The sequence below is a fragment of the Heterocephalus glaber genome, unplaced genomic scaffold (genome assembly GCF_053883595.1).
Source record: "Heterocephalus glaber isolate CG9 unplaced genomic scaffold, H.glaber_assembly_v1.0 deba00000347, whole genome shotgun sequence".
Classification (NCBI taxonomy): domain Eukaryota; kingdom Metazoa; phylum Chordata; class Mammalia; order Rodentia; family Bathyergidae; genus Heterocephalus; species Heterocephalus glaber.
Window position 1 is genome coordinate 51909895 of NW_028258143.1, and position 72089 is coordinate 51981983.

The 72089-nt window shown below is 42.6% G+C and overlaps 1 long non-coding RNA gene and 1 pseudogene across 1 annotated transcript; both read right to left on the reverse strand.

The window, feature by feature from the left end:
- Positions 1–6539: 6539 nt before the first annotated feature.
- LOC147829959 (uncharacterized) lies at positions 6540–43972 on the reverse strand. Its single transcript, XR_015447035.1, has 3 exons — positions 43578–43972; positions 41399–41498; positions 6540–11075 (listed from the first exon to the last, which is right to left on the reverse strand). It is a non-coding gene; the product is annotated as an uncharacterized LOC147829959 (long non-coding RNA).
- On the reverse strand, positions 28789–38285 carry LOC101710988 (single-stranded DNA-binding protein, mitochondrial pseudogene; annotated as a pseudogene).
- Positions 43973–72089: the final 28117 nt, after the last annotated feature.

A 72089-nucleotide genomic window follows, 5' to 3' on the forward strand; every position in this document is an offset into this window, starting at 1 on the left:
GCTCCTTAATCCATTCTGTCTGGGTCCTTTTATCAAGGACTCATGGTGCAGGGCAGGGAGTGACGCTGGGGAAAACATGATACCAGGTCGGAATCGCAGGAATGGAGCTGGATCCGGGGAGCCTGAGACTGAAGTCTCTGCAGAAGAGCAGCTCCGGAGCAACTCTGATTTTGCTTATTGATCCTGACCTTGCCGCGAATTTTCCCCTTCCTTGGGAGTTGTACTATGTTTGACAGAAGCCGCTAGCCACATATAGCCACTGACACCTGAACTGAGATGTGTTGTAAGAAATACGCTCTGCATTTCAAAAAGACAACGTGGAAAAAAGAGTGTAACTGTTTCTTCAATAAATTTTTCATGTGGATATGTCAAGGTAATAAAATTTAGACATACTGGGTTATATAAAATATATTAAGATTAATTTGACCATTTGCTTATTTTAAGGTGTGGCTACTAGAAATTTTTAAAAATTTTTATGTGGCTTATAATTGTGGCTGACATATTTTTATTTGACAACATTGCCTTAGAGTCCTCTGCTAACAATCACTGCCATATTCATTTTAAGGGGAATGCTTTTCCTCGGTTTGCACTGGCCCAAGCATAGCACAGCTACAGGGTCAGAGAAAGAGTCAGTGTGCAGAAGGTCAAGGCCACAGCACCAGAGCAGAATCACAAAAGATCCTGTTGATGAAAACAGGGTGTGTTTTGTTTTGTTTGTTTGTTTGTTTTTTGGTACCCGGGATTGAACTCAGGACCTTGTTCTTGCAAGGCAGGCGACGGAACCACTGAGGTAATTCCCTGGCCTGAAAACAGGGTTTTAAACCCATCTTTTTGGATTTGCTTTGGTGCAACCTGCACAGCATAGGTTCTGAAGCCAAGGAGAGTGCTGGGAGATGAAAAAAGATGACAAAGACCACAATTACTCTTAGCTGGGACCTGGTGGGACCATAGCCTGATGAGCTAATGGTCACCTGGAGCACCATGCGCACTTTATTTATTGTGGAAGGGAAACAGGAAGAGAAGACGGGGCAAATAGTGCTATTTGCCCTATGTGGCCTAGGCAGAAGTAGAGTGATTGTTTCATGATGGGGCATGCAGAAGGGAACAGGGAAGGATACAATGTAACTGTCTCCCAGGGCTTTGCCATCCAGGGTCTACAATATGAGTCAAAAAGTCTGTTTGACTCTCTAATCTATGGAGGAGAAAGGGAGTAGGGAGGAGAAAGGGAGCAGGGAAGAGATGAAGGGCTAACTTTAGGCTTGGCCCGCGGCATTGCTTGATTAAGACCAAGTTCCCCTAACCTGCAGGATTCTAATAATAGTAAAGTATCTACTGGTAGTATTGGGTTCATTTGTTTAAAACACTTTTAACAGTCCCCAGACTAAGCACTTTATAAACATTCACTATTATTTATACTTTGCTTGTTGAAAATAGATCTCGTTACAGAAAAGGGTTCCTCTGACACAGATAATATGTTTTGACCTCTTGTTATTACTATTAATTTTTTTTGGTATCTCTTGCATGCTAAGCATGTGCTCTACCATTAAGCTACATCTCCCTTTGTCCTATTTTTAATGTGGGGCACATTGGTCCTGCTTTCCCTGTTTAACCTGCCACTGATTGGGCTGGCCCTATTTGGCACTTGAGTCAGTGGTGGAGTATCGATCCTCTTTCTAGAGTAAGGTTTGGACATAGTCTGTAGTTCCCCATACTACCTTCTGTATGGCCTGGGGTTTAATTCTAGGGCATCTAAGTAAGTGTTTGCAGTAGTGTCCTGTATTACTTCCCCATGTTCTGACTGGGATGCCTGTCCTTCTCGCCCTGGACATCTTGGTCATGGTGCATGTCATACTTTAGATTCCCTTTGGGTGTAAAGCACCCCCCACCAATTATAGAGCACCTGCTCAATAAAAGTGGCCACATTTAAAGGCAATTACATAAAAATGCTGGAGAAATTTGTTTTTTAGCCAGCAAAATAGGTAATCTCAGTTGTTTAGCCATTGTTAATATTTTGATCAGTGGCTCTGAGTGAGGGGACCACTTCACAGGGATCTGGGAGCATTTTCAAAAGATGTATTCTATGAAAGTCTTATTTTGGGGATCTGAGGTACTGCCCTGATGTTTATATTCTTTTTTTTGTTTTGGTTCCGGGGATCGAATTCGGGACCTTGTGCTTGCGAAGCAGGCACCAGAACCACTGAGCTAAATACCCGGCCCTGGAGTTTATGTTTTAAAAAGCTGCCAAGGTACCATAGGTGAATATATTTGATTGAAAATCATGAGCTAGACAGTAATAGAAATACGTCTTTTTCTATTATCATTATAGGTGTTAATTTATTTGCTGTCAAGATTAGATGGCTGATATCTTAGTTTAACTTCACAACATATCCATTTGTAGACTACACATACATATGTATAAAATGTTCATGTATGAGCACATATATAATTTTACATTTTCAATAATTAGCACAGTGGCTGGCACGTAGTGAGATGTAGATAAACAACTATTGAGTTAATAATTATCTTAGTCCATTTGAGCAGCTCTAACAAAATACCAGAGCCTGGGAAATTTATAAGGATCAGAAATATATTTCTTACAGTCCTGGAGGGTGGAAAATCCAAGATCAAGGCACCAGCAAGTTGTTATTCCAGGAAGGCTGCTTTCAAGATGGCACCTTGTTCCTACAGTCTCTCCAGTATTCTCCAGGTTTCTCATAAGGCACAGATCCATTCTCCAGGGCCCCATGGCTTAGTCACTTCCCCAAAGGCCTCACCTCTTAGTACCACTACAGTGGGGATTAAGTTTCAACACAGGAAGTGGGGGGAGGTGTGTGTAGGGGGAAAGTCACACCATAGGGATGATTATGCATATTGAATATGTATTTGCAGAGCAAATATCTTTAGAATGTTTTATGAGATGTTTTTTAAGGTATCTTTAAAATACCTTTAAAAAGGTATTGAGCTGCAAAGGCTCTGCTTTCAATCCCCAGTACTGCAAAAAAAGTACTGAGCATGGTAGCTATATAATAATATAATGTATATTTCAAAATTGCTAAAAGGGCAGATTGTAAATGTTTGCACCACCCATATACAAAGAATATGCTAAATATGTAAGATGATGGATACGCTAATTAGCTCGATTTAATCATTTTACCGTGTGTATATATACAAAACATTGCATGGAACCCTGTAAATATATACAATTACTATTTGTGAATGAAAAATATTATTAATGAGAAAAAAAATTTTAAATGTATTGAAGGTTTCCACCAAATTTCCTGTATTTTAAACTAATGTGCAATCTGCTTCTGAAGAGCCTGGCAGGCAGCCCTGTGAGGAGGCTCCTCGCAGCCCTGGGAGGGATGGTTCGTGTGTTCTCAAACGTGTAGGAGCGGTGCAGCTCCTCTCTGCTGCAGTTCGTTGCTGCTTCCTGTGCTGTCTTCAGCCCCTTGCCGCCCACCATGGGTATTGTTTAGGGTAGTGAAGTTCCAAAAAGCCAGGCTGATGGCAAGTCTGCCGGTGGGAGGCCGGTCTGTGAGCCCCAGGGTTGATTCGCACAGGTCACGCTGACCCTGTTGGGCCTGCACTGCCAGTCCCAGCTGCAGCGTCGCCTTCTTGACCTGGGAATCTCCAGCCCAGGGTGTTCTTTGGTGTTTGTGTCTGATGTTTCCACAGGAGGCAACACTACAGCTCCAACTAGCCTTCTATTTCTTAGATTTTTAGGGTTACAAAAAGAAAAAAAGAAAAAATCTAAGAAATAGAAGGCTAGTTGGAGCTCTACTGAGCTAAATGCCCGGCCCTAATTTTTAGATTTTTAAAAGAAAAAACAACCTAGAAACCTATCTAAGAACAATTCAACTGATGCAGAATTGCAAAAAGGACTGAAAAATATCATTTATGGGGTAGAGCCTGTGTCCAAAGTGGTTCTTTCAAAGGCCTTGTGGGAAATCCACGCCCACGTGCTTGATGAGTTTCATCTTTTCACCCTCAGAGACAGTGACTTTAATTTGTTTTCAACTTCACAAGAATTTGTTTAGCAGCATTCCACTTTCACCGCCCCCTTGCCAGAGAAGAAGGACCATATTCTCAAATTGTCAGTCCCTTTCACTCTTCGATAAACATCCTATAGTCGCCTTCTCCTCCCCCGCTCAGGCATGCCCTGGTCCCTACTCCAACCCGGCATGAGTCTTTTTTTTTTTTTTTTTTGGTACCAGGGAGCGAACTCAGGGCTCTGTGATCGCGAGGCAGACAGCTGCACCACTGAGCTAAATCTCCGGCCTCCGCCTCGGCATGAGTCTTTGTATCTGCTGAGAAAGGAGGAAGGAGCTCGAGCTAGTTAGAGAGGGAGGTCAGCGGAGGCAAAGATGCTGAGGAACTGGGATGGGCTGGACCGTTTTCATAAGTGACTTTGCATGACCTTGACTGCACCTTGCCCCACGGATCCCCCCACCACAGCTTCACTGCGGGTGACCACAGGTTTACTGGGTTCCTGCTGTGCATCAGGCGCTGTGCTGGCTGCTGGGGATACCCGGTGAGTGAGAGTCCTGCTTATATACAGCTCATAGAGCAGTAGGCTCCAAACGTCAGTCTCCCTTTAGAAAAAACTGAGCTTCCCCATCTGTTTTTATTTAGAAATTATATAATACACAGCTGTGTTACTTTAAATAAAATGATGAATGTATATTATAAAATGAACATGTAAAATAAATTCACGCAGAGTAGGTAAATGTATAGAGAATTGCAGAACTTCGAGGGTGCAGGTGGCCACTATGGAGACCACAGATGGGATTATGACTGTGATCTGCTGTCAGATTTCCTGATTTCAAATCTTGGCTCCTGTGCGTACTTTTTCATATGACCTAGGACTTACTAATTCCTCTGAGCCTCGGTTTCTCCGCCTGGAAAATAGGTTTATGATAATACTTTCTTCAAGGTTGTAGTGAAGGTCAAGTGCAATAATCCATAGAAAGTGCTTGGATGTTTTCCTACTGTTTGGAAAGAACTCAGTAAATATTAGTTGGGCCAAGGATTTAGCTCAGTGGTGCCGATGCCTGCCTTGCAAGCACAAGATCCTGAGTTCCATCCTCAGTACCATAAATAAATAAATAAATATTAGTTGTTAAAATTATAATTATTACAGTCTCTTTGAAGATAAAAACATTGAACAGCAATTAATATTTAATGGTAATTGTGATAAGTGTCCCGTGGAGCAGTTAGGGTGCTTGGAGGACATACACAAAGGATGCTTCATCTTGTTAGTTTTGAGCTATGTTGTGTTCAGAGGGAACCAGAGTCAGGGCAGGGACAGAGCATTCCAGCTGAGGACACAGCACATGTGAGGGCCTGAGGCAGGAAAGAATTTAGCTACCTGGAGGGGATGGACCAAGGCCCAGTGAAAAGAGGAGAACCTTGCCAGCTACAAGGATATAGGGCCCTGGATCTGCCAAGGACCTTAGTTACAAACAATAGAACCCACTTATTATAGTTAAAGCAAACAGAGGACTTTATTAAAGGACATTAAGACACTCTCAAAACCTCCAGGAGGGCCAGAGAGTCAGGCTGGGAGGCCAGGAGGCCAGAACAAGTCTCAACACAACTGTACCCTGGGAGAGAGTTGGCAAAAGGCCTCTGTGGCTGCCTGGAATCTAGATCCCCCAGCACAGCTTTGTGCTATTGCTCCCAAGAGCCAATACCACTGTTTCTAGGAAGTGCATCCTCACAGTGGGCTTCTTCTTCATGGGCTTACTACTAAATGAAGCCAGGTATACTAATGTGATCTGCAGAGCTTTGGTGATGGGGGCGGTCTGCAAGGGAAGCAGGAATGTCTACTATGATAGAAAAGATAAATACTTCTAAGGTGGGTATTCCACAAATATGAGAGTGGTATCAAGAATTCTGGGCTTACATACTCTCACATCATGAGACGATCTGCTGTAGCCAGTAGTATTAAAGATGGGCTGGGAGATTCAATTATCTTTGCAGAAATGAAAGAGTAAAAACAAGCTCTGTATAACCAAATCCCAAACCCAACCATATGGGAAATGACAAAACGCTACCTTCTGCAGTAGGTACCCTTTCAGTGGGTGGCAATGAAGGAAGCCAATGCTGTGAGTTTGTGTGTATGTGCAACTAATGCTGAAGAAACATTCCTCTTAAAGGCCAAGTCATTCCTCCTTCCTGCTTCTCTCAAGCCAAGGGCAGATCTTTTCTCTCAAAGTCAAAACCTGGACAGGCTGGACTCAGGTGCTAACATTAGTTCTGTGGTGGTGGTGGTGGGATCAAGGATGGAAAGGACCTGAAGGGACAGAAATATGGGATGAAAGCCTTTTGGTGACTCAGGGGACGATGGGTCAAGGAAGCATGATGAAGATTGAACACAGAAGCTACTTTGTTAAGAAAAAACCTGCTTTTTCAAAAAGTAACTCCTAACGATGTCATAATTTCTGTTGATTCAGGAAGCTGGTTGATTTGGCAATGCTTTTTTTTTGTATTAACAGAAATGAATTACTGCTTTAGTTCAAGTAATAAATAATGCACTTCCAAACATAGAACAAAACATATTTAATAGATAGCTGCAGAATAGAAGGTCAAAATGAAACTGGGGTAAGATAGTTTTTATGCAGCTCAATATTTTCTCTTTTAGTAGTTTGACTCAGGGCCAAAAATAGAATTCTCACTCAATTGTGTTTTTCAAAATAAAATGATCTTGTATTTTAAGAATGAAAGCCTGATGAGTCCCTTAGTATTATTTAAATAATTTAGGCTACTTTAAGGAAGTAAATCTTCAGTGATTATTTTGATGTTTTTATAAAGAACCAAATTCTTAACTGATTACCTAACAAATCAAAAACACTACAAACCAGATAATGTAACAAAGCTTTTAAAAAAAAATCTGATATAATTTGGCTATGTTTATGATGACAGCATGACAGCATCCCTCTAAGACTTCTTTGGTTTTTTTTTTTCTTTTGGTACCAGGGATCGAACTTGGGACCTTGTGCTTGTGAGGGGACACCAGAACCACTGAGCTAAATCCCCGGCCCCCTCTGAGACTTCTTTCAGTGCTTTTGTTCTAAAATAATGGTTCTTAACCTTCTGAGAGGCTCATAGATCCCTTTAGTATCTGACTTAAAAAAATGCTGTCTCATTTTACCTTTTTTTCATTAATTTTATTGGTACATTAGGTATACAATATACTGACATTCATCATTAGGAGTTTGTACCCTTACATGGTATATCTTGGTTCTTTTTTTCTCCCCCCATTCCCCTGCCCTCCATCCCTCCCTATTTACAAAGATTTTGTTTCTATTTTTTTCCTTTTCTCATATTTATTCCATTCCCTTCTTTCCTTTCTCCTAGCCTTCCCACTTTCCCTTCCCCTCTAGAACTTTTCTTCCTATTTCACATTATCTATTATACCTTTTAGTCCTTACACTTTCAGTTTCTCACGCTGGAGAACCTATTCGGTATTTACACGTGTTTACATATTTATTTGTAATACGTGTGTTTTACACATTTATTTCACTGAAGAGTATGGCCTCAATGTGCATCCATTTAGCTATAAATGTCTCTAGTTTCTCATTCTTTATGGTTGTGTAGTACTCCATTTTATAAAAACCCTACATTTTCTTTATCCAGTCTCCAGTTGATGGGCATTTGGGCTGTTTCTATGTTTCTATGTTTTAGCTATTATAAACGTGCTGCTATGAAAATGGGTGCACATATATCACTGTGGTATGATTCCTTTAATTCTTTTGGGAAGATACCCAACAGGGGAATAGCTGGGTCAAATGGGACCTCTAATCCTAGTTGTTGTTGTTTTTTTGTATCGGAGATCGAACTCAGGGCCTTGTGCTTGCAAGGCAGGTGGTGGAACCACTGAGCTAAATCCCTGGCCCTCTAATCCTAATTTGTTTTTTTTTATACCGGAGATCGAACTCGTGACCTTGCGCTTTCGAGGCAGGTGGCAGTACTACTGAGCTAAATCCCCGGCTAATCCTAGTTTTTTGAGGTATCTTCATACTGATTTCCACATTGGTTGTACCAGTTTACACTTCCACCAACAGCGGAGAAGGGTTCCTTTTTCCCCACAGCCCCCGCCAACGTTTCTTACTGGTTAATCACTTTATTTTTGCAACAAACGTGGTATGTAATTTCAAGAAGATCCAAGGAATTCAGGTGAAACTCCTGGCATAAACCTGGATTTCTCTGCATGAATCGTGGTGAAGGAGTGCTAGCTCAGGTTGGTAGTCTTTGGCAATGTCCTCAGTAATGGACTGTCCCTATTGTGATGGTGCAGTAGGCCTACTTGGATACAGCCCTCTGAAATACCAGATTTGGTAATGCCAGCTTAATTAGCCGAGAGGAATTTGGCTCAAGGAACTAATCAATTCAATTTTTAATAACTGCAATGTGGTAGGTGGAATGGAAGTGAAAATGGCCACAGCACTGCTACTCTCCGGCTACCCAGAACCCTCTACTTTTGTGTCCTACCTACAAAACAGAACAAACCCCACCAGCACGAATACTCTGCCTTTCTCACAGCAATCCTGTGGTATCAGCACTTTTGAATCATACATCGTGAAGTTTTTAAAGACCAAGAATAACCTCCTTACTGAGTCTCCTTCCAAGCAGACGAGTCTTTTGAAAGGAAAAGGACTTTAATGCCTCAATGGAATGTCTAATGTCAAAGGTCCAGTTTGGGGACAGGGCTGGGAGAATAATTTGGGGATGGATCCTTTGTCAAATTCCTGAAACTACTGAACACAAAATAGTTTTTTAGTTACAAAATTGCACATAAGGGTGAAGATAAAATGCTATTTTGGAGGGTTAACAGGAAATATAAAGCTTTACAAGGAGGAAGTGGCTCATGGCAGTTCTTTTCCAAAGAAATGGTGGTAGATTTCAGGGTTTAGCTCTAATTCTGACTGCATTTTACTTACTCAGGGGCAATAGGAGACTTCAGAGCTCTTCAAAAAGTGATTCCAGCCATGCAGAGCATAGGCCTTCTTTTGTGGCATCAGGTTTCAAACATTGCTGGTGAAGTCATGACAATATTAATCTTTCTTTTTCTTTTTTCATTAAGTTTACTGGTACATTTTAGGTGTACAATATGATGACATTCATCAGACAATATTAATCTTGAAGGTTTAATTTTGGGAAATTTTATCAATTCCTGAGTCCATTTTCCTCATCTGTAAAATGGTAATACCTACCTCATAGTCTTGCCATGGGAAATCAAATGAAATAATATATACTATGTATCTCATCAATTCCAAGATGTATATTAAAAAGTTCTCTGAAATTGGGATGGCATCCATGGGTGGTCCAGGTTTTATGGGACCCAAATTTCATGTTATTTGGGAACCCTTTTTTCAAAGAGGGAATATAAATTAATGTACACAAAATTAGTTAACAGCAAGAAGATTTGTTTAAATGAGGAATCAAAGCAAATTTTAAAAGGCTGACATAAACCACAAACAACATAAAACACTAAAAGAAATGATATTTAAAAAATTTATTTCCTGGCACACTTCCATAATATCTCCTTGTCCTGTTTTGTTTTGGTCAAAGTAGTCAGTATGACAATGAATTGATTATGTCATTTTCTAGAGAGAGACTAATAGTTAGACAACTCAGTTTAGTTGATGGAGACTTTTTTTTTTTTTTACTGGTAATTCAGTAAAGTGTTTTCTAAGTTCATAATTTATTTTTGGTAATGTCTTAATACATTTTTAAGATTGCTGTTAAATTTGGGAAGTTTCTTTTATGTGTAAGCTATGAGATTTGGAAGAATTTTCCACAAACTAACTTCTGGTCCCATCTATATATTTCTAAATACCATCTATATGTTTCTTTTCTACTAACTAAGCCATATTCTTCTAGTGAGCATGGTAGGTCCTGTTTATATTGGACACAACCTCAGGTCCTAAACCTGAGCAGCTTATTACCTGGGGGTTGGCATTGTGTTGAATAGAGAAGGTGAAGCCATTTCTACCCCAGCATGGCCTGTGATAACTGCACAGAGTGACTATGACTACATAAATACACCCCACCAAATCCAGACTAAATATATTCTGTCAACTTCCCCTTTAGTATGATCTTCAGATTACCCATGGCCACTCAAGTGCCAACTAGTACAAAAGGACATGTGATAGAGGGGAAGTCTGAGTGGAAAGAGTGGTCTAATGGATTGCAGTTAAAATATCTTTTGCAAATTTTGCAAAAAACATATGGCCACATGAACACATAGCTGAGGCCCGTGTTGGAATGCGGCAGACCCTATGCAAGTGAGGTGCCTTACCACCTAAGCCCTCTTAGCTTTACTGGAAGTACACTGTGAGTGGCAGCCTTCAGTGAACTGGCAGTATGTTTGATTTTCTGTTGACAAATAAAATAATAGGTGTGTTTCAATTGGTGACAACTTAGAATTGACATAATACAGGTAGAGAACCCTACACAATGCTTGACATAGCTCAAGCATTGTGCATACCCATAGCTCAGTAAGTGTTTCTTTTCTCCTCCTGCTAGTGAAGAACCAAAAACCAGAGCTTTTTCAGTGGTAGGGACTGTGCCCTTCGAGGGCATTATTGAAGAATCAGCTTGCTTTGTGTAAGTTGATATTCCATTAGTTTGCCTACAAAATTTTTACATTGCAGTTTTTGATTTTGTAGATCTTAGTTCAAGGTCAATAAAAAGTGATTGATGGGTAGCCAGCGTGTTCCCAGGGACAGAAGATGTCCTGTTGCTTTGTCAGTGGTCGATGCTAATGTACTTATTTCCAGCCAATCACTACCAAGGCGAACCCATCACTAAGACCCAAGAGTAAAAGAAGAAAAAGAGCAACATAAAAATGGACTGCACTGTGCTGAGAACATCAGCAAAGGACACTTTTCCTCCACAGTAAGTCCCCAGGACCTTCCTGAGGGAACGTCAGGGCAACCTGAGCTCGCATCCAGAATTAGGACATGATGGAAGTGGAAGTCATCTTGATTCATTTTCCTTTCCACTTCACTCTTCTTCCCTTTCACTCTTTCCTTCCCTCCATCTACATTTTATAGATTGCTTGTCATTTTCTGAAAATAAAAAAAGAGCCAATGTTTTGTTTCTTTTTAATACTATATGACACTCACTTTCAGCATGAGTCATACAAATAATGGATTAGGGCATGGAGTGTTGAAATATCAGGCGTCTGGGAAGCCAGTTTCAGATCTGTTAAAGGCATATGCATTTCTTTCCTCTGGGCCCAATTTAAATTTTGCTGTAATTCTGAGGTTGGCTGACTGTTTCACTCGAGACTATATGTGAGCGCTGCTGGTGAATACAACAGTCCCTTTTGACCAACATTATGGTCAAGGTGTATTTCAGAGTAGGTATAATTGTGATAGTGCTATTTCATGAGCAAGTATAGGGACTGTGATGGTTCAGATGCATTCTAGAAGGAGCCAAGAGTTTACCAAAATAATAAAATATAATGAAAGAGGAAGACTCTTTCAATTTCTGACAAGGGGCATAGTGTGTCTGTAATCTGATTTTTAACAACTGCTTTCTCTACAATAATTTGGATGGTACATTAGCTTGATTATCAAAATTTCTGTTTAGAACCTAGATACCTTCTTATATGTCCCCAGTAGTATATTCATGGAAATGACTTCAAACAATTACATTATCTCTTATTCCTTTGGTCTCTGTGTGGTTCACCAGACAGGAACCAGACTGCCTGAGTGTGCAACCCAGATAGCTTGGAGCAGCGTGGAGAGAGTTTAAAGTTACCCTGCACTGCAGTGCGGCCTGAAGAGAGCTCCTGAGCAGAGGCATGTGATGCCGCTGAGGCCTTGGTGGGGGGCCGTTTTTGATGTCAGAAATGTCTCAACCAACTGTGCTTCCAGGGACGGTGTTGCTGATTGTATTTCACCTAGTGCTGAGTCTCCTGGCATTTGACTGGTGAAAGTGGCACTGGTGACAACAGTGATAGTTTTATCTTAAATGTATTGAACTCAGTAGCGCAGGGACAAGCCTGAAAAGAATCCTCAGTCTCCTTCCTTACTGCCACTATTATGAATAATGATACTTTATCGTTTCCAAAACCCTTTCCATGTCGTGGGGCAGGAATTATTCCCAGTTTACAAACACGCTGATGCACTGAGAGTTTCGGGTACATAGTTACTGCGGCCTATGCAGTAAGCAGATGAGACTCAAACCCAGTCCTCTGACTCCGCATAGAATCACAGTCTCTGCCGCTGATGTTCCACCCCATGCACCATGGTTGCAAGGCTTCATAGGAGGATGACAGGGTCTTCAGCCTCTTCTGGGTATGCCTTGTCATCTGAATCTGCCGTGGGGGCAACACACTCTGAGATTGCCCCAAAGGGTGCATCCCTCTCCCTTGTCCACATGTGGCTGTCAGGGGACTGAGTCCCACAGGAGGGATTCTGCCAGCATCTGCCTTATGCTGGAAGCATTGTCCAGCTGCACAAGGTGATCTGGGACTTAAGTGTTTCTTGTGGAGAAAACATCTGCTTCTCCAAAGTTGATTTCAGCCATTCTAATGAGGTCCAAGTTTTTAAGAAAACAACAGATAGGACTGGGGATTTAGCTCAGTGCTTCTAGCGCCTGCCTCACAAGCACAAGTCCTGAGTTCGGGCCCGAGTACCAAAAAAACCAAAAACCAAAAAAAAAAGAAAAAAACCCAACCCAACAGATAGAACTTTTGCAAATGGGAAGGGACCAAGAGATAGAACGAGGGCAAGGTGGAGGTGACAGGGGCATGGGATGAAAAAGATTAAGATGTGTTATGTGGACGCACCAACTCCCCACAATGAACGTAATCACTGTGTACTGCAAACAGGTACTAATAAAACTATTTTTAAAAAAGTGAGCAGAAAAGGCAGCACTTATCTTGCACCAAGTTAAAGGAGTTGTGTGACTATGTGTTTCTCCTTTTTCTCTTTCTTAAGTCAGATTGAGTGGCCTGTTTGGCAGCTGGCCATTGGCAAGCGAATGGTAATGACAGGAAGAGCAGAGACAGCTTCTTATGGGGCCTTGTCTTCCAGGTACGCTGAAGATGCATAAAGATTCTGTGTCTGTGAGAAAACCAGAAGTCAGTCTGCAGGAGTGGAGAGCCATAGGGAGCAAGAGCCTTGGAAAGCAGAGACATCTTAAGCTTTGTTTGGTAAAACCAATCTTTTATTTCCCTGTACCCACCGAGGAGAGGGCTACCAAAGCTAAGAGAAATGTCCCTGAGAAAGACGTGGCTATTTATAGCACAGATATGAAAGAGGCAGGCAGGTTTAATTTTCCCTCAGTCCTATAAAAGCATGTAACTTGAAACCGGTTTAATGAAATAACTCCTGGATTTCAGGAGCAGATTGCTGTGGGCCGGAAAGCCTGAACCACTAAGGCTCCTAAGGATGAGTGGACCGGCCAGCAACCCACGAGGATTCTTCATCCCTTGGAGGCTGCTCCTCAGGCCTGGGAGTATGGAAGCCCCTGAGAAGGCCAGCGAAGGCTGCTGCAAGTCACAGCTTCTGGGACCTTGAGCGACTGCAACCATGCTCTGTCCTGGAATCCCACAAACCCAGGCTGCTGGTCTCAGGGTGCATCTCCTTGTGTAGGGCTTTGGGAGAGGCAGAATGAATCAACTGGGATCTGAAGCCTATGATTGTGGAGTAGGGGAGACTTTGAGGCCTCTGCCTACATGTTCACATGTAGGCAAGAAATTTTTGCCCTCAGCAACCACAGTGAATGATGGTTTATTCTGTATTTCAAACTAACTAGAAGAGTTCAAAGGTTCCATCACATACAAGGGGTGATGGAAAGATACAGTGAATGTTTAAATTAAAAAAAAAACTTATTATAATAAAAGACATATTGCCAAGAATGATAGGATAGATATATTCAAAGTGAGGGGAAGTGTTTTAAATGTCCTGAGCAGGATTAATGACAATATATCTTTTACTGTAATACATTTTTAAAATTTGAACATTCACCATATTTTAAGATCACTCCTCACTGATCAAACACTTATAGCAATTTCTGTCAAGTAAAAACATCACATCACCCGAGTTCGATCCCCGGTACCAAACAAAAAAACACCAAAAAACATCACAGTGTGCCCTCATCCACCTTATGCACTGGATCTGGCACTTTGAGACTTCTGGCTCTTCCCCAAAGTCAAAATGACCGTGAAAGGTAAACATTTTGAATCGATTCAGGACATCAAATCAGCCATGACAGCCCCACTAAAGACAGTCACCAAAGAGGACTTCCAGAGGTAACTGCTTCAGAAAGTGGCAAGAAGAAAGGGACCTGTGGGCTCAAAGTGAGGGCGAGTTATTAAGGGAAGATTAAATGTAATGTATTCTTTAATAAATTTTAAAAATCCAAACAGTGCCTTAAAAAAATATCTTGTAGAAATGGCAAAGCTCTGTGGAAATGGAAATGTTATTTCTCTGATTTGATAATTATATATATGCATGAATTGAATTATCACACTGTACCCCATAAATATGTACAGATATTTTGTGCCTTGAGGTCTCACCCTTAAATGGACGGAACCTGAGCTGTGCCTCTCTGCTGTCCCTCCAGAGGGGCACAAATGGTCTCGGGCTAATGTGCCTGTTGGTGGCAGATAAGGTCCAGGTGTGGGGAGTCACATCAGACTCCTTTCCAAACCTGCCACCCCTCTACCTCCTCCTTGACCTCAGCGAACTAATTAAGTTTTTCAAACTTCAACTAAAAAGTGGGTGTTACAATACTGATTTTGGAGAATAGCTGAAAAGATGAAATAAAATTGAGTTGCAATGTGCCTATTCCACCCCTGGCCCAAAGTAGGCACTTGGATCTTGTGGGCCATGGGGAAAGATTATTGGCTCAGCTAGCTGAAGTTCTGATATGTTAATTTTTGTCAGGGGAAACTGGGGAGCAGAGTACCAATCTCAAATTTTCCATCACTCCAATTCAGTTCGTCTGACATTTAACAAATGTCCAGTGTCAGGACTAAAGATCTGGAATGAATAATGCAGACCATTGCCCTTAGCAAAAGTACCTTCTGATGCAGTGGGTTTCAAACCTTTTGCCTGTGACTCAGTGCAGGAAAATCACAACAAAGTACATATATACAGAGTATTTATATGAAATCTGGAGCAAAATTCCCCTGAAAGGGCCGGGGATTTAGCTCAGTGGTTCCGGTGCATGCCGTGCAAGGACAAGGTCCAGAGTTCAATCCCTGGTACGAAAAACAAACGAACAAACAAAAACAAAATTCCCCTGAAACAATACCCTTATATACAAGGTACTCTGCTATTTTCTATTCTATTTCATTTCAAAGAAGTTCTCATGGTGATCCACTAAATTGATTTTACACCTGCTTGTGGATTGCAACCTTCAATTTGAGAACCAGGGACTGATCTGCCCTATGATCAGGGCTGATGTGAGTCCTTGCAAAAAAGTTATGGGGTGCACAGAGGCACCACTCAGAGGAGACAAACAGGGTGGGGCTGGATCTTGATTATTTTAGGCCAGTCCTGAATTTCATTCCTCTTACCATTGATTGGTTAGGAGCCAGCATGTGACACAACTCTTGCCAATGAGACAAGACAAGAGGGGACATCTCCCATGGGGCTCCTGGGAATGGTTTTCCTTCTCAAAAATGGGGTATGAGAAACAGCTATTCCTTCTTGTGACCCAGAACACTGCTGTCCACATGTGCTGCCTGGAGGCAAAGCAGCACCTTGGGGTGGCATGTATCGTAATGTAACATGCCAATACTGAACCCAGACGCCACAGGGCACGATGGAGAGGAAGAGCCTGCATTCCTGATGGCACTGAGGAACCTGGAACCGACCAGCCTTGGAACTGCCTTACTTCTAAGCTGATTGTAGGAGATAATCTACTTTATTTATTGTTTTAGCTTCTTTTAGTTGGGGATGTCCATTGTTGACATCCCAAATGATAGGCTAGCCCAACTGTCTCTTGTCTCTGGAACACAGGCTATGAATTTTTAACTTTAAATTATCTAGCAGCCAGTTCAGCCCCCTTAATTTTCCCCTCAAAGATGGTGTTTAGTTGGATTCACATACAGTAAACAGAGCACCTTTTAATTGTTTCTTGTAAACTATGGAATGACTGAATTGATCTTAACATTTCAGTTAGCCAGCGCAACAAGTAATTTAAGCTATGTGAATTGGGACAAGTTACCTAGCCTCTGTGTGTCTCACTTTTTTCCATCTGTTCATATCACAAGAATATTAGACTAGAGATTATTTTCATACCCGAATTTTGTGATGCAATAGGGAAGTGTCTCAGTGAATTTCACAGAGGAAAAATGCCTACTTCTAAATGGTTGCCATGGCCATTTTTGTAGCTCTTCTGGTAGCTTTTATGTTTGAACAGAAACTTTTATTTGGAAAGTACAGTGTAGGCGTGCTTGCATCCTGCGATTTGATGGAACAAGGGTAGCAATCAGAGGGCCTGGATTAAGGTCCTGGCTTTCCTATTTGGTGGGCACAACACTTCATAGGCTACATTGTCCCCTGCATATAAAGCTTCCTTGGACACTTTTTGTTCTTTATGAGCATATTTTCCCTTCTATGAAATGGGGATAACTGCCATTGCCCTATCTGCTGGCTTTTCAAGTGGTGTGAGAATCATATTAAATACTACACATGAAAGCTATGCAAGAGATATTTTTCCTGTATCGGTGATATAAATCCAAAGTGTACATTTAGCTTGTGAAATTCATTGTTGTGGTTCTAACAACTAGAAATGCTCTAGATGTCAATTTTATGCCAGAGAACCACACATACTCCTTGGTTGTGCTCCTGGGGCCTCCTTTTCCTCCCTGTTCTCTCTCTCTCTCTCTCTCTCAGCTGAATAAAAGGCACAGTCCACTGATTTTATTCCAGAGCTTTTCTTACTTGCTAATAAATAATCTCCATTGTTTCTATAAACAGAGAATTGAGAAAATGACCTATGCACACAGCAGTGAGTTTGGGGTCTGGTATAGACTTGCCTGGAATTGGCTTTCTCTTAGCAAAATCTAAATTTTCATCCAAATGCAGTATTGACTCAGAACTCAAAACACTGAGTGAATCAGACATAAGTAAATAAACAAGTTGATCTGTTGTTCTCTGACAATGTGGTCTGGTTTTTAAATAAAAGGGAAATAATTAGTATTCCAAAATAAATGTATGAAGTCAGACTCATCCTGCTTTTTTCCTCCGATATGAGATTCTACAGATCTTACTCATTTTTGCTGGTGATCTAAGCTGAAGTATCAATGATTTCTCTACCCTGGCAAGTGTCTTTCACAAAACCCATTACAGAGCTAGGAACTCGATCCTGGACTCTGCTCCTAATGAACATCCCATATGTCTTTAAAAATAGACCATTATGGAATGCTTTTTATCAGGCTTGGATTAGACAACAACCATGACTCTCAACTTTCCTTCCTTCCCTCTCATATGATTTTAAATGATCTGACAGTCAGGATGTGATAAGTCTACTGTGTTCAGAGTTCAGAGTTCTGAACACAATTTTCCAATGTGAGGCAGGCTAGAAATACCTTTTTTCAGACAAAACATGGAAATCCTACCATTTGGTGGTGAATTCCCTCTAAGTCTCTCTCTTCCCTTTCTGGAAGTGTGCCTTGGGTCTCCTGCCCTTGTCAGCACCAACTCTGTGGGTCTGGTGCTAAGCTATCACCATGGCAACGCTCAGTCCCCAAGTCTACAACATGTGGACAGCTGGTCTCTGGCTTGCCTTTGTTTCATGTAAATTGACCAGTAGTGTCCAGAAGCCCATGACCCTGCTCATCCCTGCTTTGTTTTGTCCAAACTCTTTTGTGCAGAGAGGAAACCCAGCACTGGGATGCGTGCTCTGGGCTGTATTGGCAAGGAACATTGTAGAATAAATCACAACTCCTTTCCTTCAGAACAGCTGGAAATGAGCACTTTAATTTTTTTTTTTTTTTTTTTGCAGTACCAGGAATCAAACTGAGGACCTTGCGGTTGCAAGGCAGGTAACAGCGCCACTGAGCTAAGTCCCTGGCCCCAGAAATGAGCACTTTAAACGGGTAGGGGAGTCTGGCCAAGATAGGCCTGGGATGAGACAGGATCATCAGTTTTAGAATCCTGACTTTGGGGAGAGAGTGCCGCTTGTCTGTTTTGTATGTCACGAGTCCCCTTCCCTTCCCTTCACGAGTCCCCTTCCCTTGCAGGTGGCTGCTGCGTTGAAAGTGCTCCCATGGGACACATCCTACTCCCATGCGCACGCTGTCTGCACTGGTTGGCAAAGCGTGTATCTTTCCAATTTATGTGCACAAAAGGCTGATTTATCATTGATACATCTGCAAAAGTCACGAGGGGAGGCTTAATTTAATAAAATATATTAAAATATAACCCAAACAGAAGTGTATTGGCCCGCCTTCTGTTGCAAATAACACAATGTCACAGACTGGCTAAGTTTTAACGAAAAGAGGAGGGTTGCTTTGGATCATGGTTCTGAAAGTGCAAGGTCGAGGGTGCACATTTGGTGATGGCCTTGTTGCTGGCAGATCCCCAAGGTGGCACAGGAAAAACACGGTAAGAGACGGGAGCAGGTGTGTGTTTACATGTCTCTTCTTGAGTCTCTTTCTCTTCTTATAAAGCCACCAGGATTCAATTGTGGGAGCTCTACTCTAATAACTTTATCTCATCTTTACCACCTCAAGGCCTGCTCCCCTTCTTTTTCTTGTGGTGCTGAAGATCAAACCCAGGACTCACATATGCTAGCCAAGTCCACCAATTAGCCGCAGTATGTTATGGTAGAGCAGCTGCTGGGGGTCCTTCCCTGAGCATAGAGGGTAGGGACTTCCAGAGATGAGGAATTGCTTCAGACAAAGGCCGGGGGGGCCGGGGGTTGGGGGGCTACAACCCTGCAGTGCTGGCTCTTGAACTGAAGTAGTATTGTATGCATTTGATATTTTACTTCCTCTTTCACCGCACAGAGTAAATACCTGATCATGTGCCACTTGGTGGGTTCTGCAGAGTAAATGCTTCCAAGTGCAAAAATGGTCAAATGAATGCAATTTCAAATGCATCTTTCTGTAAGCAACCTCTGTGAGAAGGGGTAGGGTCATTTTCACAATCCAAAGTTTTGTACTCCAACAATCCATGTGAGAGGTCTGCTTTGGTTCAGTTTGAATTCAAAGGTCTAACACAACTCTTGCATATCTGAGGTATTCAAGCTAAAAACAGCCAGTGTGTGGACCCCTGAATCTATCTCTTGCCTGGCCCATGGCAAGCTTTTCTAATGTACTACAGAACTGTTTACTGCTAAGCTTCAGAATCCTTCTCAACACTGTATTCCAGGCAACTAGCACAAGCTGAGCAGGTGGCACATGAAATGAGCAGTCCTGAAAGGCTCCCTGGGCAACTTATCATGGAGCCTCCTCATGCTAGTGGAGTGAAGATTTTATTGGCTTATGTGAAAGTTGGCATAGGAATCGCTGCCCTGAACAGTGTAGAAAGGATATCCCCACGAATTGTCAAGGTACCCGCTACCCTATCTGTGGTCTTGTTACAAACCTAAGGAACCCAGTCTAAGCTCTTTCTCCTGAGAAGCCTCAACCAGACCAGGCTTACTGCTTGTTTAGGTCTCAGGCAGCTTGTGATCAATGGTGGGCTCCAGAGTCGGCCTCTAAGGGGACTCTTCAGAAGCTACAGGAAGCATTTACTTCTGAGCCCTGGGAAGGCGCCAGCAGAGGAACAACCATAGGAGAAGTCTGCTTCCTCCTTGCCTAGGCCCCAGGCCCCAACCACAGCAGCACAGTGGCTGACTGACCTGGCAGACTTCCAGGTGCATGGAGTGCACAATCCATTCTGAAGCCAAACTTTGTCTCCTTATTCAACCCCCTCCTTCCTGGTGGTTGAGTAAAATAATCAAGTTTAGATGGATTTTATGTAAGTGAGAAGCCTCAGAATTAAACATTTGGTTGTCCTCAAGGGAACTGTGTGGGAAGATGTCCTATTATTTAGGGGCCACCTCTTTACTCCACGAGTCCTCTCTGTGTTCCCACTCTCCAGCTTTGAGAGAGGATGGAACAGAGGATGTGAGGAGACCTGGCTGCCTCCACCAGAATGAGGGCTAGCTTCAAATTCCATTGCTTTTCTGGCCTCAGTGAGCTCATCTTTAAAATGCCAGGGTGGGTGATGACCAAGTGTCCTTGTCACTGTTAAAACTATCATTCTAAACTCTGACTTTCTCAACCATATAATAATCATAATCATCATCACAATAATAATCATCATCATCATCATAAATAATATTGGGACTTATTGTGTACTTGCAAGGTGCTAAGAATTTTACTGCACTTGATCTTAGCCAAAAGACCGAGAAGCAATTGCTAAGAATTTTATATACATCCTCTCAGTCCTCACAAGAAACAGACTGAAGAAGTTACTTCGTGTTATACTTGTGTATCAGTATTCAGTCCAGCTGCTTATACAGAAATGCCCTAAAGAATAGTGGCTTTAAATTAGATAATTTTTCTTTCTTCCATGTTAAAAAAAAAGACACAAAACATCTGGAGCTGGGCTAGGCCATTGTTAACAAGATGGCTCGATGGTGTCATCCAGCTGTCTTTCTGCTCCACCATCCTTGGGATGTTGTACAAAGTCACTTCATGGTCCAAGATAGCTGCAATAATGCCAGTCATTTCATCTCCGTTTCAGGCAGCAGACAACGGGAGGAGAGAATAAAAGGGTCATTATCTTTTGTTCCTAGAAATCCAAGCACGATTTTCCTTATATTTTTTTGTTTAGAATTTAGCCAAAGGAAAGCTGGGATATACAGTCATTGTATCCCAGTCAGCAATGTGACACAGGTAGATATGAGTCCTGTTACAATGAAGATGAGAATGGATATCAGAGGAGATGCTAACAGTTTCTCCACCTTCCTCTTGAGCAGAGAAGAGCCAGGGTCAGAGTGGCTAAGCAACGAGCCTCTTAAAGACAGGCAGTTGGTCAGTGATTGAGGTGGGATTTGAACCCAGGAAGTGTGCATGCTGCTCTTAAGTGCTGTGCTATTTGGTCCCCCTTGGATTGCCTTGGTGTTTCTTTCTCCTTATCAGAAGCTTCAAAAAGTCTCTCCGGCTCTAAATTTGGTTCTTCTGTGTCAGAAGAGCATTTCATTGAGGCTTCATATTTGATCACCTCCAAAATCCAGGCAAGTTGGGCAGTGCTGCCAGCCTGAGGAGAGATTGCTCTTTGGCCAGGGTACTCCTGTCACTAGCAGATGCATCGCTTATGGTGTCTCCTCTGGGCCTTGGGCTCAGTCCTCATGCAAGACACCTTGGTCCCTCCTGATTTCTGCATCCCTTGCCTCTCCCCATGGTGTTTGTACCCTCTACCCTGAGTGCCCTCACTTCCTGTCTACCTTAATCCTGTGTGTTGCTTTAACAGAACACTACAGACCGGCAATTTATAAACAAATGCATTTCTCATGGTTCTGGAGGCTGGAAAGTCTAAGATCTAGGCACCCGAGTCTGGCAGGGCCTTGGTGCTGCATCATCACAGGGTGGAAGGGCAATTGAGCACATGTGACATCACAACAGGAAGTCAGGCAAACTCAGCTTTTTTATCAGGAGCCCACTCTTGGTGAGGGCACCAAGCCTCCATGGGGGCTGAGCCCTGGTCACCTTGTCACCTCTTAAAGATCCCATCTCTTAATACCATTTCAGTGACAATGAAATTTCAACCCAAGCTTTGGAGGGGACATTCAAACACTGTCCTTGCTATATTCTGGAATAAATTGGTGCCTATCTTCTTGGAGTGTATTTAAGGAAGACGATGGGATAACTTTTTGCTGTACAATTTCAGGTGGTGTAAGTTAGAGGTCCTTCCCTGACTAAGCCCTTAGAATAACCCTACAAAGGCACTACTTTTTTATTTCATTTTGATTTATTTTTTGGTACCGGGGATCGAACTTGGGTCCTTGCGCTTGCACAGCAGGCGGTGAAACCACTGAGCTAAATCCCCCGCCCACTACTTTTTTATTTTAAACTCCTACTAGGGTTGGTTTTTCTGTCTCCTCCTCCCTTCTTCCTGTCCATCCAGAGAGGTCTAAGAGCTGGACATGCAAAGCATGCTGGGGGCCAGCCGCCTTGGCATTGCTTGGGAGTTTTGGGAAATGCAGGGTGGCAGGCTTTCTCTGGAGCCCCTGCATCAGAACCTGTGGTGTGACTGGTCTTCAGGTGATGCTCAGGTACACCACAGGCTTGGGACGCACTGGCCTAGGAAACTGAGCTGTGGGGCTTCTGTTAAGTAACTATTGAGATAATTTGTCTCGGAGTTCACTTTGAAAAATACATTGCTTGTTTTGGAAGAAACTGAACTGAGAACAAGAGAGCAAAAATCAGGTAATAAAATAAATAATTATCACTTATGGCACAGTCTTGGTGCCCACTGTTTATCCCATGTGTCACGCAAATGTCAATAGTTCATTGGCTGGTTGATATATAAGGAGTGGGAACCAAGAAGAATAGATAAAAATCCTCATGCTTAGATTTCCTTTTATGATTCCCTGGTAAAATTATCTAAATCAGTGCACTTAAGTTTCCAAATGGCTTTTGGAAACCAGATAAGGTTGGCATTTTGGGTTCGTGTAATTGGCCAGTTTTGCTAAGAGACTGCAAAAGCACCGTTGTCTAAATAACTGTTTTAAGGATACAATCTAGGTTTAAAAGCCAACATGTGACTCACTTTAGATTGTTAAAAGCTCAAAGTAGAGAGCTGTTGTACACTCAGTCTCTTTATATTTGTATCGTATAGTAGTCCAGATACCTGAAAGAACAAGGGAGCTATTTATTTCTATGAGCCCAGGCTTAAATTGTGGGGCTCATCAAAGAATTTCATTAGGCATTTTAAAAACATTCCCTCCTGCCACAGGTTCTTCATGAACAGAGAGATTCATAAGAGGTTTTATACTTGAGTAGGCAGATGATGTAGTGGTTCAAAGCATGGGCTGCAGAACTGGATCACCTTTCTCTTTGCCAGCTCTGAGAGGTGAGAAAATGACCTGTTGTTTCTATAGGACTCTGGGCAGTGGCATATTACAGGAAGTGCTAGGTAAGCATTTACTGCTTCTGTGTCTTCCCCCAACACCCAGCATCTAACTTGCCTTTTAATTTCACAGACCAGGACATGGAGACAGTGGTTCAAGCCCTCTCCACTGCATGCATGGCCTAGTGGGAAAAGAGGGGGATCCTTCCCTGATGGCTGGGGCAGCTCTGTGCAGTTCAGCATCCACCCAGCAACTGTGTGGGAATTGCTTTGCACAGATGTTCCCCTGCGGGCCAAGTGTGGCCAATGGCAAGAACAGAATCAGTTTAGGCCCTGAGTTGTCTTGTACATTGACCTCTCTTCACTCCACACCACAACTCAGAGTAATTTTCAACTTTTCATTCCTGCATGAGGGGCGTTATGGCCTGGGATGTCGCTGGAAACCAAGCCAGTCTGTGACATCTGAGAGTAGGACAGCTATTTCAGCTGCTATTAACAGCAGAACACTTTTAAGTAATGAAGCTCAGAGCTACTCCTTCCCCAGGGCTTTGATAATTCTTCCCACCAATTATAGCACTTTACCAAGATTAACTAATTAATCCTCCCTACACACCCCAGAGACAAAATTAAGGCTAATTCTTTCACATGTGTAAAGCACCTTTTATCTAAGGATTACTAACACTGATGCATTCGTCTCCTGTGACAACATTGCAAGTTTCAGAGATGACAAGGAAAGTGTTCATTACCATTTCAAGAACTGGGAACAAAGAAAAAAGTCCCCTGCTAGGACACAGAGGCAAGGATGGGGGTAGCTGAGCAGGCACATGTAGACAAGATTACCATGGGAACAAACCTGTGACCTTCTAAGGGGATCTGTGCCCCCTCTCTACCCTCCATAATTCCTGGGGATGACACCCACAATAAAGAACAGGAAGACTGGTTTACGGGGATAGTCATGCACATGTTTAGCTTCCTAAAGAACCTCTCATTCCTACTGTCTCATTCACCTGTCTCCATAATACTGATTCCTTACACTATTCCTTCCTCTATTTACCAAAGTTCTGCTTGTGACTGAAATGGAATGGAGTCAATAGCCAAACTCTGTGGGGAGGAAGGAACTTGCGTAGGACTCCTGGTACATGGAGATTCTTAAAGAGAAGAGGAGGTGCGGTAGGAGGGAGGAAGAGAGAAGTCAGTCAGCCAAAGCTCTAGAATCAGCAGATAGGGTAACACTAGAGAAAGATGCATCTGTACCAAGCAGGCCAGTGTTCGCTCTGACGTCTTTGTAACTCTCTGGCCAGCAGATTAATTTTTCCTGACTTGATGGCACACACGGCTACTAGTGAGCTGCAGTGAGGTAGTAACCGCACCATCTGTCACAGGTGCTTGATAAAGGGGAGCTCAATAGCAATCAGGTGCTGATGACCATTTTGGAGCCACTTCTTGATCGGCCAAGTAGTCTTTGTTTGAAACTTATTGGTGCGGACAACACTGCCTTGTGTTGATTTCCTTCCTGACCAGCAGCTGTGATTCTGGAGCACAGAGCCCTGGGGCTGCTGACAAGAAAGTGGACAGCAGCTTCCTCCAGAGCTCTTGGGAACTGGGGTGTCAGAAGGAAAAGCTCCTGCTCAGTGCTCAATTCAAAAAAGTGAAGTTAAGAAGTATAGGAATCTTACAGGGAGATGCTTAGGCAAACGCCATCACCTTAGGAACTCTTTTCCAGAGCCTCTTGTTAAGCTAGGATGGTGTGTGTCTGTTGCAGACCCTGGGTGCTACAGATCTGTTGCCTGATATCAGCTATTTCAGCAAAATTTCCTGACACTATCTGAATTTCTCCACCAACTCAACCTTACAAACCACTTAATTTGACCAGTCTTCTTCAATCAAAACCTTACACGTAATTGGTTTCTGAAAGCCTGTGGTGTCCCCTGCCAGGTCCAGGGCACATTTGGAGAGAGAGTGGGTGGATGCTGGAAGGAATGAAGGAAGGAATTCCTCAGTGCTGCCTGCATCTTCTGCTCTGCTGTGGCCCAACAGTGCCCAGGGTGGTCAAGTCCAGGTGCTGAAGAGCCAGCTTATGCCAACCCAGCCAGGGCTGGGAGAGCTAAGATCCTAGTAATTTGGCTCCAGGCTCTGCTGCTGCCACAGACATCCAGCATACACAAGGTAGAGGAGTATCTCTCCTTTGTGTCAAAGGCCAAGGCAGTATGGGGCCTAGCATAGAGTTGGCAGAGACCTAGACTCCCACATGGTGTTATCCCTACAGTGTTGTCTTAGCCACAAGACTCTCTGTTGTACTCGCATTCCAGGCAGAATAAAGGGGAGAGGAGGAAGGGAAGAGCATGCTCCTTCTATTTCAAGTTACATCTTAGAGGGGTCCATATTCCTTCTGCTCATGCCCCATTAGCCAGAGCCTTGTCCCATGGCCATTCTTAGCTGCAAAAGATGATGGGAAATGTGTAGTCCTTATTGTGGGCAGCCAGTCAGTGAGTGTTACATTAATGGCCATCTTATTCTATCAAAAGGGAGATTAGATATTGACAAACAACCAGCCATTCCTGCCACACACTGATTTTCCATAATGTAGCATAAAGGCAATGTCTAGGTAGGCTTTGTGGCAGACACCTGATTCTGATGATATATAGGTTGAAAGGGTTTACTTCACAAAAATGTGTCAGTGTTGGTCTAGAAGCCTCAGCCTGTAAGTTATGTGAGCACAGTGCTGAAAGTCATATTGTCTTCAAATGCAAAGATCAGTGGCATGCTCTTATTAGTTTGGCTTGATCATTTTCAGTCGGCCATATACTCTCAGGAATGTAGGAAATGGTCAATCAAATATTGCTGCCTCTCAACTTTCAGAACCGCCGTGATGTGAGGGGGCAGAGATGGTGTAGTTTTTTTTTTTTTTTTTTGGTACTGGGGATTGAACTCGGGTCCTTGAGCTTGCAAGGCAGGCAGTGAAACCACTGAGCTAAATCCCCGGGCCTGTAATGGTGTAGTTTTGTGAGTGGACATGGCCCCTTTTAAGGAAATTGCCCTCTGTTGTCACATCTTCTGGTGAGGGGCACACCATGGCCTGTGTTGGTAATTGTCCTCCATATCTCTCCCCCCATCTTCCGGAGTACATGACAAACTAACTTGTCATCCCTCTTGCAGGAAGAGTAGCAACAGGGCCAAGTTATTTCCAATGGGATCTGAGCATTGGGTGTCAATCACAGGCTTACCCTGAAAATTGTGAGGGTCCTGCCGATGTCTTCCCCCTTTGCACTGTTAGCAACATTGACATAGAGGTCATCTCACTTTGACATGTAGACAATAACCACACCCTGAGGGGGTGGTGGAGCAGAAACCTGAAAAGAACCTGGGTCTCTGACTGACTTCATAGGCCAGAGAAAGTAAAGTCATTGCTTTCTACTCCACTGCATTGAGACGTATTTTGTTACCACAGTCTAGCCTTTAGTGTCATAATTACTCACATTATCTTCTTTTCCCCCAAGTGTGGTCCATGGGTAGGGAGTTTTCCATCAGGACTGTTCGCCCTGACTCCATAAGCACAGGACCAAGCTTGTTTTTCATGATGAACATTGCAAACTTGTTCTACTATTCAGCTTTTAAAATTGCATTGTATCCACACAAATGAATATTCACAGTAGCAAGAAAAAGTACAATAACTTGGAATGAATGTCTTAAAAGATATGTACAGCTGGACATGGTGGTATACATCTGTGATGCCAGCTACTTAGAGGTGAATACAGAGGATCGAAAGCTTGAGGCCAGCCTAGGCAACTTAGCGAGACCCTGTCTCAATATAAACAATTTTTAAAAGGGCTGGGGATGTAGCTCAGTGATGTAGTGCTTGCCTAGCATGTCAAGTTTCTGAATTTAATTCACAGTACAAGGAAAAAAGATATGCACAGATTCTGCATGAGGAAAATGATCATTTTTTTTTTTGGTACATAAAAGAGCTGATTAAATTTAGGACATAAAACATTGTGAAAAGTTCAATTGTAAAAATGTAGAGTCTATAAATTTAATTTATATTAAGTGATTCTAATACGAATCACTATGAGATTGCTTATAGACCATGATAACAATGATTTATCGTTGCCTCAAGGAACTGGAGATATAACTAAGAGGTACAGTGCTTGCCTAGCATACATGAAGCCCTGGGTTTGATCCCCAGCAATGCAAACAACCACAGAACAATAAGTTTTTGTGAAGAATAAATGAAAGAGAATGACCAAAAAACTGTGGAAAAATAAGTATTATTGAGAAAGTTTTCCCAACCAAGCATCAAAATTATCATAGTGCTACAAGAGGTGAATGTTTCATATGGTTTTAAGAATAGACTTATAAATTAATAGTTATAAGAAAATCCTTATAATAGTGTATATACACATACATATGTGAAGTTTGAACATCATAAATGTGAGCTTTAGTTTAGTAGGAATATTTACCCTGGTAAGTTAATGATCATAGGATAGTTTATCAAGCAGAAAAACAATTATTTATTCTTGAAACAGCAAAGACTGGTTTTTTTAAGGAAGTCATTTTAAAAATTAAAAAAATAAGTATATATTTATCTGATCTTCAGTGAGAAAGCAAAGGATAAAATCATAAATGAAATCTTGATAGATTTGATTATCCAAGAATAAAAGTTTTAGGTTTTAAAATCCATAAATAAGCTTAAAAGATAATTAACAACTGAGGGAAAATAAAAAACCCAAATAGCAAACAAATAAGCAGCTTTAATATATAATATATAAAGAGCTTTTCAAACCAAAAGAAAAAACTCTTCCATAAAGACCTTATCATACAATTTGCAATAACCAATAAACATGAAGAAACTCCAACCTCAATAATCAATTAACAGATGATTAAAATAACAGCGCAGTATGGGTCTTCATTTATTATTTATTGCCATATTTAGTGGTGAAGTGAAAATTCTTATATTCAACTATACTTGATCATATCCTTTCTAGGAAGTTAGTAATGTGTATCAAAAACTTAAAAAAAAATATTTATATTCTTTGACCAAACTATACCCTTCTTAGAATTTCTTGTGTGGACACAGTCAGAGATCTTGCAAAGATTTATGTACTAAGCATCATGCTATTAATGACAGAAAAAAATTACCAACCAGACATTGTTTGAATACATGATGGTTGGTTCTCCTGGTAGAATTTTATGCTGCCATTTAAAAAATTACATTTTTGGCTGGGCATCATAGTACATACTTGTAATCTCAGCTACTTGGGAGGCTGAGGCAGGGGGATTGCAAGTGTGAGGACAGCCTGGGCAATTTAGCCAGACTCTGTCTTGAGATAAAAAGGGCTGGAGATATAGCTCAGTGATAGAACACTTAGGCCTTCCATGATGCAAGTGTCCCCTGCTCTACCCCAAACTGTATCCCCATTTCCTACCTCTTTGCCCCTTCTTTGCCATTCCAGCCACCCTGTACTCCTGAATGTTCCCCCTACCCATCCAGTATTGGCCACCCCAGGACTTTGCACTTGCTAGTGCCCCTGCCTGAAACCTCTGCCTGAATACTGCATGGCTGCACCTTCTCTTTCTTTGGTCTGTGGCAAATTCACACCTTATCAGCCACAGGGTCCCTGATTACACTACTGCCTCCCCGTACTTCTGGTCCCCTTCCCCTGACTGACTCTTCTCCACTGCATTTGCTGCTGCTTGGCATGTAGCATATATATATATATATATATATATATATATATATATATATATATATATATATTTTATATCATCTACCTCTCCTTGAGGCATGTGGCTCAGTAAGCACAGGGAGTTAGTCTGCTTCATTCATTATTGTACACAGAGTAGGCCATCAATAAATACCTGTGAGAGTGAATAGAACTTTAACTGTAATTCACAGTGTCAAATGATTTTGGTACAAAAACTTCAAGTGATGGGCAGCTAGGAGTCAAAGGATGAGGCAGTAGTGACCGAGCTTTCGCCGTGGCTACTCCTGGGTGATGTTGATTTGATTGGTGATTTTGATTTTGCCATTATACTTTTCTGCAGTTTTGCAGTAAATGTATGTTGTAATAAAAGAGAAACCAATATGTTATTGTTATTTTTAAAGCCTATTATTTACAAAAATCCCTGCCTGCCTGTGCTGGCCAAACGTTCTGAATTGTAGAACAGTTCTGTTGTTCCATTTTACAAAACTGGTGGCTCTTCCATGGGGCTATATTTTATCAGCTCCCACCTTCCGGTATTTCCTTCCTCTGGCTGTCCCACTTCAGCGAGCATCTGGAGGTTGGGGATTTCTTTGGGCACTACTCAGTTTACAAAAGTGGCTCATTATTCTGGGAGTTCAGTGTTCCCTGCCAGTGCCAGCTCAGGTTCACCAAGCCTCCTGCTGCCCTCTGGGACCAGCATTACCAGTTGTGTGTGGAGGGATCAGAGATGGCTTTTCCCAGCCCTTAGGCCTCCAAGTCAGGAGGGAAGGCTTACTCGAGGGAAATTAGTTGAGAACAGATGAGTGAGATGGGCCCGCTGGCCTTAATCCGCTTCTGTGACTTCATAGTAGGCCACCCGTGGGAGTCCCACCTGCAGAGGTGGCAGCAGCTTGCCTTTGAGGAAGCCACATCACAGCAGGCATGTTTACCCCCAGGGCCAAGGTGGAAGACTGCCCTTAAACAGAGGTGAGCCTTGCCCTGACACCTTTGGGCTCCCTTCATGCATCTCCTCAGGTTTCTTTCTAGTTTGGGGGACTCAGCTGCTCCAGGTAAATGAAAGGTGACTACCTCTGGGCAGGCACTATTGTTCCACTTGCCACAGCACATCATTTATTTAAAAATAATTATGACATACAAAAAGTAGCCCTCCATACTGACCAGTCAGTGCACAGGCCTGGGCTGGGAGGAAGGAAATCATCAAAAACAACAGATTAATGTGCCCGCACCCCCCGGCACCAATGGCACTGTGCATTTTCACATTCAGTTATTATTTATAGACCCAGCTGGGGAGGGGAGTCATGGGCTGCTAGGAAGCCTGTGGCAGTCAGGACAGCACTGGCTTTGTTTGAGCAAAGATGACTGCATTCTGGTGTTGGACAGAGGCTGTGCCTGGCCCAGAGGGCTGATGGTTCCATGCTACCCAGGAGGGCTTCCTTTGCCCGCCTCTGACTTGTGGCTCACAGTAGCCCTTGCTGTGTCTTTTTAGAACATGCATAGTGCATAGCAATCCTTGGCATTTCTGGACCACAGCCGCCCAGGAAGGAACCTGAAAACACATCCATTGCCCTTAAGAATCCTCAGTCCCCCTAACTGGGTCCCTCTGCTTCAGTCTGCACACGCCAGGCAGGCACACCTCCGAAGTCCACTGCCAATGACCCTTGTGTTATCTGTCTATGCAACTCAAGAGAGCAGACTCCCCCAAGGCAGGCAGCACATCTGAGCTTGGATTTGTAGGTCCAGTACCTGGCACAGAGGTGCTCAGTGAACATTCTATGGACCAATTTTTGGAGTCTATCTTTGGAAAATTCATTTCAAACATTCTAAACAATGGCGATTCTTTGGGAAAATTTTCATTGAGGGCAACATTCATGGGATACTTCATGGGGATTGCGTTTTCTGAATCTTCAAATGCCAAAGGGGGAGGGGACCTCTAGATTGCTAGTAACACTTGGTCCTTTAGAAGGGACTTGTTACTAATATTTGATAGACTGACTGTCACAATAAAAATCTCTTACATGTATCCAATGCTCCACAATTTAAAGCCCTTTCAGCTGTTTTATTACTTACTATTGTTTACTCATCTCTAAAGGATGAGCTGGGAGGGGGGACATATTTTAAAATCTAAGAATCAAATAACTCTTCTGATTTATCTGAAAGCCTTATTTTTAGAAGGAAGTGCCATTTTGTTTTCATTCATTGCCTATTTATTGGATACTGATATGCTGGGCACTGTCTAAGGCACCGAAGATTCAGAGATGAAGTTACAAGTTCTAGTCATATTAGGAAAATTAATATAAAGTCATAAAGACTATAATAAAGCTGACACTGAAGACTATAGAAGCAATCGGCAAGAGAGCAGGTCTGCCTGGAGAGGTGGGGAGGGGTCAGACCCCCACGCTGGGGATGAGGATATGGATAGGGAAGGTAATGACGGTGGTGACCATGATAGTACTGCAACAGCATATGGTGTTCACCATGCTCCAGGCACTGTTCTGGGGTTTGCACATATGAGCTCAGGTAACCCTAACTACCCTGGGAGATAGGGCTCTTATTTTCATTTTACAGAGGAGAAAATCAAGGCACACAGAGATTAGGAAAATTGCTCAAGACTGCACCAGTAAGTGGTAGGCACTGCTTACTATATTTTGGCAGGCTGTGGACTAAAAATGACAACAATAGTGGCAAAGAATACAGTCTTCTGCTACTGCTAAAATGCACTTTCCTTGGTCACTGTCCTGATTTGAAGCTCACTTATTAAACCTTAACCCAGTCCTGGGCCAGGGATTTAGTTCAGTGGTTTCGCCGCCTGCTGCGCAAGGGCAAGGACTCGAGTTTGATTCCCGGTACCACAAAAAAAAGAAGAAATCTTAACCCAGTCCTTAAATTTGGCAGTGTGCCGAGGGCCCTTCCTGTCCAGATATTACACTTGGTTCATGGCCTTGGCCCCCCGTACCTCAAATAGCCCACCACATAGTAATGGTTAAAATAGGGATTGCAAGTCCTACAGTCTTGGGCTAGGCTTCTAGCCCTGTCAATCCTCAGCTATGTGACCTCTGAGCCTTAACTTCCTCATCTATAAAAAGAGGATAATAGACATTGCTATGCCTCTGAGGTCCCTCACCCCACACCCATCACACAAGACGAGGCCCCATCCTCACAGATGCTGAAATTGAGCCAACCTGGAAGCCTGAGAGTGCTCTGGCATGATTGGAGCCATTGTTCTGCTCCGGGGAGGGCCCTGTGGAGGGAGGGGCCCAGGGCTTCAGGGCCTTAGGCAGATGTGGCAGACATCTGCCTCGGGGATTTCCTCTACCTTTCTGTTTGGAGATACAAGCTCGTCCTTCAGGGGCTGAAGTAAAGGAGTTGAAGAAACTACTTCTCGGAAACAACACTTGTGGCTGTCTGGAGGCTAGCAGCCAGACTGGAAATGGGCCTGGCCTGGGGCTACATCCCTGGGGTGCTGCTAGGAAAAACCTCAGCCAACAGTGCTGCTCTCTGTTTATTCAGGGGTTTCCTCCCTGGAGTTGCCAAGGAAGCAGCTTTGTGAAGAAAGGGAAAACATGTGGATTAGACAAGCCACCCCTGGGCCCACAGAACTCAAATGGCTGAGGGGCAGAGTACAGTCCAGTCTCTGCCCTGCGTGGGCTCCGGGCCAGCTGCACAGACAGACGCAGGCCCTTCAGAGGGGCTGGCCTTGTGGCCACTGTCTCCTGGGCAACCTGGTAGCTTCAGGTGGGCCACTTACTCTTCCAGGACTTCAGGCCGCTCAGGTGATTTCTGAGAGAGATTTATTTGCTTATGTGTTACAGAAGTATCAGTCTCTTCATGAACTTTGTCCCACCTCTTCCTTATTATCCTCGATGGGAAGAAGATTTTAAAGCAAAATGATATACTGAAATTATTCTAATATTGAAAAATCATAATAATAGGAAGAGAGAGGTTTTTCTTTCCAATGAGGCCTTGGAAGAAAAGAGTTCATGTAGCTTTCCTGGAATGAAGGGCAGGCTTCCTCGGCTCCATGGCTTCAAGGCTCTTGGTGATGGTGCTAAAGGGGTGGGGAGTGGGGATAAGCCAGAGGGTGAAATGAAGGAGGGAGGAGGCTGAGGAAGCAGCAGGAAGTGTTTGTGTTGAGAGTCTGGTTCTGCTTGGACTGCGGTTAGTCCATAGTTGCTGGAAGGCCATATTTACTGAAGTAAATGCATGACTTTACTGTCCTCTGGACTCTCAGCTACCTGTCATCAGTTACGAGAAACACTGGATTCTTTCTGGAACTGGACTATGTGTTCTAGAGGAGGATAAGAAATCATGGTCTACTTTGATTCAATAGCCTGAGTATGTCCTGTACCTTGCTTTGAGCTGAGGAGACAACAGAAAGCCTGTGGGAACTGCAATGACCACCAGAGAAGCCAGCAAAGGACCAGTGGGAGCCTCTTTTGTGTGCTGCTCCAGGAAGGCTTCATGGAGGAGGCAGGTCTTCCTCTGGCCTTGAAGGGTGACAGGTCGGAAACAGCAAATGAGACGTGGGACTGCACCAGGGACATAGCATTGCAGAGTGGCCTTCTGGCCCAGGTGTAGCAAGATCTTCACAGGAACACCTAGCTCTGTCTGGAAATCCTCCTCCTGCCATGGGTTACTGGCCCCAGATCAGTCAGTGCACAGGACAGGATGCTGGACCTCATGGCTAGAGCCAGCCTGGCCAGGCAGGCTCGGGGAATTCTCTGCACTCTGGGCTCTTTGGCATCTTGGCAAAGAATGTCCAATTATGTTTCTATATGGAGAAGTTAGGGAAGCTAAGGGATATACTCATGCTCAGGAAGGCTTTGCCACACACAGGTGCTGGAGAAAGGCACAGATGAGTAGAGAGCAGGTAACCATCCCAGGTTGGGTGGGCTGAGCTCAAGCCTATGGCGGTGCTCCCAGAGCTTAGGTTCTGTGGGTGTGCAGATGCCTTTGAAATGCCTGGGAAACCTCTCATCTCTGACATTCAGATCTGCAAACCTCCAGGTCCTGCTTCAAGGACTTCCACCAGATGCAGAGTAACGTGACCTGGACCACACTATGCCGGACCTCATCCCTTCCGCTCACCCATCTTGTTTTATCTAACTTCTTCCATGGGCACACTAAGCCTCCTTTGTAACTAGGTCAGAAAGGTCCTTTTTCTTTCCTCCACCAAGAATTTTATAAGAATCTTGGAACAGTTGGCATAGATAATGAGAAAAGCAGGACTGAGTAGACAGTTACAATGTCAAGGGATTTGGAAGAAAAAATATTTTTCCCCCTGTCATTGTATCCAGTGGAGAAAGAGTTTCAAGCCATTCTGAGAACTATGAGAGGGATTATGCAGTTCAATAGCAAAGTGCATCATATAGAGTCCCTTATCTTCATGGGAAGATTTATAAATAATCAAGAATATCCTTTTAAAGAAGGGAGATGTATAAGAAATTGCTATGGACTATTCCAGCTAACATGTGCTGTGATGCCTATAGTACATGTGGTAAATCTGATGCCAGAGCTGAGAACACTTTGGCTTATAGGCTACAAGAGGAAGGATCCGGAGAGGAAAATTTTTCACTAGCTGAGTGAGACCGCAGGATTCAGTGCTTTATTATGACGGTGAGTGGCATGTTCTCCCACACTATGGACTGTTTAGATTTACAAAGCACACGTTGAGAATGTCATTTAATGTGTGTTCTGACCACACAGTATAACATTTCTAGGTTTGCTTTTGAGATCTGAGATGTTTAACTCAAATCTCCATATGGTCTGCGCTATGGGGTTTTTTTGTGTGTGTGCTATGGGTTTTAATACACAGTGTGTTTATTTTATAACTGGAAAGTGTTAATAGTGGAATCCTTTTTCTTCCTTTTTTTTTGGTACTGGGGATCGAACTCAGATCCTTGTGCTTGCAAAGCAGGCAGGCAGGCAGTGGAACCACTGAGCTAAATCCCCGCCCCCTTTTCTTCCTTTCTAAAAAAAAAAAAAACCCAACAAAGTCTTCTTAGTGCAAAATTATCAAGAACATATTTTTTACTGCCATGTTGTGCTGAGAACACACATGTCTTGATCTTGCCTATACTTTTCAACGTATAGCTGCTACCTTAGTTCAGTCCTTTATCATCTCCTCTTTTAATTACTATCATTACATAACTCCTTTTCTTACATCCTCTCTTATTCTCCTTTTATTTATCAGTCACATTTAACTTTGTAACATCAAACTGAAAGTACAGTCTAATATAGTTGACGACACAGGCCAGGGTGTGTGGAAACAAACGCTCCCAGAGATGCCAGTGGTGTACGCTCTAGGTACATTCTCTTTGAGGAATATAGAATGAAGTTCAGTCAGAAGGAGTCAGAATGAACATGAGGCTTGAAATAGCTGCAACCGTGAGGGGAAAGCCTAGAGCAGTTGTGGCGAACCTTGGGCACAGGTGTTATTTGTTTTAAGACAGAAGATGTTAAACTAAACCCTCAGTATTCAGGTTTAAGTACAGTGTTGGGATTTTGTGATAAATAAGTGGGCTTGGGGTTGACGTTTGGGCACTCGTCTCTAAAAGATTTGCCATCATTGGCCTAGAGCTTCCAAAGGCCTACCGAGGAAAGCTAACACAGGGAAGTGTGGCTGAAGGGCAGGGCCTACTGAGATCAAACTGTGTGGCATGCTGAAGCTGGATGAATTTCCCTTTGCTTTTGGTTGGTGTTAGTCTCAGCTGGCCTGAAGTAAGTTACCTTTCCCTTGCAACTAGAAGGATCCTAAGTGCTGAAGAACTGCAAGTAGCCATGAAAGAAAACCAGACAGATCTACTTGTGCCCATGTGGAATGATACTATGATACCTTGTAAAGTAGAGATGTAATACAGTAGATATAGCATATATTCATTTATATATAATTTAAAAGTTATGAGAGTGGGTAAGTGCTTATGCATATGTGTGTGATGTATATAAATGGCCTTGGCTAGCCCAGGTAAGGCCTTTGAACAAATTAGGGAAAAAATTTTAACTTTGGTGTATGTACCCCCAGGCCAGGAAGCAATTTGGCAAGCCGGTGTGCAATGGATTGTAATCTCTTCTACTCTCCTTGGTTGGGTGGCCTTGCACACAACAGTATGCTGCCGCCTTTGTGTTTAAACAGGTATGCTTATTTATGATACCTCTAGTAGGATATATGTAAAACTAGAAAGTTTCCTCCTGGGAAGGGAAAACTGGGAGTTTAGTGATAAGTGGCAGAAAAGAGGCTCAATCTTCTATACTGGGTTGGAGGATGAAATTTGTTACCATCTTCACAAATTACTTTTTATATCTAGTTCTCTAAGTAAATAAGAAAGAAAACAAAATTCACAGAATTGATCTCAGTTACTCTCCACCTTGCTTAAGTAAGCCTTCAGTGGCATGGAGAAATTCCTGATACTGCAGCACATCAATTCAAAGGTCCCTAACAACTGGCCTTAGCCTACCTCCCCTCCCAGTGGTCCAGGTGCTTCTGGAAGGCTGGATTGTTACGATTCATCTTAGAATCAGGCTTACTGGACCCTTCTCTGCTCTGCTCCGTGCTCTGCCCAGGGAGCCACCCCCCAAGGTATGCTCACAGCCCTCTGTGCCTTTCTCGTTTGTGTTACTTGCCGCACTTGATTGTAATTACAGCTATGAACCTGCTATTGTACAAGTGAGCCGTTTGAAGGACCTGAGACAGTTGGTGCTTGTAACTTGATGGGAACAGGTGCCTTATACCTGTTCCGTGAAAGAATGGAGGTGGGTTCAGGTTCCAGGTCTCTTTACCTAACTTTCTACCCCTTTCAGAAGTCTCTTTTCGTACAGCTGCAAATCCTTATCTATTCTTTGCCTCTGTGCTCAATAGCAATTAGCCAGGTTGTAGGACATCTAGAGTTTCCAGCCAGTGCAGATTGTGTTCATCAGTGTTGGCAGCTCAGGGAGTCTTCTTTCACTTCCTGAAGGGTGCATCTGAAACTCAGAACTGGTCCCGTGACCCTTTTATTAGCTCTCTCTTTTTTTTTTTTGCCCCAACATGCACAGGCTGTCAGAGAGAGTTCATCCAGTTTAGAAAACTGAAGAGGCTTGGGAGAGGAAGAGGAGATGAGGCATTGTAAAAATAGGGCCAGTCTCTTGGGCATCTGGCCCACCCAGTGGTCCGTCCCCTCGGCAATGCTGATCTTATGTGGAGGCCCTGTTCGGGAGCTTTTCCCAACCACGCATCATTCCTGTTAAATAATCCTCAAGCACAGTAGAAATCTGCCGCCTGTACTTAATACCAGCAAAGTGGTTTCTCCAGGAAAGAGACACAGGGATGAGGTGGCTCCCTCCTCATTTACCCAGAGATGCTGGCCAGGTTTGGCTGCAAGACCCTGACTCCCATGGGGTCAGCTACTCCGGAGAGCATTGGAGTGAGGTAGAAGAGAAAAAATAAAGATGAGTAAAAAGGAGACAAGGAGAATCATATTTTATACTATTATTATTGTAATTATTATTATTATTATTATTATTTGGTACCAGGGATGGAACTCGGGTCCTTGCGCTTGCTCAGCAGGTGGTGAAACCACTGAGCTAAATCCCTGGCCCGAGAATCATATTTTAAAAACTGTACTTTTAAGAAAACCTGCAGTTACTCAAGGTTACAATGTCATTTTCTCTTCCAGGAAATTCTCTTCAAAAAAATTCTAAGGGTCTTAAAGACAAAAGAATTGGGCACTGAGTGTGTGCTTTTCAACCATAAGTTCTGCTCTCTCCCAGTGAGCTCCATCCTCAAGAAAGTTGTGCTATTAAGTGGGGAGCATGTCTCAAACACATGTAAATGGTTTCCCTTCTAACCTAGCCACCAAAGGGTGACCTGACAGACAGGAGAAACACACAGGCCACCCTTCTTGCAGGGACCTCACGACCAGTAAATACACCTACTTGCACACCACAATGTACCTCTGTCTTGAGTGCCCACACTGTATCCTCTCTGAGTATGTGCTTTTTTTTTTCATTTTATAAAATATCATTTTAATTCTTGTCCTTAAAACTATAAAGATTATACATGATTTGAAAATGAGACTGTACCAAACAGTGGAAAAAGAATCATCCGTTCATTCCTTTCCTTTTGTCTGGTCACTCAAAAAGACAACGTTATCAGCTATGATTGTTGTTGCTTGTCGCCTCACGTTATTCTTATCCATGTATTCACCATAGTCTATTTTCCCTTCCATGAAAACTCGACACCCTTTTTCACATATTGATAGGCTACATCTCTAAAGCCTGGCCGAAACACTGATATTTGGTGCCATGGTGTCTTTTGACTGACATCACCTATTTGGTATGCTTCACTGTCCCCTGATCACCACATCTCATTTGTTGCTAGAGAAAATATGGTGATTGGATTTTTTCCTTCCACCTGTCTTATGACAGGGTCCTGACCCACTCACCCAAGTAACTGTACCCGATTTAGTCATCTTTCAAGAACAAAACTGCTGGCTACTTCAGACTCATGTCTTACAAACTGACGAATCACCTGTAATAAAGGTCTTCGAAAAAGCAGGGCTCCTGTCTTTTTTTTTTACAATCTAATCTTTTGGGTTCTTCCTGACGCACTAGCCAGCACTACCTCCACCATGGAGATCGCTTCCGGAGCACAGAAAAAGCCAGGCTCGAGAAAGGAAAGAGAAAACTGTCCGTAGTGTGTGTTGTAGAAATGTTACCGGCTCTGAGTATGTGCTTTTAACATTCTGCCTTGAAAGTTCTTATTGTGTGATGGAAGTCAGCAAACTAACAACTTACTCTATGGGCAGGGTGCCTTGAGGTTCTCAGTCTCATCTTTAGGGACCTCTTCGGACCCTATCAGGTAATAAGTAGGTGTTCTGGAAAAACCCAGATAGCTGTTGACTGGCTAATGATGGATAAAGAAGACCATGGGGTGCTAGACCCATCTCTGGTTTTCACCTTGGAGAACAATGGTTGGGTTCAGGTGCCAGTTTTGGGTGACAGATTCAGGAACCCTGCTAGCTCACACAGTGTCTTCATAGGAATCAAAAAGAAGGCTCTTGGGATGGGGATTTAGCTCAGTGGTTCCGGCACCTGCCTCGAAAGCACAAGGTCCGGAGTTCGATCCCCTGTACCAAAAAAACAACAAAGAAAGGCTCTTCTCTGGGGTGATACAGCCCCACGCTGGGGTGCAGAGCTTGGAAGGTGGAGGTACCTTTCTCCAAAGAGAGATGATTCATTCCTCATGTGGATGCAGCAAGGCTCCTGCATCTCAGTGCCATTATGCAGTGCATGAGCTGCACAACCATGCCACAGCATAGAAAGCACAGCTTGCTGGGCTCTTAGAAGGGAGAGTGTGAGGCAAGTGAATGGATAACAGCTTTCTACCATTGTTTTGAGTTGATTTTTCCCCAAGTATGGAACTCCTTTGGAATCACCTGAGATACTTGAGAAGGATTCATACCTGGGGACCCATCTCAGACCAACTTAGATCCTCTAGAGAGTGGGACCCAGCAATCTGGATTTTCCACCAGGTACTGAGATGCTTTGAGGGCCCACAGAAGCTTAAAAACTGCCATTTTAGCAGCTGTTCCATCAGAAATCCTTGGGATCTGTCTTTTTAGGGGGTCTAGAGCTGTCGGGCTGAACAGAACAAAAATTGGCCATCCATTCCCTGAGCTCTGCTGGGTTGTCTCTTCATGTGTCCTTGAGGACTTTTCTGAAGGTTTCATTTCTGGGCTTTGGAGCTGGTGTCATTGTTTTCTTTGCCACCACCACTTGGCTTTTTCTTAAAAGGCAAATTTAAAAATAATAACTTTAGCCACGTTTGGTGATGTATACCTATAATCTCAGCACTTGAGGCAAAAGGATGGTGAGTTTGAGGCCAGGCTGGACTGTGTTTGGGATATCATAAGTTCAATAACATATATTATTAAAATTAATTTCACTTTTTTTTTTGGTACTGGGGATCGAACTGGGGACCTTGCACTTGTGTGGCAGGTGGCACAACCACTGAGCTAAATCCCCAGCCCTTTTTCTACTTTTTAATGAGGCTATGTCTTAGTTACTTTCTCATCACTGAAACACTATACCCAACACCCATAACTTAAAGAGGAAAAGTTTATTTCGGCTCACACTTTGTAGAGGTTTTATTCCATAGTTGGGTGGCTCCAAGGCAGGACAGCATGGCAGAGGAGAAATAGTTCATGACATGGCAGCGGGAAACAGAGAAAGGGATCAAGGGAGGAAGGATATGGATCCTTCCAGGGCACACCCTCAGTGATCCTTCTCCAACCAGGCTTCACCTCCTGCTGTAGTCAGGGCTTGCAAGGAAATAGATTTAATACAGGACACATAATTTACAGGATTGTTTTATACTATTCACCCAAAAAGTAAGATGCAGAGGAGTGCAAGAGATCTGTCCACATGCTAGCGTACCAAGGAATCCAGCTGAGGGCCTGGATCCCATGGGAATGTCACGCATAAGTCCAGCCTGAGGCCTAGAGCCTGTGGCAATGTCTCATGCAAGTCCGTATCCAGGATCTGCACCGGGAAGGCCTAAAGGCCAGTGGAGGAAGCTAGAAAGCCTGCACCGGCCAGTGCAGGGTGAAGGATCTGTGCCACCAGGTTGAGGGATCTGCACTGGAGCCAGGAAGTGACAGTAAAGATCAGAGCTCCTTCAAAAAGAACAACATTCATCCCTCGCGACAGTAAAGATCCAAGCTCCTTTGATGAGAACAGCCAAGTTTGCATCAGGAAAACCAGCTGTGGCAAGCTTCTCCAGGAAAATCAACAGCAGACAAGTATAAAGTCATCAGCGGACTAATCGACTGGTGAAGCTCACACCCCCATGATCCAATCACCTCAATGGGCCTGCTCTAGAGTTTGTGAAAGAGAAGTCATTGGTGATCTAAATTGTAAGTCACGTGATTACTGTTGGGATAAGGGGAAGGGAAGGTGACAGCTAGGAGCAGTTCAAAGGGCCCTAACGCAGGCTTGGGAGCTGCGGAAGGGCTGTGGGAGGAGGTGGTGCACAGAAGGTGTGAAGTGCAGAGTGAGACGGGAAGGAGTACCGGAGGTGCCAGGGTGCTGTGTCTTAGGGGAGCTGTAAGTAGTTCAGCATGGCTGCAGTGGAGTGGGGGGGGGAATAGGGGAGGGATAGTCTGGAGAGGCAGTAGGGCCAACTCTGGCGACCTGGGTTCTTTCTTTCTTTCTTTTTTTTGTTAACCCTTTGCTAGGAATATTTGAGGCAAATATTTTTTATCAGAAAGAAGTTTATTTTACCTGCCTAAATGTGTTAATCTTTTTTATTAATTTGGATTTCTTCTAATGTTCCAAGCCTGAGAAAAGTATCATTTCTACCAATTTATTTAGTGTTCTATTAAATTGTTCTTATTTTTCAAAGCAGTTTTTTGTGTGTGTGTGTGTGCTGAGGATTGAACTCAGAACCTTGTGCTTGCAAGGCAGGCGGTGGAACCACTGAGCTAAATCCCAGCCCTAAAAGCACTTTTTAATATTTTTAACTTTTTAATCTTTTAACCCGGCCTGTAGTTCATCTAGCAATATTATACTGGTAATATTTCTCAAAGTGGGGTTAGAGACCATTTCTGTTAGACCTATTTGCAGCATGCATTAAGAAATATTTTTTTTTAAATTAAAAAAATAAAAATAAAAAAATAAACTTACTTGAGAATAATTTCAGCTTTACAGGAAAGTTGTGAAGATAATGCAGACAGTTCCAGTGTAGCCCTTACCACCAGTTCCCCTTGATGTTATTGCTGCAGTGCTTTCTCAAAACAAAGAAATCAACATTCACACATTACTATTAACTGAACTCAGGTAATATTTAGATTTCACCAGTATTTCCATTAATGTCCTCACTCTGTTTCTAGAATCCAACCCAGGGCAAATGGATTTAGTCTTTCTGACTCTTTAGACCTCTCTAGTCTATGGCGGTTTCTCAGTGTTGTTCTTATTTTCCTGGCTTTCAGTTTCTAGAGGAGTATCAGTTTGATATTTCATACAGTGTGCCCAATTTGGGTTTGTCCAGTGTCTCCTCTCATGATTAGACTTGGGCCACCTCAATAGATTTTGACTCAGTAAATCTGGGAGGTCCAAGAATCTGAATTCTTAATGCACGCTCCAAATGGGTTCTTTCTGCTAGAGAGCTAGGACCTCCTTTTCCAGGCAGTGAAATTGGAAGTGTTAGACACAAATGGATATTTGGTTTCCTTTCCACCTGCAGTGGGCAATAGACAGGGAGGGGCTCAGCAGTGCTGCGAATGAAGAAAAAGTGTTTATCTGTGTATTCCTTTTTTTTTTTTTTTAACCAATAACATTATATATACAAGGGAACTTTGTAAATGTAATTTCCCTGTATAAATGTTAATTTATTATGTTTAGTTGGACCTTGATCTTACTATAAGAATATTGAAATTATAAACTCTAGCTCTGGGACAGTTGTAATATTTGCTTCATTTTATATTCAGAGGTGATTTTTTAATAACAATCTAAATAGGATAATAATAATAACAATAATAATCCTTTTTAAAACAAAAGAGAGTAACAGTGCTGAAATTTCACGTTCTAGACTTTACAGGGGTGGAGTAGCCCAGGTTATAAGCCAAAGATATTATACCATTTCATGTTCTTGCAGGGTGTAATGTATCCAGAAGTTAAAGACCAAAGGCATACATGAAAGAGCCAACATGATCTCTCCATTTTTGCAGAATACATCTTTATTCAGATCGCTATTGTCATCAAAATTCCAACAGAGCAGTAAACTAAATGCCTAGCATGGGATGTTCAGGAAGTCTCACTTCTGTGTGTGGTTTAGCTTGGCTCTTAACATGCAGTAAAATGGTTAGCATCTGAGACCTCACTTATCTGGAAGTGGTTAGTTTGCACATTGCCTACTTTTCCTTGAGGTTGCTCCAGGGATGAGAGAAGAGCAGAATTTGTCCAGAGCAAAGATTTTCATGCAGATGAATGTCCTTTTGCCCCTAGAAGGCTGAACTGCATTACTTTCACCTAAATAAAAGGAGGTTCTCCAAGGAAAGGAATGGTTTTAGGAAGTTTGTTCATTCCTTCTTCCTATTTATTGAGCCCCTAACATATACCAGGAACTTTGTTAGTCATTGAGAATAGATGAATAGAAAAGGAGCTCAATGATGTTCATAATCATGGCTCAATCAAGTAAGGAAATATATCAGTATATACCAATAAGCTATAGTGAGGTTTAATGGTACTGTAAAGTTATGCACACAGAGCTGTTAAGGCCCAAGGGAGGAAGACATTCAAATTTATTCCAGACAAGAGTAGAAAGGGCAAGAGAGCTTTCACCTGGGAGGTGACATCTAAGTCTTGAGGCATGAATAAGAGAAGACAAGGCATGAAGGGCATGCTGGTAAGTAGAAAGGCGTGGTTAGCTGGATTTGTGAACAGGAGTGTGAGCACAGTAAGGTGACAGTACCCAATGAAGCAATTGACAGGTCAGTAAAAGAAGAACTGGGAGGAACCTAGAACAGCCTCTGGAGAGATGTGGGCTTCTTCCAGGACCTGTTCAATTGGAGAATGACAAAATCCAGTCTACTTTTGAAAGAATTCCTGCACGGATGGGTGGGAAGAGCCTACTCAATAGCCCGAATTGAGACTTGCTGGAAAACTGCAACTGTCTGCACTTCCTTTTGTTCTCTCTGCCAAATGTCTAGTCCGCCCTGGGCCACTAGGCAAAGGCAGGATTGTCTTAGAGCAGAATAACCTTCCAGTTGCTTAGCCAAGGACCCCACGGGGTGCGTCACAGACAAATCACAGCTTGCCTCCTCACACTAGAGGCCTTCCAAGGGCTAGAAAGAACCTTACTCACCAAGTGGGGATGGCTCATTGTGTCCCGGGCCCATTCCTCTGTGGCAGGAGTTGGCTGGCTGGTGGCTTGCGAGCCCAGCCCTTGCCTGGTGCCTGTGTCCTCGTGGCTGCTGGGAGGTCAGACTCTCCCCCTGGCATGAGGCTGGCTCTTGGCAATGCAGTAGGGTGGTGAACCCTGGTGAAATGTGCAGTTTCCTCTGGCCATATGCCACTGTTCCCACTGTGCACTGATGCCCCACCCAGAGGCAGGATGCCCTGCCCTGTGGAGCAGGTGGAAGTGATAAATACACTTGTTTTTGCATTCAAGCCTTTCCTGGCTCAGGGAGGAAATGCATCTGCAGCCTGCCTGGACTCACCGCTCTGTGCCTCTGCACAGGCTGCCTTCCCTGGCCCCGGCTTTCATACAATCTGGAGGCTGGGTAATGATTACACTGGCTTGCAGGAGCCCCATCAAGTCCTCCAAGGGCAAGGGCGCTGAGATGAAGGGCCCTTCGGGGCTGCTTATCAACATCAAAGGCACCTAATCACAGCACTCCAGGTAATCAAAGCCCAGCCCAACCCTGCCCCTCATTTCCCTTATTACAGCAATGCACTCTGTTTATCTCTACCCTGTGAATGGCAGAAGGTCAGGCTGCCCTTAGAATCCTTTGTAGAGGCTGGGCACTTACCTGGGTAGAGAAGCAGCATGTATTTCACTCTTTACCTGTGAGAAACTGAGTGTACTGAAACACTCCAGAGGCATCTATGAACTCCAACCCCCAGATGCAGCCATGCTAATAGGACTAACCTTTGTAGGAACAGGCTTGCAAGAAAGGTGGGCCAGGTGAAGCCAGGGCAGGGCCTCCTCCAACTGTTCTCCTCTGGATGCTTGGCTCCCTCCGTTGTCAATGTCCCTAGGCAGTTCATCCCTGGTCAGATACTTGCTAAATGCCTGTGCATGCCAAGCACTGTGCGCATTGTATGGACAGGAAACTGTAGACTAAGCTGTGCTGTATGCTAATAACCCGGAAATTTGTTTGGATAGTCAGTATTCCTTGGCTGATATATCTTAGCTCATTTCTGAAAGCAAAAAGCTAAGGTATTAAAAATCATTTTGCTGTTTATTACCCCAACCTGGTGAGATATATTGTCCTTTGGTGAGAAACAAAACCGAAAAGTGTACCCTTTGCTCTCCTTTTTAAATATAGCTTAAGGAGGGCCTGAAGGCCACAGCTTTGCTCAATCAACAGCAGTACAACATCACAGGTAAGCCTGTTCAGTAAGAAACAGCAGCGAGCTTCAGATCCTCCCAAGGCTGTGTGACCTTGGGCAAGTCTCTGCCTTTTCTAAGTTCAGTTCCTTCATCTGTAAAAGAGGAGATACAGATACGGTCAACTTCATAAGGTCATTTTGAGAATTAAAAGGAAACCAAGGTAAGGTATTGAACAAAGAGATATTCAGTAATATTTTTACATGCCCATTCTGTCTGCAGTAGAAGAGTAGACTATAGCCCCTCTTTACAGGTGTTCTGAGTCAAGGAAACACATCCTGCCACTGTACACTAGGAACAAATAGAGATCTGCAAGGTGCTATCCAACTCAGAGGTATCTAACTTCTTGGGGAAGTCAAGGAAGGCTTCACAGAGGAGGCAGCCTTTAGCTGAACATTAAAGGGTGGTTAGGAGTTCAACAGGTAGAAAAAGGTGGGGATGAACGTCCTGGATGGTGCCAGCAGCTTGTACAAAGGCAGAGAGGTAGACAAGAGCATGACCCTGATATCCGCTACCTACAGGAGTTCTTAAAGGATAGATTTTTTTCCCCAAAGGATCAAATAATGACTATTATAAAATTATAAATTGAGAGTCTGTCAAAGATTTTATTTAAATCACTAATAAATGATCCAGTAAGATGTTACAAAAAGGTTCAAAGGAGATCAAGGAACATTCATATACAGGTGATTGGAAATGCTGAAGAGAGAGCTGTGGCTGTAGCTCGGGGATATAGGACCTCCCTAACAAGCACGGGGCCCCAGCTTCATCCCCAGTACCCCTAGAAAAGGAAATGCTGAAAAGCATTTATGGTTGTAAAAGTGGTCACTATCCACAGGGCCATAATTTATTACACCCCTAGGGACATGATTTGCACATACTTATATGACCATAAATAATTTGCATGACCACTGTCTCCAACTTATCTTTAATCCATTTAAACCCTCCATTCTCCTGAGTAAATGGCTATTTTTTTCCCCCATTAAGTTTACTGGTACATTTTAGGTATACAATACCGTTACATTCATCATTGGGATCTTGTACCTTTACATGAGTATCTTGGTTCTTATTTTATTTCCCCTTCCCTTGCCCTCCCTTCACCCCCTCCACCCTTCCCTATTTGCAAAGACCTTGTTTCCATTTTTTTCCTCTTCTCATATTTTTTCCTTTCCCTTTTTTCCCTTCCCCTACCCCTCCCAATTCCCCTGCTCTTTTAGACCTTTTCTTCCTGTTACACAATATCAGTTATACATTTCTAAAATTACAATATTAAGATCCAGGAGACATTATCAAGTAAATGGCTATTGCTGGTTTTTCTGCAACTGTATCCTATATTCACTCACACACACACCACCACCACCACCACCACCACCACCACCACCACGCATCCCATTCCTTCTCTCTTCTCTGCCTTGTGTTGGGGGAAGGCTGACTCCCCCAAATTCTATCACCTGGCTCCCTCGTTCTACGTCTTAGGGTTGGGTTTGATTCCTGGAGAGTGGGGTGAGGAAGAGACTGGGGTGTTCATTTCTCCTGCCCCTTCCTGCTTTGTGTAGTCTGGCACCGCTGTGTTCATCCCTGACACACAGCTTTAGCTCTCAGCCAGGGCCTCCAATGCCTTCCTGCCTCATTGCCTCTTCTGGCATAGGGGTGCATTATGGGCTGAATTATGTCCCACTGAAAGTCATGTGTTGAAATCCTAACCCCTAGTACTTCAGAATGTGACCTTGTTTGGGATAGGGTCACTGCAGATATAGCTAGTTAAGATGGGGTGTTGCTGGAGTAGGGTGGGCCCTAATCCAATGGGACTGATAGTCCTTGTGTAAGGGAAGGTTTGGAAATGGATATGCACACTGGGAGAACTCTGTATGAAGATGAGTTGTGCTGATACAAGCCAAGGAACTACTGAAACAGATCCTTCTCTTATATCTTCAGAGGGGCACAGTCCTGCAGACACCTTGACTCCAGACTTGTGGGCTTTAGGACTGTGAAGTAACATGTTTTGTGGTTTAAGCCACCTAGTTCATGGTCCCTTGTTATGGGTGGTTACAGCCATCTGCTCGTGCCAGTCCTTGGGTACCTCACCTTCCTCTTGTTCCTTAACCCTACCCACACCTGCAAAAATGGCCCTTTCACTACAAAGTCTCTTTAAGACTCAAGCAGAGCATGCAGTTTCTACCAGCATCATCATGGATAGACACGGATGTTACTCTCCTTCCCCCTTCACCTTCCCTGAGGAGAAATGTTATATTCCTGGTCTTCCTTCATATGCTCATCTGAGTTGTTCTGAATTGAAACTGATGCTTATGGTAAACTTGGAAGTATAATGGAGGAGGGTAATTTGCATTTTCTTAGCCTGGTGCTACTATAAATGACATAATGCCAGAGCAAAAGATGGTAGCAGAGAACACACACACACACACACACCCCTTAATTAGCATTTTACATGGCAGCCAAACTCTTGAATGTCAACACCAACAGTCTGGGTGATTTCCATGCATGCTAGGCCCTCATGCTTCCATCTTGGTCTTGGGATTGCATCCATATAGGGGTCTTCACCTAAGGCTCCAGGAAAAGCAATATTAGACCATACTAGACACATTTGTCTGTGCCAAGCTTTAGTATATCAGAAGAGCCCGTTGTGTGCTTTGAAGTGTCACATCCCCACGGCCACTGCAAGTTGGAAACACAAATATCTCTTTATCCCAGCAGCCTTTCGCTCTCTCCTCTATGCCAGTGTTGGAACAAAGGTTAGCTTGTATTCTTTGGCTGGGTTTCCAGGTTTTTCCTCTGACCAGCACATTGAAAAGATCTCTTCTCAGCCCAGTAGTCTTATTTATTTTCTCCACTCAAGACAAGACACATCAGCAGTTATGATCAGTGGTGATAAAGTGACACTTGAGCAAGGCCGTGCCGATGGCAGATGTCCATCCCATTAATTTTCTCAGAGTTGAAATGCCAGCATCTGTTCTCTTAACTGTGAATGGCACTTGTAGATTTGAAAGCCTGTTCAATGTACCCCATTTCAGAACTTTCTTTCCATAGAATATTGTGCCTAACAGGTAGAATCCGCACAGCAGGATAACAGTAAAGTTTACAATAACAAATTTCTTCCATATTGTGAAAGACTTAAGCTAGCTTTTTAAGTAGTTTTCAAAATAGTTCTCTTTATAAAAACTATCTGACCAGGCTGGGGATTTAGCTCAGTGGTTCCGCCTTGGGCCTTGCAAGTGGAAGGTCCCAAGTTTGATCCCTAGTACCAAAAAAAAAAACCTATCTGGCCTATCAGAATAGCATTGATCCTGCCCTTTCCCTGGCTAGGGTGTACCCTGATAGAGAAATGATAAACAGGCAAATATGTTTTATTTTGGTATTTTAACTTTTTATTTAGGGCAGGTGATTCTGGTTTTCCACTTGGAAGAGAATCATAAACTATTTTTTAAAAGTTATATTTTGATTTGATGTTTTTGAAGATGGAATGGCCAAAGTGTAGAAAACCCTCATCTTTGAAAATGTGAGTAACTCCTTGCTCAGCAAATAGATCCAGTCCTCCTCCAAACAAAAATTTCAATACAATAAACACACACACACACACACAAACACACACACACACACCCCACACACGTGCTTCTGCGTGTGTGCCTTCTCCTCTGCCCAGCCCTCATGGATCCTGTCTGTGCACAACACGGGAGCCCTCCTGGTTGGGGCTGAACTCTGTACCACCACAATTCCCTCCCTAGTGACAAGGAGCAAGGAGCCTCCTGGGGAAGGACTGGCCTGTTCTAGGAAGATGGCATCTCCTCAGGAAGGCCCTCTCCTGGTGGCTCGTGCAGTGACCTGAGCCCAACCTAGTGTGCACTGGGGGTGGGAGGGAGCAGACCATACCAGCCTCTTGTAGAACTCTCATGTATTTACATGGTGTATTAGTTTCCTGTGGCTGCTATAACAAGTCATCACAAACTTGGTGGCTTAGAAATAAGACATTTGTTCTCTCACTGTCCTGGAGGCCAGAAGTCTCAAACAAGGTTTCAGTAGGGTTGGCTCCTTCTGAAGGTTCTGAGGGAGAAACTACCCCAGGCCTCTCTCAGAGCTCCTAGTGTTTGCCAGCAATCCTTGATGTGGATGGGCTTATGGATGCATTGCTCCAGTCTCTGCCTCTGTCTTTGCATGGCCTTCTCCTCTGTGTGCCCCAGATTTCCTTTCTCTTACAGGGACAACAGCCATTGGATAAGAACCTATCCTAAGACAATGTGACCCCATCTTAATTTCGATCTGTTGTTTTTCTGTGTGTGCTGAGAATCAAGCCTAGGGCTTTGTGCATGCAAAGTACATGCTGTACTTCTAAGCTACACATCCAGCCCTTCCCCTTAACTTGATTACATCCTTAAAGACCCTGTTTCCAGGTAAAGGCACATTCACAAGTATCAGCAGTTAGACTTCACCATGACTTTTCAGGGAACATGGTTCTAGCCAGTAACATGGTAGGTAAAAGCCACAGCATTTTACACTTGAAGAATGATTTCAGATGTGTCCGAGAGTCAATTCCTGCCTGCGTTAGGTGCTGATCCTACTCTGCCCGTTTCACCAGCCGTGCATCTGTGTGAGGATTTAATGAGAAAATCCTGTGTGAGGATTTGCTGATGGGACTGGTAGTGACATGTGAGCTGCAGCGTGGGCAGGGTTGAGGGGTTTTCAGGACAGGTCTTTTAGAATGGAGGCCTAATTAGAGCCCCTTTGTAACAACCCTCCACTGCCACCAAAGTTGTGTGTGTGTGTGGGTGCGTGTGTTAGTTTGCATCTAAACCAAAGACTGGTTGGGTGACAATCAAAGCTTCTGATTAGGAGCCTACACTCTGTATGGTGAGTACATTTGAGGGGTGCTGACAAAGGGTTCACTCTCTAAATGTGGCTGCAGACTGCTGCGTGAATCTCCACTCGAGAGTCTCTTAATCAGCATAAAGGATTTTAGAAAGGATTTATTTTTTAATACTGGGGATCGAACTCGGGACCTTGTGCTTGCAAAACAGGCAGCGGAACCACTGAGCTAAATCCGCAGCCCTAGAAAGGAATTTTATGATCTAACTTTGAATTGGCTTACAAATATTGTAAAAAGTATCTTTACCTTGCATTAATGTGGCATTAGAGTGGGTGTGCCAGCTTCACCCACTTGGAGAGGGCCAGGGGGTAAGATCTTTGCTAAGTTTCGAGCCCGACAGGTGCCAGTGGATTAGGCCACTCTTGTGACTGGAAGTTGAACTAATGCTGCTGCTGGACCACTGGCATTTCTGTCTTCCTCCAGTGAGCTTTCTATGCAAAATATCTATCAGTGGCTACCTCTCTGAACTTGTATGAATAGGTAGTTTGATGTTTACTTGTACATGTTTTTTATGTGTGGCAGAATTCTGCTGGGGGCCTGCCTTCGTGTTCACACACCACTGCACAGTGAGTCAGTCAGAGAAGGGGATTATGGCCCCCATGTGCTTCCAGCCATCCAGGGTCACCATTATCTGGCAGAGGATCTGACAACTACAAACAGGCAAGGTGATCCATCACACCACAGCCACATCTTTGACTGGTCCAAGCAGAACCAATCAGGTCCTTTCTCCTGCCTGTTGGGAATTAAGACTGAAAATCTGATACTGCTAAACAGAGGTAAAGTAAGCAGAGGCAGGGAGGCCATGTGGATGGATGGACAGGCAAGAAAGGCTGTCATCTAAGAAGAGGAGGGGCCCAGCACATAGAGGCAGGGATAGAGACCTTGGGCCCCGGGAATGAGGATGTGAGGGGGTGAGAGCGAGGCCTCAGGAGCTTCCTGACTCTCACTGGACATCTGATTCCAGGTTTCCGTTCCTTAGAGCAGTCTGACTAATCTCCCTGCCCCGGGGTTCCCGGATCTGCTCCTGTATCCTTACAATGATTTCCTTCTTATTATTGCTTAAATGAGGTTGAAGTGGTTTCTGTTACTTTAACCAAAAGAATCCGATGCAATGAAACATCATGCTGGAATGTATATAAATACATCCTAAAATGGCTTGTATATCTATAGACTCCATTCATATCCCTTCCACCCAACTACATTAAAATGTAACTTGATCATAAACAGATACAAGGCGCACGGGGGTGTGCGCACGCACGCACGCGCGCGCGCACACACACACGCACACACACGGTATGCATGTGCTTGTTTCAATTACTAAATTGTACCTTCTCAAATTCCTAGATGTTTTAGAAGTATGTTTTGCTTTTTCCAGACTCTATAATAGCTTTCAGTAGGTTTCAAACAGATTGAATAGAACGAGGAATAGAAAGAAAATATTGCTAACCTTTTCTTTGAGGTGAAGTCCCCTTCTTACAATTAAATTAAGTTCCAGAACATGTTTGCAGTGGATAACACAAAGCATGAAAAAGACATTTTTTATGGTTTCATTTAGTCATTTTTTTCTTCATCAGACTTTTCTTGAGTCTAAAATGTGCTCTGTCTGGGCTGGATGCTATGAATCCAAACGTAAGTGAGGCCCAGGTCCTGTGCTGATCAGACCTGAGGTGGTTCCTTGAATCCAGTGAACTGCCTTCCTTCACAATTGTATCTTCTGGCTTCTCAGTGTTCACAAGCTACCCTCTTACTGCCATTACAGATTCTGCTCCTCCACATTCTCCATCACTTGTTTTAGAAGTTCTATTTTCATGGCATTGGTTTGTTTTGTTTGGAATCTCAGAATGTTATCTCTTTCTAACTTAGAATTCTATTCTCTGTGTCACCCAGCAGGAAGTGGTGTAACCTTGAGCAGATAGCCTTACTTTAGGACCTCTACCTCCGCCATTCCTTCTGCCAGGAAAGCAGTTCTTTCCTTGGTATCTTCAGGGCTCCCCAGCCCTCTTAAGTCTTTGCCAGAATGTCACTGTCTTTCCACCCTCCTTCAACATTTGGGGACACCCCTCCCCCCACTTTCTCTTTCTCCAGAGTACTTACTGCTCTCCAATATACTGAATAGTCCTTATTTTATTAATGGTCTTGCTGGAAAGTAATCTCCCATGGAGGGAGCTTGGATTTGGTTTTATTTATGCTCTTTCCCAGGGCCTGTCTCAGTGCCTGGCATAAACATTCAGTCCCCTTCATGAGCACTTGTGGGGTGAATGAATGATGATGATGTGAAGCCATCCATTTGACTGAGATACAAAGACAGCTGGGAGCTCCAATACAGTGAAATCATTTACTCAAGGACCAGAGCAATAATTTCATCTTATTTGAGCTTGTCTAGATCATCATCAAAGGGACTGGACTAGATATATGTTTAGATTTCTTGTAGCACCTAAGGGCTGTGACATAGGAGCTGGCATTGTGCTATATTGCATAGCCAATGGAAGAATGCAGACAATTCCAAATCCTCATGGAGGTCAATGTTCAGTAGGTGAAGTATACACACAATCTTAGTTTACATGGAGAAAAAGATACTACAACCAAAGACTTCACTTTCTTAAGTGAAGAATATAGTGACTTATCATCAGAAAGTATGAGATCATTTTAAATTGGAAACTGATAATCTATGGTGATCATCTAAGTCAGTGATGGGAAACCATTTAGAGATCGAGTGCCCAAACTGCAACCCCAAATCCACTTATTTATCACAAAGTGCCAACACTGCAGTTAAACCCGAATACTGGGATTTTAGCTTAAAAAGACAACTCATACTGAACACTTTTTGTCTTAAAAGAAAAATATAATAACACACGTGCCACAGGTTCGCCACCACTGATCTAGGTAAAGGACGATCACTGAAAGTAAAGGTAAGCTGGCACAAGGGACAAAGAATAGCTCCTCTTTGCAGTTAGAAACCTTGGTTTTCCTTCTTTCCTTATTCTTAAAAATAACCAGGTAGAACTCTTGTTTCCCCTTTCTCCCAAGTTGCCACCTTTAAGTTTTTAAACTAAAGAATTTAGTAGAGAATTTGGATTTCAAATGGAAAACAAAACATATTAAGGGGAGAATTAGATTACAAGGCACCAGACAAGTACCCTACCCACCTCCTAGAGGGTGAAGGCCACTTTTTTGTAAAAGAGCTCATGTGAAAAACAGGGGCACTTTGTACCTAGCCCTCTAAGTTGCTCTTATGAACATTATCACATTATCTTTAATGCAATAAGCAATTTAACTCTGTGTTAATGACGATTTAACACTTTACCAAAAACATTTTAATACACAGAAGTCTTTCCACTTCCCAGAATTCTTACGTGAGGAAATGAGCTACAGGGAGGTGAATTCATTAACCCATCCTCACATCCTCTCCCTGGCAGACCCCAGGTTAGAACCTTCCACGTTGTGAAGCCCAGAGAACCCCAGTGGACTCTATAAACTCCAGACAAGCAGATTTCTGCAGAGCAAATGTGAAATCTAAATAGTGGGAAATGACTTTTGGTTAACATGGCAGACCCAGGCCTTTGTCTTCCAAAATTCTAAGTAGAAATTCCAGAAGGGGAATAAAAGGATATAAATACACACAGACAGATGCACTGGAAGAGGAGCTCCACAGATTTCGAAGTGGCTGCACACTTCGGGCAGATGGGAAGCAGATGGAGAGATGCCGGCTGGCTCAGTCTGCTGAGGACATTCCAGGAAAGAGAACTGTACCTATCTTGGCTCTCTCCCCCAGCACATCCGAAACAAAACTCCAGGAAGGTTGAGGTTCCATGATACCAAGGGCTGTGGCAGGCAGGGAAGAATGGAGAAATTGAATATAGAGGATATCATGGGGGACTGGGAGTAGATCTATCTGAGTGTCCTCCCCTAGCCACTCAGCCAGACAATTACTCCCTGCCCTTCTTCTGCAACCTGCTGTCATGAAGCAGAACATTTTCCTCTAAAGATGTTGGGCCAGAGTGCTCTGGACCTAGCCACATTGTGCACAGAGGATAGGAGTACTGACAATGGCTGCTTAATGGTGATTCTACCCCCAGCCCTTGCTCCTCCTCTAGGATGAGAGCCAGAGTTGCATCCTCTCTGGCCGACCGGATTCGGCTGGGATTCTGTCCTGGGGCAGCTGAGCGGATGCAGAGAAAAGACCTCAAGATAAGGCCATTTGGGGCGCCACCCTGAAATGCAGCCCATTTCATTTCTGTCCATGAAATTTACCAGCCAACAATCCTGTCCACGTGCTGCAGAGAAACCTACAAATCAGATTTTTGGATCGCAGTCTTCATTATAAATGAGCATCCGGGGTCACCCGATTCTGGAGAAAAGCCTTTAGCACGAGAGAGATCTAGGTCATTTAAGTAGGGAAAAAGATTTAGGAAGAAGCAGACAATGCAGGGGAACCAAATAAAACTTCAAAAACCCGCAAAAAACATATTTCATATTCTTAGGGAGATAAGAGGTGGTGATGTATCCATTAATCAAAAACAGGATGCTCTAATTCAGGAACATCAAAGAACAAGAAAGAAGAGCTTTTAGAAGTTAAAAATAGAAGAGTTAAAAAAAAAAAAAAGAAAAAGATTTGGCAGATAAAATGGGAAAATGTCCCAGAAAAATGAACAAAAAGAGATGACCAATAGGGAAGAAATGATAAAAGAATGAGAGAATAGCCCAGGAGGGACAACATTTGCCTGATTGGAATTTTAGAGACTAAAGTAAATGAAAGTAAAAACACTGGCAAAAAAAAAAAAAACCAAAAAATTCCCTGTGAATCTGAAAACATTCACACCAAGTTATACTACATTGAAATTTCAAAACAGTGAACACAGAGAGGACCCTAAACATTTCCCTAGAGGGATAAAATAGATCTATTCAAAGGAACAGAAATTGGAGAAGCACAAGAATTCTCAATATCAACCTTGGAATAAAATTATAGTACAGTTCTGTCCTCACCACAGAATAACATCAATATTGAGATCATAGACTGTCAATTTAACCAAAAATTATAATTTGCTGGTTGTGGGGTTACCTGCCTGTAATTCTAGCTATTTGAGAGGCTGAGGCAGGAGAATCACAAGTTTGAGGCCAGTCAGAGCAATCTGGGGAAATCCTATCTCCAAATAAAAAGGTCTGAGTACGTAGCTTTGTGATAGAGTACCTGTGCGGGGTGTGCGAGTGCCTAGGTTGTATCCCCAGCACCTCCCACCACACATACACAAAAAGGAAATACAATTTATTTATACTGAGAGGATGGGGGAGGCAAAATAGGGAGGAAAGTGAAGAGTCATTTAGCTTAACAGGAAGCCAACAAATGATGTCCCAACTGGATAAATCAAGTGTAGTACAAGCATATTATTTAGAAATTTGAAGGCAAAAGTGAGAAAGAGTTGAAAGGGGACAAACAGGTCAGGGAGCAGACCTTCATTGTAAAACTTGGATTCCGCTTTCTAAACTACTTGGATATACTATATGACAAATCCATGGGAGCACCTTGAAAACTATCCTGTTTCCTTTTTCCATCCCCTAGTCTGGTTGTATTGCCTTCTTGGAGGAGACACGCTGACCCTAACTGTCTGTACCCTCATCGTTGTTAGGGGACCTGGGTTCCCCTTGTTTTGGGGTACGGGGTCTTGTCTCATGGAATAATGCACTTACATAATGGGAGAGAAAAATAAGTCTCCAATGTGGCTCTGTGCTGGAGCTCACACAGGCAGGTAAAATACAACACAATTCTTTGTTTCATGGAGATATTTATGCAGAGTTCTCCCCGCTGGGATTTATCTTTTGGCTGTGGTTGTAACTGCAATGGGCTTAGGTGGTGAGTAACAGCTGAGTCCCATCGTTTTCGCCCTCCCTTGGTGACCCCTACCCTGAGCCTTTAGCCAGACACTAACTCTGTTGGCACATCTACTGTCCAATGGTAGGTCCAGTCTTGCCTTTGACAACCAATTTTTGTTTTGTTTTGTTTTGTTTTTGAGACAAGGACTTGCTATGCAGTTCAGGCTGGCCTTGAACTCATTTTATAGCCCAGGCTGGCCTTGAACTCACAGGAATCCTCCTGCCTCAGCCTCTCAAGTGCTGGGATTACAGATGTGCGCCACCACACCCAGCTCTTTGACAACCAATTCTATTGGTGGTTAGAATTTTTTTCCCTCAACCTTAATGTGAATTTGGGTTTGGAAAAATGAATCCAGGACTATTTTATCATGCAGAATAAAAGTTTAGGAGTTAAGTCTGATAGAGATAAATCTTTGCCCAAGTTGGGGTGTGTGTAAGAATCTCGATTAGGCAATGGACTGTGGTAGTTCTCCACAGCTGTTGTTTTGTTTTGTTTTTTGGAGTCTAAACTCTGAGAACCCCTGGGTTAAACGTTAATAGAACCCTTGGGAAGCACGGTAGCTCATGGGAAAGAAAAACTTAACACATCTGCTGTAGAGCCTGTCTCTTTGGGGTTTGTGCTCTCACACCTAGGAGTGGTGTCTCCTTGTAAGTCCCAAGTTCCTGAGTGGCTGGCAGAGGGGAAGCTTCCCTGGCCCTTCTACCTGGTGGGGGGTCCTGGGTCCAGCAGTGGCCCCAGCAGTGGGAAGAGAGGAGGAGGCAGCCAGCAGCTGCTTCCAGAAATCAGAGGCCCCAGGGAGAAGCAGGGAATGCAGACCTCCCAGCAGCACTTCTGCCTCATACTTCCTGGCCTCCCCTTGGCATTTCCTTTCTTCCTTCAGGACTTGAGGTCCATGGTATCCTGGCCAGGTAAAGGAGTTCCTACAAGTGATGCCCCAGCCTCTGTCTCCCAGAGATGGCCCTAGCTCCCCTTCTCCACTCTCTTTTCTCTTCTCTCTCTTGCTTCTCCCTCTTCTTCTCTCCCTCCCACCTTTTCTTGTGTGAGCTGATAAATACAGTACATGCTTTCATGCATGTTTCCAGCTAAGTGTTGAATCCTTTAGGCAAAATAGATGCGTGCCTCTATGGTTTTTGTGGGACTTAGGAGATTTATATTTCCTAAATTTATTTACAATCCTCCTAGTGATCTAAAAACACCAACAAACAAAAAAGCCAGGACTGCCCTTGGATAAGATCCTGGCTGAGTTTAATCAAGTGCAGGCCAGTCTAGCTCAGCCTCAAACCAGTGTGTGGGAGCAGAACTCGGTGAATTTATCTGATTAAGAGCACTCATTAACATTTGAAAAGCAAGCACATGCCTCCACTCTGCTTCTACTTGTCTGGCTTCAAGAAGCTTGTCCAGGACCCAATTTTCATTTCCAGAAGATTCTTCTCATGGGTGTGTTTCTGCACCTGGCAATGAAATCAATCAATCAATCAATCAGTTTCATCTCTTGTACAACTGATTTCCTAAAAGATTCTAGAAGATGCTGCTTCTTCTTCCTCTTCTTCTACTTTTTCTTTCTTTTTTGTGGTGTTTGCCACAAACAAAAAGCCCATGCTTTCAGCACTGCCCAGTCAAAGGGTTTGGGGTAAACTTCAACATATTCAACTGGCGTTCAGGACCACCCTCCTTCTCTGGGGCTGCTAGATCTCAGCAGTAACTTCAGCTTCTCATATCAAGCAAGGGCATATCACTGGCCAAAGTAAGTTTTCTTCCTTAAGATAAAAGGAAAAATAATATACCATTTTCTTACCTCAGGGGGAAAAACATTTAGTTTGCAGTTTGGGTCAAATGTGGTGTTCAAAAATAATCTTGTAGTTTTGTGTGGGATTTCTGTGTTGCCTTCAGAATGCACAAAGTTTATTGTTCCTTACTTTATGCAAAGAAACCAAAAACGGGAAGTTCAGTGCAGCTCCCTTGGTACCAAATGTTTCTCAGACTATTGGTATCAGGATTACCAGGGGTGATGGGTTCAGAAAGGGATTATCTCCACCCTTGGGGTTCACAGAACTCATCCCCAGAGCATCAGGCCCAGATCTTGGTCCTCGGCCTCTGAGGGTCCTGGCCTGCCCAGCAGCTCTGAGGATGGTGACCTCCCTTGCTTGTCCGCCGGCCTCCTTGTGCTGCCTGCTCCTTTCTCTCTGTTCTTATTCTCCCTGGAGCTCTTAACTTGGGGCCTTCCTTCCCTCTGATCTTATCCTGCCCTGGCTTTGCCCTTCTTCCCATCCTTCCTTACATTCCACCGAGCTGCACTGCACTGAAGTGATGAGAGTGACCTTGGGCTGTCCCTTTTCCTCTGTCTCATACTCCTCTTCATCCTTCATGACCTAACTCAATTTATGTGTTCTTCAGATCCTTCTGAGGCCCCAACAAATTCAGTTAATTTCTTCCATCTCTTAAAATTATATATAAAAGCTCTCTTTATGTAGAAAGCACTCATCACATTGAATTTAATTTTCCTTTGACTTCTAGTGGCTCCTCCACCACATTAGGAGCTCTCTGAAGGCAGGTACCCTGTCCTCACAGATCACTCTATTTTTGCATTCTTCTGTGCATAGCTATTCTGGTTAACATCACTGTGTGGGAAAAAATACCTCAAACTAAGTGTTCCAAAACAATCATTATGTAATTGACCCACAAATCTACGTGACATGGCAAGGACAGCACATGTCACTTCCATGCAGTGGAGCAGGTGGCTCCAGTGGGACTGGAGTTTCTCTATCCAACCTAGCTTGCTCTCGTGGCTGGCAATTTGGTGCAAATTTGTCAGTTCCTCTCCACGTGGGCATCTCAGGGAAGCTTGGGCTTCCTGGAAAAATGATATCTGAGTTCTAAAAGTGAGGATCACTGGAGAACCAAGGGGAAGAAGCTGTTTTGTCTTTTATGTCTTGGCCTTGGAATTCATATAGTGCCTTTTCTACACAAGTTTTCACAAGTCCACCCAGATTCCAGGGGAGGGAATTTAGACCCTATCTCTCTATGGGAGGAATGTGAGAGTCAGTCTGTAAGAAGAGTGTGTAGGATAGAGCACACAGATAGAGCAATCTGCCTACAAGACCAGGTTCTGGGACTCCATAAACCAGCAGTTCCCAACCATTTTTTGGCATTAGGCACTGGGTTTCTGGGAAGACAATTTTCCCAGGCTTAGGGGATTGGGGAAATAGTTTAGAGATGGTTTAAAGAAGTATACACCCTAGATCCCTTCCATGTGCAGCCCACAGTGGGGTTTACATTCCTGTGAGAACTTAATGTGGCAGGAGGCAGAGCTCAGGCCATAACCCGAACAATGGTGAGGGGCTGCAAGTACAGCTGCAGCTTCTCTCTAGCTTGCCCACTGCTCACCCCCTGCCATGTGGCCAGGTTCCTAATAGGCCACTGGTAGTGGTCTATGGCTAGGGAGTTGGGGACTGCTGCCAGAAATGATTGGTGCACAAATGAAGGTGTGAATGGATAAATAAAAGGCCAAGTAAAACCAAACACCTCAAGCCTTTTCAGTACCAGAAAGAACAGTGGTTCCTTGGGGCTTCTCTGTCAGTTCTCTGGGATTCTCTCTGTTAGGCAAATGTCTATAATTTCCTCATTGTTTTGGATATATGGAAGTTTTCATATGATTGAGAAAGAAAATGAATTCAGAAAATCTCAAGATAGCTTCCTTTTTGGATTTTAGGATATTAAACTCTCAAGCAGTGACATCAGATGTCTATGACATAGGAACAGGAAAAAAACTTATTTTAATTCTATCTCTTTTGTATACTTTAGGTTTTGCACCATGTACCAATCATATGTAGGTGTCTATTTTTTAAAGTGTTTAAATTCTAAAATGAAGTATAACATTAAAGTTTATCACAGTAGGTAGGATGAATGCACATTTCAAATGATTCCGAAAAAAACATAATATATACATAAAGATATATATGAAAGAAAGAGAGCAAGTAGGCAAATGTTAACAATGGGTGAATCTGGGTAAAGCGTGTACAGGTGTTCCTAGTATTACTATTCTTTATCTTTGCAACTTTTCTGTAAATTTGACATTTTCCAAATAAAAAGTTTTTTAAAAAATCACGATGGAAAGAAAATGGGCTGCAGCTGCTGGGCTATCAACATAACAGCTTGTGTTTTGGGAGGAAGAGTCAGCCATTTTCTTTGTTGCTTGCCTGGTGCAAATTTAGGATTTCATTCATAGATCCTTTTAAAATCATTTCCTGGAATAACTTCTTTGAGGAGTTTAACAATAACAAAAAATTAGAGAGAAAATCATGGTTAATATAGTAATTAATTCTCCCCAAATCAGTGCCATCAAGTTGAGCAGGTGACATAATGGACAGTTCTTTAAGCTTCCTAAGTGATGAACTCTGTCTGCTTAATATTTGAGTTGAAATTCCATAAGAACAGGAAAAGAGAAGAGGAAGGGAGCTCACATTTACTCGGCACTTCCTAAGACAGGCACTGTGCAAAGGGTTTTGAATGCATTATTTCATTCATTGTTTCCAAACCATCCGAGGTTAATTTTCCCATCCTTGTTCTATTGAGAACACAGACTCCATGGAGTGGAGTTAATTCTAATGCTCTTTGCTGTAAGTAAGAAAACTTTACCTTTACTGGCTCAAAGAGCAAAGGATGTTTATTATCTCACATGAGAAGAGACTGGGAACAAGAAGGAAGGACAGTAGATGCCAGGAATTCTGCCAGCCTCGACAATGCAAAGATGAATAAGCTCTAGCTCCTGCTTTCGAGGAACCCGTGTAAGACACACATGCACAACTGGTCTGTGGATTTGTGTGTTGTTGTCATAGGCTGATATTCTGCCTTTCTTTTATTTATTTATTTTTTGGTGCTAAGGATTGAATCCAGGGCCTCGTGCATGCTAAGCATATACTCTACCACTTAGCTATTCCCTTAGGACTCTGCTTTATTTTATTATTATTTTTAAATAAGAAAACATTCATTGGTATATTTTAGGGACACATAATGATAACACTCATCATAGGGAATGTGTACATGTACATGGTACATCCCGCCCCTCTTTTCCCAATTCCTCCCTCCCCTCAAGCCCCTCCCCTCCCTATATACAAAAGCTTTCTTTCTATTTTTTCCTTCTATTTTCACTTTTTTTCTTGTCTCTTCCTTCCTTTCTTCCTCCCACCTCCCTTATTCCCCTTCCCATTTGAACATTTTCTTCCCATTTCCTAATATCTATTATACCTTTTAGTCCTTATTTCCACTTTTGCTTTCTCACACCAGAGAAACAATGCAGAATTTAAACATGTGTATCCAGTTGATTTTATTTTAGAGTATAGTCTCAAGGTTTTTCCATTTAGCTATAAATGTCTGAGGCTCATGCTTCTTTATGGCAGAGTAGTATTTCATTGCATTAAAAAACCACATCTTTATCCATTTGTCAGTTGATGGGCATTTGGGCTGTTTTAAAGATTTTGCTATTACAAACTGAGCCAATTCTACTACGTGCAAATTCAGTGTGCAATTTCTACTATATCCACCTTTAATTAATTAATTAATTAATTTATTGGTACCAGGGATCAAACTCAGGACCCTGTGCTTGCGAGGCAGGCACCGGAACCACTGAGCTAAATCCCTGGCCCCATATCTGCCTTTATTTTAATAAGCACATGTGATTATTATTAAGTGAATACACTGCCTACAGATAGCTGTGAAATAAACCATTGCCTTTTAGAAGAAATATTTATTCATGATATAAATTAATGATGTATTTTCTCATCAAGATTAAAATTATTTTGGCATATCTTTATATGATTTTATTGGCTTACATTTCATGTACTCTTACATCATTTTGCTTCTTAGCCTTATTTGCAAATTGGGCAATTTTCTGGTCATAGAAATCACTTACATGTTAGGTCGAAAACAGCTTGAGTCATTTTAACATCTTCATTACAGTACTAAAAATATTAAAATATGAATTTTCTTGCAGATAATTATTTTCGTTGCATGAAAACTGTTACTGGTCTTATGAAAAATAAATGTGCACCACAATACATTATTGACATTCTTCAGAAATTCACCATCTGACATCTCATTTAAATCTTTGGGTTTTTTTTTTCTCTCATGATTTTCTATCAGCTTTTCTTTATTAGACTTGGCTTCGGTTTCCCTCTACTCCAATTTTCTTAAACTTGTATAGTAGAAAGCATAGTGGACTAGCAACCAGGAGTATTAATTACTAATTTGCTCTGCACTTGGGTCTTGGTTTTATAAAACCAGATGTTTGGCCTGGGTCAGAGATGAAAAATAGATTTTATTTCAAGATCTAGCTCTGATTAACAATGGCTGCCTGGGTGGCTATGTGATCAACTGGTGATGTCTGCCACAGGCTGAGAGAAAGGTGGCAGCCCTACATTTTTGTTCATTCTTTTTTTTTTTTAACAGCTTTATTGAGACATAGTTCATATAATGAACTGCATACACTTGAAGTATAATTTGATGTATTTGTTTTCACCACACTAAGATAATGAACACATCTATCTCCCTCAAATGTTTTCTCATGCTCCCTGACAATCTCTCCCTTTGTCCCCATCCCCATTTTCTCTACACCCTAGACAACCCCTGATTTACTTTCTGTCACTATTTCTTAGTTATCTTTTCCTAGGATTTTTTGTCTGGCATCTTTCACTCAGCACAATTATTTGAAATTAATTCATGTTATTGGATGTATCAATTGTTCATTCCTTTTCTTATCAACTAGCATTCACTGGCATGGATATGCAGTGAGTCATAGTTTGTTTACTTATTCACAAGTTGATGGACATTTGAGTTGGTTCTAGCTTTTGGTTATTACAGCTAAAACTTATGAGTACTTAAGTATATGTTTTTTTAAAGACACACTCTCTTTTTCTCTTGTACAAATATCCAAGTGTAGATTCAAAAGGATCAAAATATTAGGCTGTGTGAGAAACTTTTTAAGAAACTGTCAAAGCGTTTTCCAGAAGGATTGTGCCATTTGACATTCCTACCAGTACAAGAGGTCTACTGTCTCTATAGTCCTATCAACAGTTGGCCATCATGTGATATGTTCTGTATTAATTTTAGATGTTCTAGGGTGTGTAGTAGTATCATTGTGGTTTTAATTTTCATTTCCCTAATACCAATTATATTGATCATCTTTTCATGTGTTTTGCTTTTGACTACTGTGGTAAAAATATACAGCATGAGATCTCTCTTGATCCACTTGTAAGTGTACAATACAGGGTTGTTAACTATATGCACATTATTGAGTTTTCTCCTGCTTTTTTCTGGGTGTTTGTTCAAATCTTCTGGCCATTTTAAAAAATTGAGTTCTTTGTTTTTTTATAATTAAGACAACGTTTAATACATTCTGAATATAAGATATGTAATATACAAATATTTCTCTCAGTCTTTGACTTGTCTTTACATTTTCTTGAGAGTTTTTGAAGAGAAGATATTCTTAATTTTGTTGAAGTCTAATTAATGAATTTTTTCTGTTATGGATTGTGTTCTTGGTGTTTTATATACATATATTTAAAGCTCTGCCTAACCAAAGTCACAAAGGTTTTCTCTCATGTTTCCTTCTAGAAGTTTCATAATTTTAGGTTTTACATTTAAATTTTTGTCGCTTTTTAGTTAATCTGTTTTTTGGTGAAAGATATTGATCAGAGTTAATTTTTTTCCCATATGGATATTCAATTGTTCCCACCCCATTTGTTGAAAATATTATCCGTGAAGCGGGGCATGGTAGTACACACCTATAATCTCAGTATTCAACAGGCTAAGGCAGTAGGATTCTGAGTTTGAGGCCAGCCTGGGCTACATAGTGAGATCCTCTCCTTCCCTCCATAAAAAAAAAAAACAAAGAAAGAAAAGGAAGAAGTAAATATACTTTCTCCATAGAATTTCCTTTCTACCTTTAAAAATAATCAATTAGAGCCGGGGATTTAACTCAGTGGTTCCACTGCCTGCCTTGCAAGCGCAAGGACTGGAGTTCGATCCTCGGTACCTAAAATAAAATAAAATAAAAACAATCAATTAGCTATATATGTTCAGATCTATATTTGGACTCTGTATGCTATTACACTAATTTATTTGTATATCTTCACACTAATATCATACTAAATTTAATCTTGATTAGTACAGCTTTTCATATGTTTTGAAATCAGGTAATATAAACCTTTCAATGTTCTTTTAAAAAATTTATTTTGACTAGGCTCTTTGCATTTCCATATGAATTTTATATTCAGCTTTCATTTTCCAAGGGGTGGAAGAGGCAAGGCAGAGAGAGAGGGAAAGGGAAAGGGGAGGAAAAATGGTCTGCTGGTGCTCTACTAGAGTGCAGCATTGAATCTACAGATCACTTTGGGCAAAACTGACATATTAATAATGTTACAACTCACTGCCTGCCCTGTAAGCGCAAGGACCCCAGTTCGATCCCCGGTACCAAAAAATATATATATATTGTTACAACTTCTGATGCAAGAACATGGTATCTTCCCATTTATTTAGGACTTCTGTAACTACTGTCAGCATCATTTTATATTTTTGAATGTATAGGTCTTGCACTTTTGTTAGATTTATCTCTAAGTTTGGCATATTTTTGACGCTATTATTAGTGGCACTACTTTTTAACTTTTAATTTCTAATTGTTTCTTTCTTTCTTTCTTTCTTTCTTTTTTTGGTACCCGGGATCGAACTCCCATCCTTGCGCTTGTGCAGCAGGCAGCGAAACCGCTGAGCTAAATCCCTGGCCCTCTAATTGTTTCTTGCTAGCATATAGAAATATAATTGATTTTTCTATATTGATCTTGTATCCCACAGTCTTGCTAAACTTGCTTTTTAGTTCCAATAGCTCTTTGGTAAATTCCTAAGACATCTACACACAGGATCATATCATCTGTAGGTAAAGTCTTATTTTTTTCTTTACAATATGGATGATTTAAAATTCTTTTAACTTGCCTCATTGCACTGGCTAGGGCCTCCGATGCAATGTTAAATAGAAATGTGGCAGTAGACACCTTTGCCTTTATTCTTGGTCTCTGAAGAAAAGCATTTGATCCTTCATTACTAAGCATGATATGAGCTGTAGGGTTTTGCTTGCTTGGCTTCTTTCATTTTTTTCAGATGTCTTTTCACTTCAATTCATAGTTTCTGAAAGTATTTTTTCAAGAATAGACATTGGATTTTGTTAATGCTTTTCTGCGTCTGTTGAGGTTGCCACATGGTTTTTCATTTTAGTTTATTAATATGGTGAGTTATATTGACTGACTTTTGGACAATGAATCAGGCTTGTTCACATCCCTGAGATCAATCTTATTTAATCATAATGTTACCCTTGTTGTGTATTGTTGGGTTCAATTTGCTAAAATTTTGTTAAGAATACTTGCATCTTGCTAAATGTGGTGGTGCATGCCTATAATCTCTAAATAAAAAATATTTAAAAATTTTTGAAGGGCTGGGGCTGCCACTCAGTGTGAAAGGCCTGGGTTCAATCCTCAGTACTACTCTCACCCCAACAAAAATCTTGCATCTTTATTTTTGTCTAGGTTTTAGTATCCCCACAGAATATTGTAAAATACTCTTTCTTCTTAATTTTCTAAGTGAGTTTATGTAGAACTAGTATTATTTCTCCTTAAATGTTTGGTAAAATTTCCAAGTAAAGGCATTTGAGTCTGGAGTTTTCTTTGTGGGAAATTTTTTTAACTACAAGTTCAGTTTCTTTAATAAAGCTATTTAGGATATCTGTTTCTTCCTGAGTAAGCTTCATTAGGTGGGACTAGAGTAGTGTTTAAACTAGGCTTAATTTTATCCATTGTCAAGTTAAGATCCTTCTGAGTAGTCTACCTAATACTCTGCGAATTACAAAGTATTCCACTATTCCCAGCCCTGTTTAAGCTCCTTCTATTCCTTATCCCTCTAATCCTGTCAGGTGGTTCTTTTATTGGAAATTTCCTCTCACGTGCACACTAAATAACAATAAACCAAGTACTTAAGGGACCCTCATTTCCAGAGTTAATTCTCTCTCTCTCCCTTCGTCTCTCCCCCCATTCCTATTCTCCCCCTCTCCATCTCTTCCTCCCTCCCTGTCTCCCTTTCTCCCTTTCTAGTTTTTCTTTTGGCTTTTCTCCCTGCAGACTCTAGCTACCTTAGCTTCCCCCAGTTTTTTCCATTCAGAGAGATAGCTGGACTCAAGTTCCCCTTCCTTGTGCTGTGGCCTAGAAACTCTGCAGTGCAGTGAGCTGGGGTGATCTTAGGTTTACTTCATCTGTTAGTCCATCTTTCAGGGATGACTGCCCTTCATTGTCTGATGTTCAATTGGGGGGGGGGTGGATTGAACTCAGGACCTTGCGCTTGCGAGGCAGGCGGCGGAACCATTGAGCTAAATCCACAACTGCTGATGTTCAACGTTTTGAGAAATGTTCTTTCTTATATTTTGTCTCGTTATTTTTAGTTATTTTGAATGAGAGAATAAATCCAGGTTTTTGTTCCTTTATCTGGGTCCATAGTGGAAGTTTCTAGCCTAGAAAATTTTTACAAATTTATTTAACACTGTGATTCCAGATCTCCAAAATCACCTTCTTAGGGGTGATTTAAAACAAAGTTTGAATATTTAAATTTTGTTTTTAATTTTTGTTTGACAGTTCTCCTCATTCTAATGAATTCTGTCTTATGGACAGGTTTTGGCATTCTGCTTAGGTAGGATAAGTATATTTTTTAAATGGTTGCCAGGAAGTTCCCACTCCAGCTGAAATCTACAATTTTAATATTAGGGAGCCATTTGGGAGGAGTAAAGCAATCATCTTCTAAGCTTCTCTTTAATAATCCACATAGCTCTTGGGGAAATAATGTTAAGTCTTTACCATTCTAAAGTTAATTCATTCATTAACCCCCCCCCCCCCCCCCGCCCAGTACTAAGAACAAATGAGAACTTCAGTGACAGTAAGCAGGAAAGTGGAGAAAACAATACAGAGCTGGGGTAATCACCTAGGAGTCAAACTTATTTGCAGATTGAATTCCAACAAGATTAAGATTTCCTGAATACCCAAAAAGATGACTTCTTGCAGGAGGGTGACTTAATTCTCTGACCCAAGGATCCAGGGATCTAAATCAATTTCTAGAATTCTCCTATAGCTAAAGTGCTCTACCTTGAACAAATCACATACTCCTCTGGCCTCGGAAGGGTCATTTGTGAAATAGGATGGTTATTTGCTTTCCTCTAGTGTTGGGGGCCAGGCTACGTGACTTGGGTCCCCTAGGGTCGGAGGCTGATGCAACTTACTTCAGGAATGGAGAAGTTAATAGAAAACTACAGGCTTCCTGGATGTGTGCAGAAAACTCAAACACACCACTCCTGGGTCAAGATGACATCTGCTCAGCACAATACAAAGAATACAAGCATCCCCATTAACTTGTTCCCCATTCACTAGTTACCCATTTACTACTGCTGCTGCTGTTCCATAAGAAGTACACTACCCCTTCCCCTGAGCTTCTTGCTTACTAATAAAAGTGGGTCTACCAGAGAGATCATTGAGAGTGTCCACTACAGGCATACCTCCTCCCTGTCCCCCTAAACTTTGAAATTTATCTGTCTTTCTTTATTCCTCCTCGACCCTCCCAACAGGTACCCAGGGGTCTGATCAGCCCCCAGCATTCCAGGTCAGAAAACACACAGACCTGAGTGGAAGAGTACTGAATTCTTCAAAGACAAACACAATGTACATGGGCTGTCAGCTTTTTGCAGAAACCACAGTAAAGACCTAAAATCAATTTTTAGCCCGTGATCAATGGAGGAAGAGTCATGTTTGCCACAACAATAAAGGTTTACTTGGTTATCTCTGCACTTTGGACAGAGTTTGTTCTTTTTAGGGAGTGGTACTATTGTAGATAGGTAAGTTAATTAGATATCTTGCAGGCAGCTAGACAGGGCTGGCCCTCCAGGAGCCAATATGGAGGATAATTGAGACACATTCAATGAAGGTCAGCATTGGGAAAGGAAAGAAACTACTACAAACTTGTACTTCCCCTAGGGATGAAGAGCAGTGATTGATATTCTAATTAGGTATCAATCACCTGGGTGGGGGACCAAGGCCTTAACTCATCCCCTCCCTGAGAGATCCTAGACCCATCCCTTACCAGAAATCCTTGTTCATTCCTTGTATGCTTGCTGTGTGACTTGCTTCCCCATTTAATGCCCATTTGATATTACCTAAGTGACTATACTTGTTGTAATCTTATTGGTTGATCATAGTTTTGTCCCACCTCCTACCCACCTTGTGATTTCCCATTGGATCAATATTACCTAAGTGACTGTACTTATAATCTTACTAGTTCACTATAGTTTTGTCCCACTTTAAACCCACCTAACCTTGTGGCTTTACTCCATAAAAACTCCCTGGGAAACAGGGTCCTGGGCAATCCACCTTCCAGTTTCCCTTCTGTCTCTCTTAGACAGCAGTTATCTTTCTTTCAATAAATTTTTCTTACTCTTAACCTCTGTTGTTCCTAGAATTCATTCTTTGATTTTAGAGAACATGAACTTATGTTTAGGATATCTAGTGGGTTTGGGAGTTACATCTATTCCCCCATATCAGTAACTTCTGCGTTGCTGTGGTCTTCTTTCTGAAAGTCAAGTTGAAATGAGTTATTGTCGCGCTATCTTGTGTCCTAAACAAGTACAATGGTTGTTGATAGCACCAAAGACCATTATACACAAAGCCCCAGCTTCATGCCCCTAATCTGGTCACTAAACTTTGAAATAACTCTCATGGCATGTAAGGGGTAGGGATGAGAAAAAAATTCTTTATGAAAGCAGGGGGAGAGGAAGATGGTCCCTATACCCTTGGTTTTAGCAAATTTCTTGTCTATTATTAGAGCTTGAGCTAAGGTCAGGGAGAAAGAAATAGACCACTATCTCCAAGAAATAATATTCTCAGTCATTAAGTTGCCATTTCCAAAGATCTTAGACTTTCTTCACAGAAATCTCAGAAGAATGAACCGAAAGGACCAGAGAGCACCATACCATGCTGCAAGATGTGGTTGACTCAGACCCTTACTGGGTCTTACACCTTTAGGGTAGACCATAGTCACAGGGCCAAAGAGTGTGTTTAAAAACCCAGATTCTACCTCCTACTCCAAGAGATTCTAATTCAGAAAGGCTAGTATGGGACCCTTAGCCTTCATCTTTAACCAATACCCAGTGTTGCTGATGTGATCCTCACTTTTAAAAACATTGACCTACATCTTTCAAGCTTTAGTCAGTGCCTCTACCAGATGCATTTCCCAGGAAAGAGGCTTTTCAGGATATGGGAGAACTATAATAATTGTGGGACAAAAGAATAACTGAAAGGATCCATCTGGTGGGGGACATGTAGGAGGGTGTCTCTGGAATGAGAGGACTGGTACAAGGACTCCTTGGTAATTGTGCTTCCTCTTTTTCTGTGTCCAGCCTCAGGCATAGGCCATCCCTAGCCCTGGGTGACATAGACAATGCTAGAGTGGTAAAGGCTTTGCAGAGAATCAGAGAATCAGAATGGCTCCTGTTTTAGCAGCAGGATTTGGAACCTGACCTCGCTTATCGACTAAACAAAGGCAGAACCTGTGACTGAATGCACCAGCAGCCAAGCTGCTACAGCCATCCCACAAAGAGAGGTGGCCACCAGGCCAGCCAGAAAGTCATGGGAGAAGCCTGCCTGTGGATAATAACCCAGGGCCAGGCCTGGGCTTGACAGTTTCTGCTGGGCATTTGGGAGGCCTGTTGGCAAAACCTGGCACACTGGGTTGGGAGCCTGGCCAAGCTGGTCCACTCTGTTAGATGGGAGACAAGACAAATCTGGCCCAGGCTAGGAGGGCTCGCCTTTGGGCTGTTACTAACCACACTGAGAACCTTGTTTTCATCAGGAAACCAAAGAAGGTGTGTTGGAAGGCAGCTCCCCGAGGTCCCTCCAAGCCTTGTTTTGTGATTGATGAGCTATAATCTACAGGACAAAGTCCTTGTAAACTCCTTAGGTGCATATTACCAAGTATCTGACATGATCCTAGGTTACCTTGGTATTTAATATGTCTGTGAAGTGGGATGTCTGTGTGGGAAAGTGACGAAGAGACCCTGGGAACATACGGTTCAATGTGCAGTATTGAGTGCATGTAATTGTGTACATGTGCACTGCCTGCGACAGTGTTTGTGTGTGTGTCTAACCTAATGTCACTCCTGAGGAGCTGCCAAGAGGAAGAAGAAAAGATTATTTTGCTACAAGAAAAGATTGAGTTATAAACGAAATCTCTTTGCGATGTAATTATCGGCTTCTGTTTCCAGGAATACAAGCCTTCTCCAGCCTTCGTAACTCCTGCTTATGCTCCTGCATCTTTCCAGTTCTCACTTTCTCCTCACCAGACAACCAGTGCCATGTCCCTGAAATTGTCCTCTTTCTTCTTGTCTCTACAACAGCTTCTAGTCTTGCCCTTCCTCAAACAGGTGTCTTTCTCATGGCTCTTCTTGCAGGATTTCTGAGCCACCCTGCAACCCTCATTGGGCTCACATCCCTTTTCTTTTCTCTCTTAATATCTGTGTTGATCATCTGCCCGCGGGCTTCTCTCTTTTCGAAAACACCTGCAGCCTAGGGGCCAGGCCTACTCAGCTCCACACACCAGCAGCCTGTTCCACACAGTGCTCTGCATCCGTGAGAGCTGAAAGAGAGAACAGAAGCAGAATATTTAACATCTTCTCCATCTGTGCTTCATCAAGAGGAGCTGCACTTTATTCTGTTCTAAAATTTGGAATCAGTAGAATTTTAAGATGTGATGAATAGAATGAGACTTACCCTTAATCAAAGCTAAAATATTATAACAGGGTTTCTTTGATATTAAGCTGGGGAAAGAGGGCAGACAATAATAGTAAGGACTTTTCAAGATCACTCCTGAGCCTCGAGTGGTGCTGCATGCCTAAGATCATGGCACTTGGGCAGCTGAGGCAGGAGGATCACTGTGAGTTTGAGGCCAGCATAAGCTACATAATGAGTTCAAAGCCAGCCTGTACTACACAGTGAGATCCTGTCTCAAAAAGCCAAAACAAGATATAGATTCTTTGTGGTGGTCAGTTTCGTGGACCTCACATGAAATCCTAAATAAGGAGAAAGTAAGCAGTGGGAAAATTAAGAAATTTGCTTCTTTGCGGGAGGTGTTGGGGGAACTGGGATGCAAATGGACTCCCCAGATTTCCTGCTGTGGCCTCTGTTCTGCCTTTTAGGAGCAGTCGGTACAGATGTGATTGGTGTTTCTGGCAGACACAAGGCCCTCATCGAGCAAGAAAGTGACCTCAGGGCTGCTGACCCTAGCAAACTGTGACTTTCCCAATTCAATAAAACCACCCAGCAATTAGAGCTCCATTTTTAGAAAAGAGATGAATTATTGCAACTTTTATTTCTGGGTTGTTTATTGCTTAGTGTTTGCAGTATATCTACAAAGTTTACTGAAATGATTTAACCTTAAATATTTATTTATTCCCTATAGCCACTAAAAGAGCAAGGTGCTAAAGATTGAGTTAAGCTCCACATAACTAAGAAAAACCTAGCAATTTTATTAATAGGTATTATTTTTCACTGGGTGGTTGTCATGCAAGTTGCTTATGTCCAAACACTTTGTTTTGAATTCTCGCTTTTGAGCTGTAGGCTTGGCAGTTGGCCCTGTTCAAGGTGATGAATGCTTATCAGTTGCATGGAGGGAAAATTTAGATTCTCAAGTTTGACCCCATCGATAAGATTCAGACAGCCTTAGGTCAGATTCTTCCTTGAAACACCTCTCTCTGTCTAGCAAAAGGCTGACATCACACCTTGGATGATAAGGCAATGTCTGCCACCACTCTTGAATCTGTGGCCCTAGCATAGTGACCCAGGGAAAGCCTGACACTGCTCACTCATTACATCCCTAAGCGACCTTAGAAGTGTCCCCTGAAGACACCTGCCCCTCCTGTCCTGGAGGCATTCGGAAAAAGCCACAAATAGACTTTCCTAGAGCACAAGAAGCCCTGCCAGTGTGTTGTCATCAGCTCCTGGTGTTTGTGTTCTCTCCATCCTCAGCTGCTCCAGCCCAGCCTCGTGCCCTTCACACTAGAAGTTTGGCCCCATGGAGAGAGCCGTAGGCATTCTGTCTTCAGCAAGGCCATTTTAAGTTACAGCAAGAATATGGCGGGCTTTCTCTGTTGACAATTGTGAGAGAGAAGGCGAGAGGAGAATGCAAAGGGCTGACGGTGGGGGTGATTTGTGGAGTAAGAGTGGTGTCTCGCCTGTGTGCTCAGGCAGTGGGAGTAAAGAAGACAAATCAGATCTGGAGACATAGTGCAGTGGTCCTCTCTGACCTCTTTTTTCCCTCTTTTGATTTCATTTCTTTTCTTGGTGGGTTTTGATTTTTTGTTTTGTTTCTTTCTGGTGGTCCTGGGAATCGAACCCAAGTCCTTTAGAATGAGCTACATCTCCAATTTTTTTTTGAGATAGGGTCTCGCTACGTTGCA